The sequence below is a fragment of the Festucalex cinctus genome, chromosome 7 (genome assembly GCF_051991245.1).
Source record: "Festucalex cinctus isolate MCC-2025b chromosome 7, RoL_Fcin_1.0, whole genome shotgun sequence".
NCBI classification, from domain to species: Eukaryota; Metazoa; Chordata; class Actinopteri; order Syngnathiformes; family Syngnathidae; genus Festucalex; species Festucalex cinctus.
Genome location: NC_135417.1, coordinates 20,766,353 through 20,838,441, shown reverse-complemented (window position 1 = coordinate 20,838,441; position 72,089 = coordinate 20,766,353). Strand labels below are relative to the sequence as shown.

Sequence of the window (72,089 nt, the reverse complement as noted above, 5' to 3'; positions counted from 1 at the left end):
CAAAGCCAGATGAGATAGGCTCCAGCACCGCCCGCGACCCTTGTGAGGAATGAGCAGTCAAGAAAATGGATGGATGGATGGATAATTAATATTGGACTGACTTTTGACTGATGGGACCAAGTAGACTAGCAGAGGGACATCACCACTTTGATGCATGGCTGTGTGACTAACATTGAAAGAAAATGGAGAAGAATGCATGTGTGTTTCTGAATGTGCACGTGCGGTGTCTCCACGTTTGTTTCCGTACCCATTTGCATTTCAGTGTGCTCGACCATGTGCTTATGTATGTGTGGCACAGTGGACCAGAACAGACTGTTGACAGCAGTGGAACTGCTGCTGCTCGCTGATGCCTGCATTGAGAAGCTGACAGACCGTCAATCACCATAAATGCCAATTTCACATCATCTCATTTTTGTTAGCTCTAAGGCTATTGAAACACTTTCCAGGCAGCGCATGTCATGCTTTCGTTCAAGATATTCAAAAGCTACCCCAAATAAAAGCTAAAGCATTTCATTTGCGAGCTGCAGGTCCTACATATCAGGTGATTTTGTGTGTAAGGCCAGTGGGGCAAAAAAGTATTTCGTTAACTTTTGTGCAAGTACTCCAACTTAAAATAATGACAAAGGTATGTAACTTTCATCATAGGTATACTTCAACTGTGTGAGAGAGAATGACAAATAAATCCTGGAAATCACATATTGTAAATAATTAATTTGTAATATACAAAATTATGGTTACTATCCAATATTTGGATGATAAATACTGATACATCCATGTCCTTTATGAATGTTGGATAGAGCTCTCTCAAAAAATATTGCATTATCTTTTCACCATAGTGGTATTTCATGTACCACGTAGTTTATATCTTTTATTATTATTATTATTATTATTATTATTATTATTATTATTATTATTAGTATTATTATTATTATTATTATTATTATTATTGTTATTATTATTATTATTATTATTATTATTATTATTATTATTATTATTATTATTATTATTAGTAGTAGTAGTAGTAGTAGTAGTAGTAGTAGTAGTAGTAGTAGTAGTAGTAGTAGTGGTAGTGGTAGTAGTAATAGTAGAGATTTTATATATATTTTTAAGGTTATCCAATCAGATGCAGTGCTGTATGTTGCTAGGTAAGAAAAGATCACTGCCCGGTAGCAGCTAGCTAGCTAATTTAAGAAACTAGACGCCAGGTAAATCTTTCGCGATGTTTAATGATAAATTTAAAAAAAAAGTGCATTTGTTGTTGCCGATTATCGACCATAGCAAAAACATTTAGACTACATTACAGCTATTATATATATTCAGTTACAGGACGCCGCCGCAAGATGGCGGAAGCACGAACTAACCTGCGTGATTTACTTTCAGGACCTACTCCGTGGTTGAACGGTAAACCAAAACATGGGCGTGACAAGTAAACAACTTGAAAAAAAAAAAGAGAATGGGTTACCTAGCAACATCAAAGAGCGAACGACGTCATTCGTGGTTGCGCATCTGCCATGTGGAATTTTATTTTTTTTCCCGCACGTTAAAATTTTAGTCTGTGCTAAATGAGATACAACGCAGACATGGATTTTATGGAGGTTAGCATCGGCATCTACAGACCCCTTTTGGTATGTATGTTCATGTGTACATTTTAAACTATAACTTAAGTGCTAATGTGAGTTTGTTGTCTTGCTTCCTTTTTAGAATTTTTTCGACAATCCCGCTTATAAACAATCAGTTGAGACCTGCTGGAACGCTAGCTCTTACAAGCTACAGGTAAGACCCGCTATGTAGCAGTTTGCACGAAAATACACAACCAAGCAAGATGAGCAGAAACATATAAGGTTTTGTTTTCTTCATTAGATTGGACTGTTGACAGAACTTTTTAGACTTCAGCAGAAGAACCTGATCCCATCTGAGGTGACTGCTAACGCAATGACCGACTTGCTGGTGGAGGAGACAAAGAACTCACTTAGAATAAAGTTAGTATAAACTCTCAGCCACGGCACTTAAACATTAGTTATACTAACATGATTCTGGTGAAGAAAATTGAATGCATGTTTCTGATATTTTGCAATCTTGTACCGACATCTGCAGGCTTTGGGAGTTTGAACTGGAAGACTGCTTTAAGGCTGAGTCCAAGCTGGTAAGACAAAACTTTCAACAGTTTGCACTCAAGTGTTTGTCACTCATGGCTTTTTATTTATTTATTTATTAGGAAACATGTACAGAAAACATTAAACTTAAGAGTAGAGATGCGTTGTCCGAGATGGTAGCTTTGTAGCAAACTTCCATCTGCAGTCCCTGTGGGAGGTTAAAAAAATAAATAAATAAATAAGCTAAATAAATTACTTAATTCAGTTCAAGGAGCTCAGGAGAAGCATGTATACATACTCGTACATAAATGACATCCCAACGATACAATAACAAAGTGCATTTTTTCAAAACATACCCACATGAATTGCATTACTAACTCACATTTTGTGCATTAAAAATATATACCGTTAGTTAAAAGAAGTCATTGTTGATAGGTTTTATCTTCTTAAGATTTCTTTGGAAGTGTGTACCACGCTATAATCTAATGATTTTTCCTAAAAATATAACACCTGAAAATGTACTAAAAAGTTGCACTTAATCAAAAATGTTAAATATGTTCATTTTCGGTTCAAAGTAATACATTTTGTGTTTTGAGAATTTCAAACTTATCTACATTCAGAGCAAAAATTTGAGTGTTGAAATTTTGGTTGAAATCAAAACATTAATCATCTGTTTGTTTTTTATTTATTTAATATTATGTTCATGTTTTATTGTTAAACAAATATGTCAGGCAGGTATGTTTTATTACATTATTGTTGAAATTATCACATTATTAGGTTTTATTGTGTGCCCCCCCCCCTTATCCAGTTAAGTGCAAATCTTATTACATTTTCAGGCATTATTACATTTTCAGAAAATTGTTACATTATAGAGTGCAACAAAGTGGTTCTATAATTTCTGATGTTCTTCAGTGTGTTCTAATCCTTTACGGCTTTATTTAAAATGTGCTGATCCAAACTCTACAAATATGTCACAGCTGCTCATTGTATCTTGTTTGTGCGTCAGGTTTTTGAGGTGAACACCAGCATGAAGATGAGAGACATTGAGTTTGAAGCCAGAAGGCTCATTGATTCTCCTGAGATGATCCCTGCTCAGTTAAAGTGAGTCTCCCTCCATGCACATTATCAGTTCAAGTAAAATATATATGATGTCTAATACATGCTTTTGTGATTATAAACTCCAGCCATAATGTGATCCTCCGCAAAGCTAAGCAGTTTGCTGAGAGCTTGAAGCAGCAGAAGGCCACCGATGTGGATCTACTCAGCCCACGTGAGATGGTGATAAAGGTTCTTCCAAAAGTCCTGCAGACCTTTTGGTTGCCTCCACCATACACCCCTTTCGCCATGCCATCCAGGTACCTTAGCAAAATGGCTGTCGGAGTGACACAGGCTGTGTTGGACCGTGTCTCCCAGACGCTGTCCTCCATCCAAATCCAGTTCTCCTATTCCATAAGAGACAATGTGGTCCTGTCCATACAGGAAAAAGTGAGACAGGCTTTCACTGCGCACGACCTGGTAGAGAGCATCCACAGCTTTCAACCAGAGTTCTTAAAGACCATCACAGATGTCGCAGTTGAAGAAATTGTCGCACTCTCTGCTCTTTTTGTACCCCTCCCGTCTTCACCATCTCCGGAGCCGTCTTCAGAGCAAGCCTCATTGCCGGATGATGACAACTTGATGGAGGAGCCAACCAATGAAAACGACTCGATGGTCAGTGAAGAATCTGTTGATTTAGCGCCGGCTCAAATACTTCCTTCAAGCAAAGAAAAGGATGACTGTAGCCAGGATGTGACTTCTTGTAGAATGACGTTGAGGATTTCAATGTGGATGAAAACACTATTTGTCAGAGAGCACAGACGGAGATCATAGACATTTGACATTTACACACTACATAATTCATACTACTTCACACTCCGGTTATAGCAAGTGCACTTCTGCCTACCTTCTGCCAAATTCCAAGGTCAACTTCAAGCCCACATCCTTCATCTTGCGCCGTACGCAAATTTTTTGCAATGTACCGTCTAATAGTATAATATGATAGCACTCAATGTACATAGTGTAAATATCTGGCTATTTTTGTTGTTGTTGCTATTTTAGCATATGCTTTATGCTGATCAACTTTTTTTTTGTACTTGTTCAAATTTACATGCTGTTCATTTCACTTGTATAAAGACACAGTTTTGCTTTTTAAGAAAAACAAAGTTTTTTTTTTTTTTTTTTATACCAATAGCAATGCAGAATTAATTAATATCAATCCAGTTGCATGTGAAAGAAAATGAATTGAAGTTATGAGCAACCCCAAGACATAATTTTGAGAGAAAATGTTGATATCTTGTTTGGATATTGAGTTCAATTTATGCACAGAATTAAACTATATACTAAACACTACTACTCCCAGAATGCTTTTCTTTAACCGACCGGATGTTGATCTTTTGTCGAACTCGCTGCTGTCATCGATACCATTTAGCTTGCTGCATGTTATACGTAATACAGTACTCAATTTAGTTTCTAAATTTTGACTAATGTAAATATAATGTGACGTGTGTGATTACTTATTACATTTTTTAATAGCTTCTTTTTTGCAGTGCAGTAACTTCAACTCCCCAATTTTCTTGTACGATATATTTTATCACTGCGTTTGCGTAAATATGTAATTTATCTACTCTCAGTGAATTTTTATTTTATTTATTTTTTTTACGTCCCAGGATTATTTCCCACCATATTGTCGTTATAGCTGGCGCTTAGTGTGTATGCAGTGTCCCACGTTATGGAAGGCATCACAAGGTAACGTCCGGAAAGCATCTCGAGCTGTTGTACAGTATTTTGAGAATGGAAAAGGAATTATGTCTGCCCGATGTGAATGTGTACACCCTGTACATTCAACAGCACTTTCCCCATGTGTATTCCGTCCTGTCTGGTTGTTGGCTAACTGCCCATGTTTTGAAAGGTGAGCTAACGAGACTCTGTACGCTAGCTATAGCTAACACACCTTTAGAACTAACATCAGCTGTTTAACACAACTTTGCACTGAAACGAGAAAACACTTACCTTTGATGCTTGATTCTTCCCAGACAAAGATCATATTGTACCGAAACACTTTTGTAACTTTTATATGATAACTACTATGAATTCTCGTTTGGTGGACATTGATTGTATATGTCGATAAAGCTGTTATGGATAACGATGCTTGTGGTTAGTTTGCATGCCAAACCCAATACCACACTTATTTTAGTCACGAGCAGTATTGTAGCTTTTTGATTACATTTTCATTGCTCCATAGTCTCAGTTTGGTAACAAAAAGACAACTGTAGTAATTTAGTACTTTTAGTTTGGTTCAGGTTGTATTATGCAGTATTTTACAATTTACAGTTTACATACAACCAATCGACATTAATGTAATAGAAACAAAAAGTTTTGTACATATTGTTATTGCTGCTGTACAACTGGAACATTGCAAAAGAGGTAATTAGCTTCTATATCGACAAAAATATAACATAAAGAGTACATTTCTATTTGACACATGACTAGGTCAAAAATAAACAAAACAAAAAAAGATTCAGAAATGTGTATTATATTGATCCAGGCAGGAAGAAAACGTTCTGTGTTGGCACTTCTCGCTCATGAATGTTTGTCTCTAACCTACAGGTCATGCATGCGGCCAGGCCTCTAACCTGCACTTTTTACAAATCACCATAGAGCAATTGTGCTTCTAGTTGGTGCAGGTTCTTCCTTCATCTCGTCTCCATTTTTCCCCACTGCCTCCAACAGCCTAGAGTTCCCTATGTTAACTCTGTTGAGCATGTTTTACTATATCTGTCTGCGGCGACGCTCCAGGAGCGGGACTCGTGGCGAGGCACTGACCAGTCGGCGAGCAGTGGAGTCTGGCCAACGGGCGATATTGCCTGTCAGTGTGGAGGTGGAGCAGTACACCAAAGAGGTTTTGGACTTCAGCTCTCATTATGGCAGTGAGAATAGTATGTCCTACACCATGTGGAACCTGGCCGGTGTACCTAATGTCTACCCCAGCTCTGGGGACTTTACACAGACTGCGGTGTTCAGAACTTATGGAACATGGTGGGAACAATGTTCCAGCGCGCCACCACGTTTCCGGCGCACCCCGAAAGGTTTCTACAGCCAGGATTATATTGAGCTGGGCTTTGAAGAGCCTGTTTACCCTACAGCTGTGGAGGTGCTTGAGACTTATTACCCTGGGGCCATTGTCCAGATTCTGGCCTGCTCGCATAACCCATTTTCCCAAAATCCACCCACGGATGTCAGGTGAGGCAACCATCAGGTTTTGAAAACTATGAAAAGACACAATGTGAATTTATAATTGAATATGCTGTATAAATAAATTACATGTTGACGTTGCATGTTCTATGCGTGTGGGAATTCTTAAAATTTTGGGGACTGCCTAGCTCAGAGTAGTGAAATTGATGCAAATGCTTATATGCGCCCTTATCATTTCTGGATGCATGTTTAATTATTTAATAAGTGCAGCTTCCTTACACTCTTAACCGTAAAGCAAAGCTTCCTATAATACTTTATTTACTCGAGTTCTTATCTCATTCGTCTCTAACTTAAATTAAAGACGACAGAATTTTTGGATTGGTGTTGTGACTGTCGTCTTTAATGTTGTTGAAGTGACATAAATCTGATTTTTGTTTTCATGCAACTCAATTTTAGCTCTCTTAACAAATAGTTTGTATTGTGTCCAGTGTCCACCATGAACTGTCAACTTGAAATACAGTACTGTTCAAGTGGCAAATACTATTCCATGAGGTTATTGTTTAAGGCTGGGTGATATGGCCAGTCTGTCTTTTTTGTTTTGACAAAAATCCAGTTTTCAATTCTAATTGATTCCCCCTCTCCACCCCTACTTTCAAGGAAAAAGAAAAGTCAAATGACAATGATATTCAAAACAAGTTTTGAGTTTACTTATTTATTTATTTTTCCCTGCCTTCTGGGATTGGTTTTATTCATCTTTGACCCAATTTTAAATAGTTCCCCAAGTACCAACTGTATCAACTTCCATTGAAAGAATTTTCTTTTTAATTTTCCCCTTTACTTTAACTAAGCACAATCTTCAATACAGTGTGAAAAAGCATTTTAAATGTGAGAATATACATCAATAAATGAACAAAAATATTACCATTAGGATCAATATGTGCAATAAAAAAATAAAATCAAAAACAAAGGCTGCTGCTTTTATACATTTTTAACTTTTTGTAATTTTTTTTTCTTGGCCTATATTTTGACCTTAAATTTCACAGTAAGGGACCCACCCAACCTCAACGACACAAAAACAAAAAAATGTAGCCCTAGACGACAACATTTAGAAAAACTGAAGGGGTTTTCCTTTTCATTTTCACTCAAATCGATGTACAGTACTGTAGATGTTGACACACTGGGTAGTAGGTACTAATTTCTTCAGAAATGTCTATACAATTATTGTATCCTGCCATAGATTTATATAAACAGTAGGGATGCAACGATATCCAAACATCACGATACGATATTGTCACGATATGAAGGTCACTATAAGATAATTATCACGATATTGTGGGTGGGTTGGCAATATTTAAATAAGATCACAATATTGTAAAAAAAAAAAAAAAAAAAAAAAAAAAAAAGCTCATACTAAAAAAAGCACAATATTGTGCGTTTGTACATAACAGCAATGCATATAAACCACCTACAATCTCTAATAACAATTTTGAGGCACTTACTTGCCCATGCAAGCACACATTGATCGCTTCACAAGCAACTTAGGTTCCCCATTCATATGACAATTAGCATAGATTTTAAACATAGAAGGCCAAAACATCCCTAATTTAAATTAAAATGCATGAATAAACTAGCCACTAGAGGGTGCTATAACTGCACAAATGGAAATCAACCTGACTTTGTCAACAGAAGTGTTCCTTTTAAATATTGTGAACATGACGACGACATTGTGGAAGTTTTAATATCACGATATTGCCCTTATTGTTACATTCCTAATAAACAGTGTCCAAGCTGATGAACTTATGAGAGAAAAATGTCAATCACAAACAAAACGCCACAAAAAATTTCCAACTGACCAAGTTTTATGGAAACTGCAGTGATTGCAAAAAAAAATAAAAAATATGGGCTTCCGACTTAAACACTGACCAGTCAAGGTCATCAAATGAAGTAATAGTGTATTGGACATTCATCCTGTCCAATTTCTCTCATGCAGATGGGAGGTGTTGTGGTCAGGAGAGCCCACGAAGGTGCTGGCACCTCAGGCTCGCCAGTTTTCACCGAACATCAAGCACATCAACTTTCCCACCAACTTGCTACGTCTGGAGGTCAACAGCTCTCTTCTGGATTACTACACTGAGCTGGATGCCGTCATCCTGCGTGGTGTGACGGAGAGGCCCATGCTGGCGCTCTACAAGATGCCAGTCATCGACATCATTGACCTGAGTGACAGCGAGGAGGACCTTTCTGATCTGGGAGGTCCATTGAGACAGGGTGCAGACAGCAGGACAGGCAACGGCTACTTTGACAAACTACCCTATGAGGTGAATGATGATGAACTCTAATGACGGAAGAGTTTTCATTCATTTTATTGTTTTTTGATGACTCAAACTAAATCTTGAATAAGATTTGGCCATTGCTAAATAAGAGGCTATTGTTTCCAAGAGAGGAAAATGAGATGAATATATATATATATATATATATATATATATTTATTAGGGGTGTGAATTGCCTAGTACCTGACGATTCGATCCGTATCACGATTCATAGGTCACGATTCAATTCAATACCGATTAATCCCGATACGAATTTACAAGTCGATTGTTGCGATATTTTTTACTCAAATTTATAAAATACCATTCAGTTAACTTATACAGTACATGTACACTAAGATTTGTATGAAAATGTATTATCTTCTAACTGTGAGCCACTGTATGAAACAAACAGGTTTAACATTTTTCATGTTTGAACAGCATTGAAATAAAATATTAAGGCTTAATGTTCAGGAGGCACGGTGTTCGAGTGGTTAGCACGTCCGCCTCCCAGTTCTGAGGACTCCGGTTCGAGTCCAGGCTCCGGCCTTCCTGGGTGGAGTTTGCATGTTCTCCCCGTGCCCGCGTGGGTCTTCTCCGGGTACTCCGGTCTCCTTCCGCATTCCAAAGACATGAGATAGGCACCAGCACCCCCCGCGACCCTTGTGAGGAATAAGCGGTCAAGAAAATGGATGGATGGAAGGCTTAATGTTCCATTAATATAACATTCTTCCATGCTTAAGGTGTGAAAGTTAGACGTTTTGTTGAATATTTTTCCATCAAAAAGGGATGTTAAAAAAATCGATTCGGCTGCTTATTGAATCGATTCGAGAATTGCGTGCTGTAGTATCGCGATATATTGCCGAATCGATTTTTTTAACACCCCATATATATATATATATATATATATATATATATATATATATATATATATATATATATATATATATATATATATATATATTCACAAACTAAATGAAGTAACCAAGCTGAGCTATCAACAATTGGCAATTGTTGGATACTTGGTCAGAGTGGCAGCAATACTGAGTCAAACAAGTGCTGATAATATGCCACTGCCATCTGATAACTTAAAATAAATTCTATTCCACTTTTAGGACTTCAACGAAACTGAAGACTGTCTGACTGATGCTTCAAACACTTCCAGTACATGTCTTAAGCATCAGTGAGTTCAGTTTTGTTGATAATATATGTACAGTGTATAATGTATGTTATTGAGTACTTGAAAATAGATATTCATCCTGTAGCTATAGATGCTCAATACCATGACAGTAGTTAAATTGTTTTATTATTTCAGTGTTAAAATTGCTCAACACAGCCATTATACAATTTTACTACTGACAGAAATCAGCTGAAACAAGCAAGGTTAGCAAAACTCATAGGAATATTTCTGCTGAGGAATCTCCAGGTTGTATAACAATTTGTTGCCAAGCAGAATTCAGGATTTAATGAAAACTGCCCAATAGTAATAGTTCTTCTGGATTTCTGGACCACCAGGGTCTATGAGCTGTAATTTAGAGGTGTGCAAAAATAATTTCCAACAAATTGGTTTTGATCATTTTCAAAAAGTAGAACATCGATTTAACGGACAAATTTGGGGGAGGGGTCGTCGATTGTTCATCAGTTAATGTTAGGATAGATCAGTCTTGAGTTGGTGTTGAAAACCCCACTATATATGCTCCAAGTTGGATGCATGTCCCACCACCAGAAATTTTATCTTTTTTTTTTTTTGGCAAGCAAACAACCATAATTAGCATATGTGTCAGAGAGGCCTCTGTTGGTCAATAAGTTGTTGGGTGGAAACTCCCTCAATAATATTCCAAATCCAAATCATTGAGTTTCTTGGGAATGTTTGAAAGCACAACATTGTATGTGGAGGATATAGTCAGGGGTGGCAAACTGCGGTCCTCGAGGGCCGGAGTCCTGCAGGTTTTATAGATTTCCCTACTCAAAGTGCAGCTGATTCCAATTAACAGGCTCGTTATCAGGTTTCTGCAGAGCTTGCTGATGAGCTGATCATGAATCAGCTGTGTTGAAGAAGGGAAATATCCAAAACCTGCAGGACTGCGGCCCTCGAGGACCGGATCTCGCCACCCCTGATATAGGTGGTCGTAAGCCACTTCCTCTGTTTAAGGATGCTCTTTTGACCTTCACATTGATCGCTTCTCTCAATCTTCTTTTAAACCATCGGTCTTCTCTGTCAATATTTGTTCTCAAAAAAATGCTCCTCAAAAAAGTGCTCCTTATGTTCGAGGTGCAGGTAGACAGCTGAGACATGACCTGAAGAGTTACCCCATTCGGTCATTGGAATGTAGCTTTTGCCTCATAATTTGAAGTGTACCAGAATGTTATGTTGGTTGAAAATCCTTCTGAGTAGATGGACCTGATGCATAACTGGAATGACAAGATTGTTGCATCTGTCAATCTTTTCCCTCTCGCCACCTTGCTCTTGATTTCTTCTGGAGCCATTCTTTTAATTTATATGTATATTTATTATTATTTTGTTTTTTTACAGACTAAATTTGTGGGCTTTAAGAATAAAAGGCATAATATTATGAGATTAAAGTTTTTTTTTAAGTTCACCTGCTAAAATATGACTTTCGTTACTCGTTCAAGTTTGACTTTAAAGAGATACTTGACTCATTGAGCCATTTTCAGAAGTAAACATTTTGTTCACAATTAATTTGATAACTTCCTTATTTTTCATGTACAACTAATGCCTTCAAAAACAATTTTTCCACTTGCTGTCAACTGAAGATGACATCACCTGTGCTGAGGAAGTAGGTAACGAGCAATCATGGCTCACCTGTTTTCTGGGTTTGGGCAGCAAACTGAGCCATGATTGGTCGTTCCTCAGCACAGGTGATGTCATCTTCAATTGACAAGAAGTGGAAACATTAGTTTTTAAAGGTATGAATTGTACATGAAAAATAATGGTTATCAAATCAAATTCATTCTGGACAAAATAAGTTTTTACTGCTGAAAATGGCTCAATGAGTCAAGCATTCCTTTAGTATCCCCCTGACTACCAGCAATTCAAATTTGTCCTCTGTAGTGGACCTTTTTAAACCTGAATATCTCCCATCCAGTGCATACGATTTAATTAACTCCCTTTGTACCCTAGAGAGGGCATTCAGAGCTTTCCAATGATACCAAATGTGTAGGGGTGGGGCTTTGCTACCTTTGATTGCATCATAAAAGAAAATAGCTTCCCTCAGTGCAAGCACTTTTTAGGGAAGAGGAAATGTAAGTTATAACTCTTTTTATTGAACACATTTAGGCTTTAAATGTTGTTAGCATGTTTTTTTGTAAGACTCTTAAGAGCACATTAAAGTATTTAATTTTAACTGTATTTGAGCCTAGCATTTAAGTTTTAAATTAATGTCCTCTATAGTGGACACATCATAGCTTAAAAATAAAAACCATTTTTTTTTCAAAAAATTCTTTTGCAATATTCCAGTTACTTCACAAAGATTGGGGAATATCAAAATAAACATGATTGGACAATATTTTTTATTCCCTGGTAGTCAGGAGGATATGACTTTTTATCTTGACAAAATATATATTTTTTTTCTTGTCAAGATTCTGACTTTTTCTTTCTTCGTAAAGCATGAATTTATTACTGTACAATTAGGGATAATCACCACTTTCTGGTGAGGCATTGTTCTCTTATGCCATCAATCCAAAATGACCACTGTGTGTTCATCTTTGTTTGATAATTTGTGTTTTGTTTCCCTCTCATATGTGTTTTCTTCTTCACTCCATAGCTCATCCAACTGATACTGAGCCACCTGACCTTGCCAGACCTGTGCCGTCTGGCCCAGAGTTGTAAGATGCTGCACCAGCACTGCTGTGACCCGCTGCAGTACACCCAGCTGAGTTTGCAGCCCTACTGGGCCAGGCTGAGTGACACCTCCTTGGGACACCTGCAGAGCCGCTGCACACGCCTCCAGAGGCTCAACCTTTCTTGGACCGGCAACCGTGGCGCTCTCACCCTCAATAGCTTCAGCAGGTCAGACTGTCAGCATGAGTTCTCAAGGATAAAAGTGGCCTTGAACAACTACAAAAGTTTCGAAAGAAAGCGGACAAGTTAAACTACACTTTTAAAATGAAATGGAACTTCTAATATGTGGCAATTCTTAGTCTTGATTAAAATTAAACTGTTGGTAATATCACAGCTGTGTATCACAGTTGTTTCATTTGTCCTCATTTCTCCTTTCCGGCAGTTTCATGAAGGTCTGTGGGCTCAGTCTGGTGCGTCTCGAGCTGTCTTGCTGCCACTTCTTGAATGAGGCCTGTTTGGAGGTCCTGGCCCAGACTTGTCCAGGGCTGCAGGAGCTCAACCTGGCCTCCTGCGACCGTCTTCACCCACAGGCCTTCACACACATTTCCAAACTTACACGCCTTCGCAGACTGGTGCTTTATCGTACCAAGATTGAGGTAGGCGGGGTCAGCATTTGCCTATAACGTAGCACTTTACTTGATCGACATAGAAATGCAAGACTTATACAGTACATATTTTGTCTTTTTAACATGTTGTGGCCTATGACCTTGTATTTCAAGCGTTTTATTTATCCAGATCAAAAATGGAAAAAATGCCCACTTTTTCATAATTCACTTTCGGTGCAGAATTGCAGATCTAAAATACAAAATGGGAAGCAGTCAATAGAACTTAATGTGGACAAAATGTGGACTAATAGACTTGTGGCAGATCACTGAAACAACAACAAACCTTCTTTCTCCCATTATGTTAATGATACGCGAAAAACTGCATGTCTTTGTTCTGGGGGTGTTTATTTATTATTTATTTATATTCACTACACTTGTGCAGGGCCTAAGGAGGGTCCAGAATGACCCCCCTACCACACCCACAAGTAAGCTAGCCACCCCTCTACTACGGTCCACTATTGAATATTTTTAGAATCGATTGATCTATTAATTATTCATTATTCAATATTGACTAATTTAATTCATTGAAATTTTGCATTTAGTGTATTACAAAATCCCTGATTAATGTTTATTGACCATCTTTCGTACTTCGTATTCTTATAGTCATTATTTTTATTTTTTTTTATTTTTTAAGGGAGATTGATGTACTATGTTACCGGTTTGGTCATTGTTTTCCAAAGTAAAAACAGATGTTTGCAAATGTTTTATTTTGATTAAAAACAGAAGATAATCAGTCTTCTTTCATGAAGGACGCCAAAAATCAGTGAACCATTACTGTTGATACGCTGAAATCAGAAGATTTGGACAATTTTACATTTAAAATGGCTCATTATCTTGATTATTAAAATAGTTGACGATTAATTTGATTATCAATTAGTTGTTGACTAATCGATTCATTTTGACAGCTCTACGCCCCTCCCCGTGTGGAAACATTGGAGCTAAAAGCTACAACACAACAGAATAAAAAATAAATAAATAAAATTTGAAAGACAACAAAATGAAAGCAGAACTAAAAGACAATATGACAAATTGAGCAAAAACTAAGAAAGTAAGCTTAATAAATAAAAGGGTAAAAAGAGATCATTAAAAGACAGACTAAAAAGGTGTGCCTTTAGCCTCCTTTGAAAAATATCAACAGTCTTGAGTAAGAGGTTCAGAAAATGGATGGATATATTAAATAACTATATGGTACACACTGTCTTATTGTGTGGACTTTTAATGTGATTTTATTTGATGGCACATGTCTCAGAGTAGGCAGTATTGATTTTAAAATAAGCCGTCAATTAACTCACAGGCGGACTCGACATAAAACAGTACACATGTTCACCCCGGGTTTTCACTGGATGCGGTTGCGGTGCGGTTGCGGTGCGGTGCGTCTTGACTGCGTGCTCCGGACGGGTCAATTTTTTTGTCAATCCACACCGGCTCCGCACAGCTGCGGTCCGGCAGCTCCGTCGCCGCCCACTTCCCAACGTGTCTCGCGGGACCGCGCGCGTGCGATCATGTGGCATTTCACAACGACAAACATACAGAAAGTCTGCTCAACAGAGAAGCAGAAAGATATGAGATTCCATGCAGCATCCTTTTTTTGGTTGTCCTTGTAAAGTATATTAATAACGAGAGTCGGGTCAGTGCGGGTCCACTCTTTATTTCTGTCTTCCCCGTCCGGCTGCCGCTCAGTACGGCAAGCGAGACGGGCACAACAAGCAATCGCGAACATCAAACTCACAATACATTACAGTCCTTATAAAAAGGATGTGCCGTGTCATATATTATTTTGTGGTTTTCCACCTCCAATATAAACCTCTCCTCGTCCATGTTCGCTGGTGTCTAAACCGTGAATGAGCACATGGCCCGGCGACGCCCACGTCACGTTTTGCTGAAAAACTTGCGAAATAGGAGCTGGCGAGTGTTTTATTCTGAAAGGTAACCGGAAATTTATTTTGAAACTGCCTCGGTCTTCCTGTCCCGCTCGATGTGTTTTGTGCTAGCTTGCCATTTGCCGGAGGCCTACCGCTGCGGCGTCCGGCAAAAATAGAAAATAGGCTATCCTTGCGGAAGGCTTGCGGCACGCCGCAGGCCTTCCGCAGTCGACACGCAACGCACCCGCAAGCGGTGTAAACTGCACCATTCGAATGAATGGAATCTAATTGCTTGCGTCGCCGGACCGCACCGCAACCGCACCGCAACCGCATCCAGTGAAAACCCGGGGGTTCAGGGTTGTCTGAAACTCTGGTGTCAGATTTGAGTGGTTTTAGCTCTTTGTCATGTTTTCATACTGAAGCGTTGTAGACACAGGTTGAGTTTCTGCAATGGATGGATGGAGCTCGCATGCGGTTTCCTGCTGCTTGTTTACAGCTAGACAGACAGAATGAGCTGCACGTTTGTTGTCAGGCTGTCATGATCTTGTCACTCAATACATAAATGTCTAGCTCACCAACGAGGAGATGCCAGAGGCAGAGTTGTGCATGTCTACGTACGCCGACACTGTTTCACTGCTTATAAATGTGCCAGCGTATAAAAACTAAACCTTTCCTTGCGTACAGTTGGTGCACTATTGACTGACATTATTCAACCTTAATTTATCATCTTTTCGCAGTTTCCTCTAAAGTAGTTTTTTTTTTTTTTTTTTCCCCATTTGTGGAAGAATAATGAGTTTCAAGCCAATCAGAATTTGAAGTTACTGTATTTGTATGAAATTGTGTCTGGAGGAGTTCTCCAAATAGAACCGCATCTTGTGCACAGTTTATATAAAACTCTTACATTCCTCTTGTCTATCTCCTTGTTGTCTCTGTAGCAAACAGCTATTCTTAGCATCCTGACTTTTTGCATCGAGTTGAAACATCTCAACCTCGGGAGCTGCGTCAGGGTGAGAATAAACACAACATAAACACCAACAAGGATTAGAATAAGCCTTTATTAGTTGTGCAGTGGGGAAATTTTGGAATATCGTGACAGGAAGTGCCTTACGTAACATGACATCATAACATATGTTTGATGGAAAGGAACTATCATTCTTAATGCACCATTTAGACAGAGAGACGAGTACATATCGAAATAAAATTTTTTTGTTTAATTGTATTGGCCCTGGAACCCTGACTGACAACTTATTGCTCAAAGTCCACTGGGATTGCCTTTAGCTCACCTGTGACTCAGAACAGGATGAACACGATTTTGAGGAAAAGGATGGATGACGGAATTTTGTTTTGGAGGGGAAAGAAAACAAAATAAGTGTTTCAAAAATGACCTGTATCAGAATCACTGTGTTTTTTTTTTTTTTGCCATTTTGGGAAAAAAAAAAAATCATTTGTACCATGTTTACATTTTTGTCCGCACTATAGTCTGTTTTTATTTTTGACACATTTTATTTTATTTATTTATTTGTTTATTTTTTACTTTTTACTTTTTTTTTTTTTGGTGACATAGTAAACACAGTCACTCAACATTTTATATAATAAAATACTACTACTACTACTACTAATATATTTTTTAAATCGCAAAAATGTCTTAAAGGTACCGACAAGTTAAAAGTTCTAATAGTAGGATATTATAAATTAGTTTTTTGAGAAAAACCTTGAATTATTAATTGTGATATTGTTTTTATAAGAGATTGCAGCGGTAAGCTCTCTAGGTCATCACTTGTGCATCTATAAGCTTAAAAAAAAAAAAACTATGCACAAAATGTGTGACTGAAATTGAAAAACAAAATAAAATACCATCATCTTTAAATTACTCTTGTACTTTACGTATGTATTTGTTTATTTATTGAAATCAAAATGGCACACGTTTGATGGCCACACATATATATATATATATATATATATATATATATATATATACATATATATATATTATTTTTTTTTTCTTAAATCCATCAAAGTGAAATTCATTTGGATTCAGTTGTGGGTTCTGTCTGGCACAGTCTAAATGATCTTTTGGAGAAGTGAAATATTTCTTCATGTTCAGTTTGTTGGCATTTTGCTACCACCGACATGCTTTGTGTTGTATGGTGTAAATTTGGTGTGCACAGGCTTGTTTTCATATTGAATATCCTTTTTTAAATTAGCATAAAAACGTAGTAACCTTTTGTTTTATTGTTTGCTACAAGATTTATTATTTTTTCCTCTGGAGGATGAGTCTTCCATCTTGAGCCCCTAGTTGCAGTGCAGACATATGAGGAGTCCAAGACAATGTCATCCCATTTTTAGTGCCCAAATTTAATTGCCAAATATTCCTGCCATTCTTTTAACGATGCTGCTGGCTTCTTGGCAGCCTCACTGACCAGTTTTGTTTTTATTTCACTTTGTCAGTTTCAAAGGGACGCCCAGTTCTTGTTGTTATCACTGCTTTGCCATTTTGTTTGTGCACTTTCTGACGGTATGTACTGTGGATGTCCAGTCAAACGCCTTCAAAAATTTTTTGTTGATAATGTTTTTGTTGATCGACTTTGTGGATTGTTGATTTTTTGCGGTGACCTGAAGTAAAGATGTTATAACTTATTTTTTAATCATCAGATTTTTGGGGCAAGGTAACTTTTGGGCTTAATCAGAGTCAGTTTGAGGTTAATAATTGCACTGCACATGCTGGTGATTGTACCCTGACTCAAAGTGATTGTGTACAGATTGAAGACTATGATGTTGTGGCCAGTATGCTGGCTGCTCGCTGCCGCTCACTCTGTTCACTGGACCTGTGGCGCTGCAGAAACCTGACAGATCGTGGCCTGAACGAGCTTGTCTCTGGCTGCAGGTGAGTCCAGTTCAGCTCTGACTGGCAACACTTCAATCAAACAGTCCAGTCAGTTGCACAACTGTTTATTATGGTTTGATCTGCGACCGCTCAGAATGTTGGAGGAGCTGGACTTGGGCTGGTGTCCCACACTGCAGAGCAGCACTGGATGTTTCCAGCACCTCGCCCGCAGCTTACCGCGATTACGCAAGCTCTTCCTCACTGCCAACCGCACGGTCCGTGACTCGGACATCGAGGAGTTGGCCTCCTGCTGCCCCTTGTTACAACATCTGGATATACTGGGTAAATCATTAACTTATAAATTACAGAAGAGACGTTAACAGTGTTATGTAACAAGTCATTCATTAAAAAAAATTGAGTAACTGATTAAGTTATTGCATTCTTATTAGTATGATAAGTGAATGAAATACAATACTGCACAATAATCACTGGATTAGCAAATGCTATGGCAACATCCCTTGAGCATATGGTTGATTCTCAGGAAGTGTGGGCTAGTGTGTCCAAACTATGGCTTGGGGGCCAATTGAAGCCCGCCATCCATTTTTCAGCGGCCCACAGCATATTTAGTAAAAATGACATTTTATCTAATACTGTAAATGGGTGGTGGTGTAGTGGCAAATACTGTAACCGACCACGGTTACTTTGGGACTTACTACCACTACTAACAATACATGTGTTTTAGATACTGTAGAGCTTTTTTTGTATATATGCAAATATTCAAGTTAAAGAGGTACTTTACTAATTTGTCTATTTTCAGCAGTAAAAAGTTCATATTTTGTCTTCCATGAATTTGATAGTTAAAATAGTAAAAACAAATCTCATTACATTTAAGATAAGACTTAGCACCTAAAAAGTAACTTGTTCTTACACAATTTCATTCTATTATAATACTAATGATGATAATAATTTAATTAAAAATCAGACAAATATTTGTGGTAAGATGTAGAGTTTTTGAATTGGAATAAAACATTAAAGTAGAAGTTCGCCCCCAAAATGACTTTTTTTCTATTGATTATTCATGCCATGGAAACTTGAGTACGTTTTGGGTTTTTTTTGTGTGTGTATTTTTCACATTCCTAATACAAAAATTGGATGTGAAAAAATCAATAAATAAATACGGCCCACTCATTACAATGGAGACCAAATGCAATGCACATTTGATATTGTATGAATACAATGGTGTCATGTTGCGTTAACCCGATTCTTCGCAAACAGAGCTATTCAAGTCATCTGGTGAAAATTCTTCAGTTTTTAATATCTCAATATATATCGCAGACCCGGTTTTCTCTGGGTACTCCGGTCTCCTCCCACATTCCAAAGACATGAATGGCAGGTTAATTGGACGCTCTGAATTGTCCCTAGGTGTGCTTGTGAGTGTGGATGGTTGTTCGTCTCTGTGTGCCCTGCGATTGGCTGGCAACCAGTCCAGGGTGTCCCCCGCCTACTGCCCATAGCCAGCTGAGATAGGCTCCAGCACCCCCCGCGACCCTTGTGAGGAATAAGTGGTCAAGACGATGGATGGATATCGCAGACATCCAAAAAATCGCAATGTCCGTTTTTTCCAATATCGTGCATGTGCAGCCCCAATCTAAAAATCAATTTTTTAACGTAAGTGCTTGGTGCTCCCTGCTGAGGTTCCAATATGAAACAATGGAGTAGCTACCACGGCATTCAACAATCTCTTGCGAGCAAATGGCTGAGTGGTACAGTATTTATTGCATACTACGGGAAAGTTTGGTTTAAAATTGTTTTGGTTAAATTTCTCCTAGTTTTGAGCAAGTTTATTTTTTATTTATTTTGGACCATCCTTTCTTAGAAGCACCCATATCTGTTGTAATAATACAGTGTAACATTCCACCTTTATTGACTTGATATCCATGTTGTTACATGTCAGGTACACGGCTTGTAAGTGCTGCCTCATTGAAGAAACTCCTCCAGTCATGTCCACGGCTGCTTCTCCTGGATGTTTCCTTCTGCTCGCAGATAGACACGCGAATAGCTCAAGAGCTGTCCAGCCTCTTCCCCAGTGTAGCCATCAAGCGGAGTTTCACACACTGACCGCAGCGGGCTCTCACAGGAGAAAAAGTGATGCACAGCAGAAGATGGGGAGACGCTTCAGTATCACAAGATCTTCTATTAGCGGTCAGTAAATAAGGCAGTCAAACTGGGGATGAAGATTTTTGGAGGGAATGGAACAGAAACAGCAAATAAACAACCTCAAACTCCCAGCCAGAGGGCTATAAAATGTGAAACTCAATCATTTATGGACACAGTGAAGCAACTGCGTCTCCGGAATATGAAACGCCACTTATGACTTGGCCAACAACACATGGCTGTATTCCTTTCACTTAGAAAATGATGTTCACTAGAACATCACTCAAGGCAAAAGAAAAATAATTGTGAAACTTGATCTTTGTTACAGACTGCTAGCAGAACAGCAGCAGGACTTAATGGTCACTTCTACCTTGTTTTGTCTTGCTTTGATCAGTGCCTTCTCAGATTGACCATTAGACCCGTGTTGTCATGTGCGGGCATCATGGACATGCTCTACTCTGGTCTAATGGCAACATCCAGCCACTTTGTTTCGATTATCAGGAAGCATACATAATGCTATTGCAGCAGATATAAAAAAAACAAAACAGTCAGGGCTGTTCACATGCAAGGTTTTTGTGGGAGGAAGAAATGAGACAAGCATGAATCATCTCAAAAATATTTTCCACCTTTAATGTGACATAACCTTTAAATTCAATTGGGAACAAAAAAATCTCAATTTAGATCAGTTTCAGGTCTGGACTTTTGCTGGGCCACTCCTGGGCCACTCCTGAACCTTAAACTTCTGGTTAAGCTGTTCTCTTTTTATTTAGATGTGTTGGTTATTGTCATGCTGGACATTAAAGTGATCACATTGGCCAACCATACTAATGGAACCCCATACGTCAGCGCTGCGCAGTCAATAGACAACCTAACAAATTTTTGGCAAGTCCCGTAGTGATTCTGTGAAAAAAAAAAAAAAAGCCGAGCGCCGGAATTGAGTCGTCTGGTTAGCTGAACGTTTCCAAGGTTAGTGCATAACCCCCATTCCCTCAGGGGTGGCAAACTGCTAACCCTAACCCGAGGGTTGGAGTCCTGCAGTTTTTAGAGGTTTCCCTACTCGAACTGCAGTTGATTCCTATTAACAGGATCGTTATCAGGCTTATGCAGAGCATGCTGATGAGCTGATCATCAATCGGCTGTGTTGACGAAGGGAAATAACCAAAACCTGCAAGGACACCGGCCCTCGGGGTCCGGATCTCGTCATCCCTGCCGGGTTCCACCTTGACTAAGGCCCCATTTCCAGCTGAAGAAAACCAGCCCAAGAATGATGCTGCCAACACCATCCTTCACTGTATGGTGGTGAGCTGTGTTGTTCTTTCCAAACATACCTTTTGAAATTATAGTCACAATGTTCAACCTTAGTTTCATCGGGTCGTAACACATTTAAAATAAGAAACATCTTGCTACTCTACCCCATAGCCCAGATATATTGCTGGAGACGGACGGAATCCTGGTATCACAATCAATACTTTTCGGGAGACCCCCCATCACGTTTGTGCATATGCATCATCGAGAGCAAGCCATTATTAAAACTTTAGGTCAGTCAATACTGTCAACATAATAGACAGAAATAGTATGTATGTTGTTGAAAAAATGGGAAATTGACTAAATTTGGGCATATGTTTCGGCTTGATGCCAGCAAGAGTTAATTTAAATTAGCGGTGAAACCATTCAAACTCATTCACTGCCAGCCATTTTAGAAATTTTCAATGCCCACATGATATTACGTTCAATAATTATATATAAACCAAATCTACCAAATAACAGAATAGACTCCCTACTTTTTGCTTCGTCCCGTTCTTTTATAATTGACAGTAGAAAAATGTAGGTTTGCCAAAATACAGCCATTTCTCTCATGGACTCTGAAACTGTGTTTATTTCGTATAAAATGGGGCAATGATGTCATCTACCGGTGGTTGGGCATCAGTAAAGTTGTTTCCAAGTTTGACATTTACAGTGGAGCATAATTAGATTATCCCCCATTATGCCCGCTCTAAAAAATATATAATTGACAAGTATACTTGTCAAAGGCGGAGAATGAGTTAAACAACAACAACTTGATAACCAAAGTAATCGAGAATTCTTTTGATAATCGAATAACTGTTTAGAGACCTTGTTTAATCTAAAATTGTCCAAATCCTTGAGATTTCCTCCTCTCACCAGTAAATATTCTTACATTTCTTAAGAAATCAATGAAAGCAGATTGAAATGAAATATTATTAAAATAAAACATTTGCAGATATCTACTTTTACTTACTTTGGAAAACATTGAAAAAATGTTAAAAGCCCAAACCTGTATGTGAATCATAGTTTGTGCAGATTCTACACTGTCAATTTGAATTAATGTCCTGCGTTTCAATCAAGTGATTGGAATTAAAACAGTCAAATATTTTTTAAAAGCCGGTTCACCGCCAAAATACAAATTAATCAATTGTTAAAATAATCATTAGTTGCTTCTTTAGTTTGAAAGTGATTAGATGACTCTGAACAAAGCTACATATGCTCAATTATTAAAGGGAAGGCACACTTGCACAAGCACATGATCTCAGTTTATTTGTGCTTGCTCCCCCCCAATCAATTCAGTTGTAAAGGTTAACAGGTCACATTAATGGTGGAAGAAGTTTTGTAATGATTAATCTTTTTGTTGCCACAAAAACCTGGCATGGGGTGTGTAGACTTTATGTCCACTGTATATATGTTTTCAAAATTATTTTAAATGTGAATGAGGGGGAAAGAATGCCTAATTTTGAAGAGGACTGTGTTCAGTAAAAATGTAAATCATCTAATAGTGTAATATGTTCAACATTTCCTCTGAAAAATACTGAAAGAACATCTTTATTTTATAAGTTGTACAATGACACCATCCAGTCAACACCAAATTTATATTTTTTTTTTTCTTCAAATCACAGACTTGAATGGAAATTTCTGCATATGATCACCCAGAGGGGTCAACCATGTGTTAAAGAGAGTCTTTGTGTTCAGTTTGAGTGGCCAATAAATGAAGAAACTTGAAAACCCTAGTTGGCATATTACTACTTTTTCATTTTCATATAAAACTGCAAACATGTTGAGAAAAAAAAAAAAGAATGCTGCAAACCGGGCGCGAAGCACTGCCAACAGGAAGTATGCAAAGAATATAAGAATTCTAATCGTATTCATTGAGACAAATTTTCCAAAGCATCGGATCAGGACTCTATCAAAAATCATGAAAATATGCCTTTGGACTATTTAAATAGGGTGTTGATATGTCACGGACTTCACAAAATGTGGCGTGGAGGTGGACTGAAATTTAACCGCCACCCGCGATGGATTGGGGTCCGGATTATAGTGCAACTGTGCAATATTAATTTGACCCTAAATCTATACTTTCTGCTTTCAATACCATAATAATGCAAAATGTTGCATAGCAGGGTGTCCAAACTACGGCATGCGGATAATTTGCGGCCTGCTGTCCATGAAGCCTCATTCATCCAATGAATTGGCTTTGCACATTTATTTAAGATGGTGAGAAAACAGAAAATCACTTGAAAAAGGATAGGACAAAGGAAGTCAAAGGAAAAAAAAAAAAAAAAGTTTTTGTTCTACAATTCTAGACATAATTAGTAACAAAGGTCTCTTTAGTTTCACAGTATTGATCATCAATCAATTTAAAAGCTTTCTTTATCCCGAGTGAAATAAAAACATATTGAGACCGAGGTCACTTTTTCAAAGGTGAGCAATCCAAGAAAACGTGGCATTAGTAAAAAACAAGACTTGTAATTCAAGACCACAACAACAAAGATGCCAGGGAACAGAAAAACAACAATGTATTTACTCATGTTTCACTTTTCTCAACAAATGTGACTGTTTTGACTTTTTAATTTTTTTTTACTATTGACGTGCATTACCGGTAGTTCAAATTTTGTTCATCAGGGAATCATCATTTGCATACACCTTTTAAAGTGCAATGGCCACCATCATAAATTTTGAAATGACGTTGCACATTCAACAGTTGCTGAATCCAACACAGGTGACATGCAGTACCATCAAACGCTCAGATGGCCAAGAATGCTGAATTGTTTACATTCACTTCGATGTATCCTCTTAAGGAGTCAATAGTAATAATTTGTTTGAATAACTTTATATTGAGAGTGAACTTTCACCCAGAGAGGATGTAAGATCAACTGTTCAATTTTTCATGGAAAGTGTGCCAAGCATATCAAAATGCTCTCCAGCATTCACGCAGAGGGGAAAAAATATGAGTTCACTTTGCTAGCTTGTGCCATCATCAGACTCATCTGCGCCACCTAACGACTGAATTGAAGTAATTGCATAATGTGCTGTGGGCATCTTGCAGATGAAGCTGTTGACTTGCGTGCAATTCATCTGCTTCCATCTTCCAGTCTGAAAGACAAAAATGGATTTCAGTGGATCGTGCAGATGTTCTTCTACATGCTCATTTCGGCACACACTTTGCACAACATCACCACACATTCCTCACTGAGACCGACACAATTGTTGGGTTCTCCAGGGGCCCAGTGGGGCAAGGTCACATTATGGAGGTCCGTCCACACGAACATGCCAGGGACAGCCAAGTCGTTAAAGCCGGTCCACATGTCGCTGGTGTCTGCAGAGGACGGCTGGCAACAGATCTCTCATCCTCTTCTCAGATATTGCACCTATCTAGTAAGTTCAGCGTTTAACGTTGGGATGTGCACCAAAGTTGGAGGCATTTTTCACCCAAGCCTGCTCCACCTTGGAACCGATGGACACCAGTTTGGCACCAAGACTCCTGCAGGCCCGTTGAGCATCGGCCCACGTCTTGTTGTCCTCAAAAGCTTTGTAGCAGAATCCTGCAAACTCCCCCCCAGCCAAGTCCCAAGCATCACACCTCTGCAGGTGAAACTCCATGTGGGTTTAGCAGTCATCAACGGATGATCTCGTCACATGACCAAATGGTTTATGAACTCACCTTCGTCTGCAAATGTGAAGGCCGAAGCTGTTGGGCCGTCATAACTGCGGATAGTAAAGTAACAATTAGCTAGCTGGGCCTCTTAAAGTAACTTTACAGGGAAAGTTGGCAACTCACTGTCTGGAAGTGATCCCATTACTGGTGGAACCATTGTAGACGTTCTGTTTTGGCGCGCTCGTCACAATGCATTCTCCCCCTATCTCCATCCCAACAACACCAGCGTGAATAGCAGCTGCGCAAGATGTTTGAGTCCTGCACTCACAAGTTGCAGTCAAAGACAAGAACTCAACTGGTGGGTCATACAATCAAGGTACCTCCGTGTAGACCGACGTTCCAAAGACACTGTGGTTGGATTTGGCGCACCCTGGTGGACAGTGGAACCTACAGAAGACATGGATGTTGTGGAATTGATGACGGGTCATCGTCATGAAACATCTTATCAAGTGTCTCTCACGCCGTTTGATTGGTGAAGTGGAGGCTGTTGAATTTGCTGTCACAGGTCATTCTATCTGTTGGACACAAGGTGGAATTAAAGATCCCCCACCCCGCGAGCAACCATAGCGGTAGAGTGTCTTGCTCACCATCAGTCTCGCATCCTAAGATGTCAATGTATAAGAGAAGGCGTTTATTCGTCAGACGCAAGATGTGGACGTACTGAACAAACACGGGCGTGCCAAGCACGTGACTCCATGAACTGTGAAGCTAGAAATAGAGTAGCACTTAATGACATGTTTGGACGCCCACTCACCTTCTGCGGGTGTTCAGTCCAGGTGCTTCCATCAATACTCAGCTGCATTTTAAGTTCGATGTGCGGGTATTAACCACCACGGTCATTACACCGCTGGATAACTATCCCTGTCACTTTCCTTATGTGACCGAAGTTCACCTGGATCCAGATGTCGCCGGTGACTGAAGGAGGTGGATATTCGATCGCTTAGGACATCAAAATGCCAGCGCGGAAGGCTGGATATCTGTCAATTTTTAATACACCAGGATAATGTGGTATCCAGCAGTCTTTCTTGAGGAACTCAGTCATTGAAAAACAGAATTTTCCACAACGTTCACAATGTCCAGACTGTATTGACACACTAAGACAGCCAAAAGTCATTTTGTTGCGGAACATATGCTTAACACATTCAAACCCAAAAATGTGTAAATATGGTCCTCGAGTAAAGCGCACTCGACGTAAGGCGTTTTGACTTTACAACGGTTATGCCCGGTCCGCCATTTTGGCCTTGTCCTCCATTTTGGTTCCTCGTCCGCCATACAACCCGCAGTGTTTTCCCCTCGTCCGCTATTTAGTCCTTAGCTAGTGGTAGTGCTTGCACACTTGTGGGAGACTTTTTCGCCCTCTTTTTTTTCCACATCAGCCTCCCCCCTTATATTATATTATATATTATTTTTTCTTATACCTTTGATTAGGGACTTTTAAACAGCTTTAATTATTTATTTATTTTTTTAATTATTATTTTCATTATTATTTTAAGCTTCCTTATGTTAAATGTTTTAAAGTTTGTTGGATAATGTTTTTAGATTGTTATTGTATGTTCTTTTTAGTAAATTTTGTAACCTATTTTCATTTATTTTTCTTCCTCTGAATGTTAACTACTGTTTGATTTGATTTGATTTGATTTGATTTATTTGTTAATTTTTCCTTTCGGACAGCATTGTGATAAACAAACATTTCAACATACAATTTTAACATATGATAACCAAAAAGAAAATCAAGAAATCAAGAAAATGTTTCTTGATGCTTATGTGTTGTCTTTCCTTATGTAAAGCACATTGAGTTGCCTTGTGTATACACAAGGTGCTATACAAATAAACTTGCCTTGCCTTGCCCCTTCTTTTCCATCCTCCTCTAAGCAGTAATGGTAAGTACAGCATCTTATTTTATTTATTTTTTATTTTAATGTATTTTAGATTTTTTTTAATGCAAATTAATTTGATGTAAATATTGACCTTAATGGGGAAATTCAACTTAAGTTGAAATTTGGGTTACAGCGCTAGCATAGGAACATAACTCCGACGTAACTCGAGGACTCCCTGTACTTTGTCCTTCACTCTCAAAAAATTTATTTGATACAAAAAAAAAAAACATACAGTATTTATACTTTTTTTTTTTTTTTTTTTTTTTTTTTTTAATGCAGGAGCATACAGAAGGCTTTGATGCAGCTTCTGACATGAAGAGGTGGCTTAATGCAATGGTAGTTATTACAAAAAAACAGTCAGCAGCTAGCCGCAGAGTATAAGAGATCGGCCAGAGTCAAAGTGCAACAAGCTCTTTTTGACAGTGTTTTCACCAGGAATGTGAATATCAATTAAACTTAGCTATATTGTAATGCTAATTGCTACAAAACGGAAATAGATACTAATATACTTTCCTGATGAAAGAAGGGACTCTAATCTTTCTTTTGGTGGGTTCCATATTTTTATAGCAATAGAACACAACATTCTGTGGGCCTTGCAAAATCAGTCAAAATCCAGTGAAACAGCGAAGGGGGTTGCTTCAGTGAAAATGGCTGGGAGTGAATGAGTTAAGGCCTTATTAGATTAATGTCTGGTCATCCGCAAGACCCCATGCATTGTTTCATTCATTGTTTGCATTGGGCTCCAGGTGGATGTGCCTTGCCTTCGGTGCCGGTTGGCTTGGGTTCACAGATTACATGTTGTTGGCAATGTGATGTTGGTTTCCCGATGAGACGTGGCCTTTTAAAATAACTTTTACAGTATGTTCAGGTTGATTTTGGACGGACATCAATAAGTTAACATTGTTTTGCACAAGGTAAATATAAATGCATGAGCTGAATGACGACCAGAGACGTGAAGGAGCGGCCTTCCAAATTAAAAGTATATATTTAAAAATTAAAATAAAAAAATTAAAATGTAAAAATATTATTTTACTGTAATATTAATAACTGTTGCCCTGCGATTGGCTGGCAACCAGTCCGGGATGTCCCCCGCCTACTGCCCAGAGCCAGCTGAGATAGGCGCCAGCACCCCCCGCAACCCTTGTGAGGAATAAGCGGTCAAGAAAATGGATGAATGGATTAATAACTGTTAAAAAGTTGTAAAGCACATCAATTGAATTGACTTATAATGTGCGTACCGGTACGTGCAAACTAACTCACCTGCTATAACAACAAAATACCTTGATGGCGCTTAAAAACAGGACGAGCGTCACCCTGAGCGCGGCCTGCCGCATCCGTATCGCCAACGAATCCACATAGACAAGGTCCCATGCAGAGATCCCGACCTGCCTGGACACAATCAACTCCTCGGCGCAACTCAAGTTACAGACGGCCGGTCATGTGACGTCACGCGGCCTTTGAGGAGCATGTGGGCTCATACGCTCTGTACTTGTGCACGTCTTTGGTCAAGGTGAGGACGGGGCGTGACATAATTTGACAATCTTTTGAACGAAGGCACAAAGTTTAAGACACTGATTTCATTTGGGACAAAGAAAGAGGCAAACAGCTGGGTAGGGGGGAAAATGAAATGAAAAAAAACAAGGGACACCTTTATTGATGAAAGTCAAAATGAGGCCACATGATGTATAAATGTTTTTGTGTGTGGGTGTGGGTGGGTGTTTTTTTTTTTTTTTTTTCCTCTTCAGGTCATGAGGTTATCTGTGGGAGCCAATCGAGATTTTGGTAGTTTCTTCCTGTTGGATGTCGAATAAGTTTCTTTAACTAAGCATAGACCTATTTATTGTCAACTTCACATACTGAATGCACCTCGATACATAATACAAATTAGACAATCCAATTGACATACATACACAGTAAAACAAAGGGTTCAGTAGATCATATAATAATAGAGTAATACTAATCACATTTTAAATAATAAATGTCCATGAGTTTCTTTGAATGAATATGTTTTATTTAGAATGATTTACATTTATGAGTGTAAAAACAAAACATACAAATTAATAATGGTGTACAATTCTTTATTATTCAAAAATGGTGATATTTTTTTTCCGCATCCAACTCATTCCTGTATTTCATTTTGTGCATTATGATCATTCCAAAATGCAACACTAATGGGGCAATAAAAAAAACAAATCAGTCACCCTTTCAATAAAATGTGAAATCACATTAGTATAGCAGACAGTAAAATTAAAATGTTGTTCATAATATATATATATATATATATATATATATATATATATATATATATATATATATATATATATATATATATATATATGTTTCAAATAACAATGTAAATGTTTCTACTTTTAAAAAAAAAGATTTTCATATACATTTCTTTGATGTGATAGGTAATCCCCATGGCAATAAATGTCTAAATATTTATGTCCACCAGGATCATAAACAGTATGTGAATTTGTATATCTTGATTCTAAATCTGAACTATAATGTGTAAAGCAACTATATGTGTGGTATTTACTTCCGGTACTCTATTCTGTTAAATTATTTTTTTTCTCATAGAGCTGTTCACCTAAAGTTTTCTCACACTTCCTATATGAGTAATGTGATAACTGTAACTACATTTTCAGCCAAAATGTTAATTTATACTTAGCCCACAGCCCTGTAATATGTAATATCATACTTGGTTGGTAACCTCTGATTATTTAGTTAGTGTGACCACTGACTGGATTAAATTTGTTCAGTATTTGAACCGTAACTTCCTCCCCCAGCCTTGATTTGTGATTAATCATTGTCCTGGGCATGCCATGGGGCACTTAGCCCCCATTGCCCCCATGCTTTAGTTTCTGTTCATGTGAAAATACAGGAAGTCCTTGAGTTAAGGCACACTCGACTTAAGGTGTTTCGACTTTACAACGGTTACGCCCGGTCCACCATTTTGGCCCGGTCCGCTAATCTTCTTCCTGATAGCCTGCAGTGTTTTCCCCTTGTCCGCTATTTAGCCCTTAGCTAGTGCTCGTGCTTGTGCACTTGTGGGAGTATCTTTGGCTTTTTCGCCCTCTTTTTTTTTTTTTTTTTTTCCCCCACATCATGGCCCCAAAGAAGAAAGCTTTTAACGTTAGTCCTGCCAAAGAAAAGCAACAAAGCTAAACATCATTAAAAAAAAAAAGTCCAGAAAGGAGAAAGGAGACACCAACGAACATCAGCAAAGACTTAGGCTGCAGTCAGACAGTCGTACAGCATCTTATTTTTTATTTTTTTATTTTAATGTAAATTTATTTTAGATTTTTTATGCAAATTATTTTGATGTAAATATTGACTTTAATGGGGAGATTTGACAAGTGGAAATTCGTGTTACTGTCAAGAAGTGGGGGTGTTGGAGGCAGGACCCAAATGCAGGGGGCAACAAAAACAGGGCAAGGCAGGGATGCAAGTAAAAAAAAAGGGGTTTAATTAACAAAAAGGCAAACGAGGTACTCTGTGACTAAAACAACAAGGTCGAAAACACACAAGGCATGGCATGGCATGGCATGGCATGGCATGGCATGGCATGGCATGGCATGGCATGGCATGGCATGGCATGGCATGGCATGGCATGGCATGGCATGGCATGGCATGGCATGGAACACAGGGACAACAACAGGCACAATGACTCCACAAGAACCGAACGGAAAACAGGTGACTAAATACACACAGGCTAATTGACAATGACTAGACACAGCTGGGCAAGACACAAGTGGCAAGGGAAGCTGATTGGTGGATACACTGGGAAGGGAAGAAACACTCAGGTGGACGTGGTTTGACATAACGGGACAAGGGAAGAGTCAACGAACACATGACAAACAACCAAAAACACCAAAAGCAAACAAAATCCCACCCCCCACAAAACCAAAACATGACAGTTACATCGCTAGCGTAGGAACGTAACTCTGATGTAACTCTCACATAACTCCCTGTATTGTACCACAATGGTGATGAAACAAAATGGGTGCTGCACTTGAAGCAAATGTTAAATAAAATCCAGATGGATAACTGATATGTCTACTTCTTATTGAGATCCAAACACAAATATTGTACAGTTGAAGTATTTATATCCAACCATAAATGATTAACTTGCCATTCTCTGGCTTTATGAGTGAGCGCTCGCTTTATTTTCAGAATCCTCAGCTCCGACTAGGACGCGTGCAGCCATTAGCCAGGATGACTGACTGGAAGCAAATGGCGGAATGATCCTTTTCGACTTGGCCCTCTGCTGTTTTGCAGTCTATTAAAACCACGGGGAGAAGTGACACGCGCTTGTCTCCTTAACTGCCTTTTAATGAATTGTTTGTGCCTGGATTAATGATGTATATTGTGGCCCTGTAATGTGCCCTAATGACAGAGAATGAGGCGGCCTCAACTGGAGTATTAATTTAGGCTGCCTCCCCAATGATTATTCCTCAGTCGGTGCTCAGTGTGAGGATGCAAACAGGAGTCATGGAGGCTTTCCTTGCACGGTGCTGCCGTTTGATTCCACACTCACGTTTTGCTAGGAGGCTGTTTGATCCAAGGGGAGAACCACAGCAATTTGTTCAACTGTCTTTTTTTTTTTTTTTTTTTTTTTACTTGTTTGTTCAATCTGTGGGTGATGAGTTTGGCTGGATCTACTGCTGGAGCCAAAATGTCATTCGAGGAAAAGATTAGTGAAGAAAAGTTGAACTTTGTCTCCTCTTTTTGCTTCCTTCTTTATTGTAAGTCGATTCTCAAGAAAATGTTTTGAACCATGCTGAAAACATTCCACAGGAGCGTAATGCAAATGAGCCATTACAAGACAAAAGTAGTTTTTGTTTGACATGGTTTGTTTTCATGAAAGCTATGTGTGTGCCAGGTGATTAAAATTTTAATTAATCGCATGACTTCAATAGTTAACTCGCAGTTCATTTCAAATTTTATATCAGTTCTGAATGTACAATATTTTTTTCTAACTTTTCATAATCTTGTTAACATAAAAGTGGGAAAAAATGCTAAACTAACAGAAATATGGCTGCATCTTTTAGTCATTGATAAAACAATTTCACAATAATTCATAAAATTTAGTTAAAATTAAAAAGATACTGTACTGTAAAAATGAGTGTGATATTTGTGTCGAGGTCATTTTTCTGCCACTAGATGGTATAATTGCATTTGTAAGACGCTGGTGACAGCTCAATGCATATTTATTTTCATATTAAGAGCTATCTAATCTTTAACATGAGGTAACTTGTGAAATTCTGCACATTTTTAAAATTGTAAAATACAACTTGACCACAGTCTTCATAAATATGTACATTTTTATTGCATTTATTACTGCTAAATTTTGACATGGACGTGTCTGCTGCGTTGCGACTGGAACTCCCCCACTACAGGCTTTACAAGTAATTAACTCTAATTTTGACACCCCTAATTAAAATATAACAACTTTTAACCAATCACATTCAAATTGAAGTAAAGTCACTGTGAGCACACACCAGCCAACATTTAAAGTGCTTTTGATAATACTTAATAAAGTTCAGCTGTTTGAGTAGGTTTTTATATTTTTGTTTGCTTTATAGCAGACACATAAAGGTTTGTGCTAACACTGACACCACCCCAACCCATAGCCCAGACATAGGAAGATGGGAGATTGCTGTTCCATGTACTAAAAGAGCCAGTACTTGCCAGAAATTTCTGCAGCATCTTTGATGTTTGTGTCAGCTTCTTAGCAGCCTCTCTGACCAGTTTTCTTCTCATCTTTTCATCAAATTAAGAGGCACACTCACTTGATGTTTGTCTTCATTGTGGTCCAGTGTGTATTGAACACCTCAAAATTTGAAACAAGTACTATAATATGTGACTACAAAAAAAGTCAGGAATAGCCTACTAGAAAATCTGAACTTTATTTAGGGTTCATCAGATGCACTTTAAATGGTGGCAGGTGTGTGCTGACTCCCATTTAACACAAGTTTGAATGTAAGTGAATGTAAATGGTTCATTTTGAACCCAGACGCAACCCCAATTTTAAGAGGGTGTGCACACTTCTGCAATCACATAGCAGTTGTTTATGTCACTTTGCTTTGAGATGTACAAGTTGTCGGGCACATTAACAAAGTTTAAAATTATGTCTTGGTCTTTTTTTCATATACCACAAAATTTGAACATGGGTGTGTAAACTTTTAATATCCATTCAATATTTTCAATCATTTTTTGTTTGTTTGTTTACGACATCTTATGACTGATGCAATTGGTTTACCTTGACCACCAGCGTCTCCGGAGGCTTTGGAGGCATCGGAGCTCAAATGAGCATGTCGAGCAATTATAGCCGGAATAATAACGCACTGATGGGGTGACACGATTCGCTCCACTGATCAGAAAAGTTCATGCGAAGTTCTAATTAAACACTAACTCGTTTACAAATGAACGCACACACGTATTTGTGTGCTTAAGTGTGCCGGCTGTAATTAGCTGCAGAGCGTCGGAGCGGGATGGAAGAACAACAATGTCAAATAGTGGAGTTGCGCAGTGTGTGTGTGCGTGTGGTACAAAGAAAAAAAGCTTATTCACAAGATGTAACTACAGTATATAACAAATATAAGTTTATAAGCCAATTTATTTAAATAATAACATTTTTAAATGGACCCAATGTTTTCTACTCGTTATAACAATTATAGCTTGTTATAACAAAAACAACAGTCCAACAAAAGAAGATTTGATTCAGTCTTTTTTTTTTTTTTTTTTTTTTTTTTTTTTTAACTAATCGGGGCACTGATATTGGACAGCCAGGCTTCCTGTTTGGATGCGTTGTGACTGTGAACACAATTTCCTTGTGTTGTACAAACTTGGCCTATAAAGATGATTTGGTTCTGATGAGATTAAATCAGTGGTGTCCAACCTACGGCCCGGGGGCCATTTGCGGCCCGCCGTCCATTTTCAGTGGCCCGCGACATGTGCTAAAAATGACATTTGACTCGGTTCAAATAAAATAAACAAAAAAACGTTTGGAGATGGTCAAAGTAAGAAGGGAGGATATCGGAAAACAGGGGTCATTAAAGGTTATTTTAGTTAACTAAAAGTAATGAAAAAACTAAAACTAAAATTCAAAAAAACAATACTGTTACAGAAATAAAATTAAAAAATGCTTTTTAAAAAATGAAAACTAAATACATTTTATGTTTACAAAACTACCTAAAACTAACTATAATTAGAGCAAACATGTCCTTCGTTTTAGTCTTTGGTAATTAATTTAATGCTTGAGCCTTTGGGGAATATTTTAAATGTGATTTTTAGTAGATTTATTTGGATTTAAACCGGAATAATGATGTTTGAAAGTATGTCACACAGAAGTGATGTCATCTAGCAGCAGCCAATAGAAAAGCACCTTCAGATGACAATAACTAACCATGGTGTTTTTTTAAATAATAATAATAATAATAAGAAGAAGTAATACACGTAAAAAAAACAACCTAAAACTAATACTAATACTGAAACTAAAAAACTAAACTAAAACTAAGCATTTTTTTAAAGAACTAAACTAATAAAAACTAACAAGAACCACACTGAAAACTAATAAAAACTAACTAAAATGAAAAATTCCAAAACTATAATAACCCTACTGCCATATTACAAATAAATTTGTTTTTATACTGTAGCATTTTTCTAAATATGCAAACGCACAAATAAATTATTTGTACAATTTTTAGGACTAAACAAAATTTCTCATCAACATTATGTGGCCCTTGGGTCCTTCTGATTTTCTGTATGTGGCCCTCCAATGAAAAAGTTCGGACACCCCTGGATTAGATGATCTTTGGAGATACATTTGGGACATTTAAAGAAATTTCAAGCTAAAATGAAAACTCAAGAAGATATCGACTCCACTGTAGTTTTATAGATTGCATCTTAACTTCAGCTATTTTGTGGCATTTCCTTCTGACGTTTGCATGCTTCAAGTTGGTAATCATTTAATCAAGCAGCACCATTAAGATTCCATGTTTTGTTTATATTTGTTTTCTCTCAAATTGTGCTTTGTCAGCAATCAGTAATCTCTTTTTATCTAATGAGTTGAAGCAAAATCGAACTCCAGTGTGCCAGGAACTTCCGAATCCGGAGTTAATTTCATTTCACCCTCGTGCTTGTCTTACCTTGACTCGTCAAAGTGTCTTTGGCGAGAGGCGACTATTCCCTTGCTTGATCCAAGCCACTGCCAAAAACGTAATCAATTTACGATGAGCTGGCGATGAGAAAAGTGTGTTGCAAAATGTCAGAGTTGAGAAGATGGAACCTCAACGTGTCCAACACGTGTCGCCAGTGATCTTGCAGGCCTTTTGGAGGAGCAGATTGACTTGTGTGGTCTTTTGTGGACAACTTTAATGGACTTTAGAATGAATATTGATTGGCACTTGGTCTATTATATATAGCCTTTTTTGTACTATCTGGGGTGCTCAACAGTTTTCAGAACTAAATCAGTTATTACATATAGCTATGGCATAGTCACATTCACATATCACAAAAGTGGTATATGTAATGTATCTTAATGTTATTATTACTAATCAAGCACCAATTGTAAAGTTCATAAACAAAATATCTTACTTTTAAAATGTTTTATTATGAATTATAGTGTCACAATTATTACTTTTATAAAGAGAGATGCACATATAGTATCGTTTTAGCTAAAGTTAACTCAAGTAATGTGGTTCTTTCTTTTCATATGTTTAACATGATATCGATTTGTTGATGTAAATACTTCAGTAATATCCCCTTCGTCATCAATTTCAACTGGAGGGCCACATAAAATCACTAGATGGCGCTACAGCACCGACTACTGCTCGACGATGTTTTTGCCACCACCTCAGCGCCACAAACACTGACTGCACTTTTCCTTCCCAGGAAGTCTAAAGGGAAATTTCCCCTAAATAAAGAGCAAGGTGTAATTAACGTGACGCACTATTAATTGCATTCGCTATAGCGAGTATGTGAAGGGCACACGGGTGCACTTTTTGGATAACGGGCGCACGTAGCGGACTTGTAACAAAATCAGCAGCCTCTATAGACACGCTAGCTAAAAAGGTATTAACCGCCGATGTAAACTGGAACTCTCAATTTTAAAGGAAAATTAACTGCTCTTGGAATGACGTGATCACATTGCCTTAAATTAGAAAACGCCATAAAAACAGTTGAGGTGGAAAAAGAGACTAAATAAGAAAGCACAACACTTAGCTTTTTACAGACAGCCATATTTAAGGTCATTTTGTTTTATGAGTTCATTAAATACTATTTAAGAGTTAATTATATCCGACTGTTTTATAAAATGACGACATTTACGCACCTGGTGCAGCCTATTGTGTCAATTCGTTTTACAATAGCAATTGGAATAAATGTGTTTGCTCTTTTTTTTTTTTAAACTGGTCAACAACAACGTCATTAATTCATGATATCCTGGTGCCATCTAAAAGCAACCTCGCAATTAAACACAGCTTTTCACTGATTTAAAAAAAAAAAAAAAACGTATACTAGAATCCTTTGACCACGGAAAACACAGAATAGTAATATTATTGTTGTTTTGTTGTTATTATTTGTTGTTGTTTTGCCTCGTGGCTGGACCATCAAATAAACATCCCATTATGCGTTTGAAAGGCATAAAGTCATGAAACATTTTTACAGCATGCATCTAAATACCCCTAAAGCATTCAAATGATGCTTTTAACGGTATCTTTATGTCTAAATATTTCATTTTTAGCGCTTCTGTTTAATTGCAAGGATAAAAGGACTTTTCTGTGGCCACCGGGCCTCATAAGGGGAACAATGAGGAATTCTATTTTTTAAAAACAACCTGGTACACAAACAAAAACAACATTAAAGACATTGGCCTTAAATCAAGACTGCATGGGTGAGCTCACTTATGACTTAAAAACACATTTAGTCCCGACAATTGGAAAAAAGCTGTTTAATATCAACCCCATTATTTAAAAATGTGCAAGTCCGTTTGTTCACATGTCATGAAGCACCCACATCCTTTCATCCTGGAATTATGACTTAATGTAACCCCCACTAAACAAACATGACAAACAAACAAAGAAACAAAACAAAACAAAATATGTCACCAGAAAATCATATCAGAAAAACAGCGTTAGATCGGAGCAGAGTAGATCCAGAACTCACAACTTGAACTTGCAGTGAATTTGGACTTGAATCGATTGATTAAAGCTACTGAAGAAACTGCTTTCAAGCGGGTAAAATAATTCCGGGACGTAAAACAAAGCCTTGGAAATGTTGAAAATGTTTGGATAAAATAAGAGGCCTTCTGCAGAATAAAAAAAAAAATGTATATACATATAGATATGGAAATGAAAATTAAAGTACTCTTCCCTACACACACAAAAAAAGACTTATCGTCCTCCATGTGTCCTCCACAAAGTCCATTCGAGAATAAATTACAAAAACAGACATATACAAATATCAAACAAAAGGTTTCCAAGTGGTGAAAATCATTGGCGACGATAACTCGAAAACAAAACACTGCAATAATAATAATAATAATAATAATAATAATAATAATAATAATAATAATAATAATAATAATAATAATAATAATAATAATAATAATAATAATAATAATAATAATAATGTTTTTTGATCAAATGCTGATTGTTTGGAATATTAGTATAGCATACAATTCGTTTGGGAACAATTTAGAAATTCCAATTTTGCCCTTTTGAACTTTTCAGTCGCTCTGGTCAATTCTTAAAAAACAAAACAAAACAAAACACTAATTGAGTCCATAAAGCATACGTGCGTGTTTCTAACAGAATTCACGATTATCTGCAGTATAGTGGGAGAGAATCAAACTCTTAATACGATTTGAACGGAATGTACATGACGTAAAATTTAAAAAAAAAATGTATACATCAAACGCACTCGCGAATGCGCAGAGCCATAAATAACACACAGACACAAGGCAGCAGGTAGATTATAAAGGAAAGTGGATTTTAAAAAGTCTGTTTCTATTAATTCAAAAAGTGCCCAAGTGGAAAATAAAAAATAAGGATGGAAACATGACATTTAAAGTACAATATTTACAAAGGGGGATGCAAATGTTGTTTTAGAAATCAAGAGTCCGTCCTGACCTGCGGATGACGCAACAAAATTTTCGGAGTCAGAATAAAGGCGAGGGGGATGTTTGGATTCAGAATAAGACTTATACCTCTTATTATTAAATATGATCACATCACAGCCGCGGCCATGAGTTTTAGTCTCACAAATATAATCATCAGTATCATGATGATAACATCGATATGTGTTTGTTTTGAATGACGAAATGCTTTTCATCGAATAAAGAGGAGCCGGCTGGCCTGCTGTCTCCGCGCAATAAAATGAATGCAAAGCTGACAGATGCTCACCCTGAGCGAGACTCTTTAGTGGCCCCCGGCATCCAATCAAGCAGCGAGCATCTCTGCTGCATGGAGCTACACAACTAGAACGCCTTTGCTTGATTTATTTATTTATGTTTTACTTTTGAAACAGGGGAATATTGTGTTGTTGATAAAGTGGCCGAAGCTATTCTGCTGTCTGCATCCTCGTGTCCTCCCCTCCCTCTGTTGTTCCAATTCCACGACACAATGAGGGGGCTACACCTTGAAACTGCGTCGATTGGACTCACAGTGCTCGGCTGGTATCCTCAGAACAGAAGAGAACACGCGGTTGATGTTCCTTGAGCTCTGGGAGAGAGATGAGAGGGGGGTCGTCCCGTCCCCCCTCTTCTCCTATATCGTGTACGCACTCGTTATACATAAAACACCCACTACCGGTTCACAGTCCAGTGATTTATATATAGAAGTGGAAAGATGGGCGAAGTCACTGAACCGGGGTCTGGACCCCGTGGTGGGGCGGCGTGTCCCCGTACACGTCCTCGCTCCCCGGCAGAGCTCCTCCGGGAGGCGTCATCCGTTTCTCCTTCTGTCTCCTGTTACAAAACCAAACCCTCACCACTTCTTTCTCCAAGTGCAGACTGTCCGCCAGGGAGATAATTTCCGACGCTGCGGGTTTCGGGGACTTCAAAAAATGGCTCTCCAAAGCCCCCTTGACGCTGACCTCGATCGAGGTCCGTTTTTTCCGTTTCCTGCCCTGTGCGGCGATTTTGTCCAGGCTAGTGGGGCTTCCCGAGGTGGAGTCCGCCTCCTCCAGCCACTTGTTCAACAGAGGCTTCAGCTTGCACATGTTTTTGAAGCTGAGTTGCAGGGCCTCAAACCTGCAAATGGTGGTCTGGGAGAACACATTCCCGTACAAGGTCCCCAGGGCGAGCCCCACGTCCGCCTGCGTGAAGCCCAGCTTGATCCTGCGCTGCTTGAACTGTTTGGCGAACTGCTCCAAGTCGTCCGAGGTCGGCGTGTCCTCGTCCGAGTGGTCGTGGTGGTTGGGCCCGTGCTGGTGCTGATGCTGCTGGGACGGCGGATGGCTGTGCTCGCTCAGGTGCGGGCTGTGGTGGTCCTCGTGGGGGTCTCGCAGGTTGTGGTGGTGCAGCCCCTGGCCGCCGCCGGGCCCCGGGATCAGCCCGTTGACGCCGAAGCTGGGCTGCGAGTAGATCAAGCCCTGGCCGTTGGTGGTCGCCATGCTGGGGATGTGCGCCGCCGTGGTGGTCCTCCACGCCCGGGCGTCGTGGTGGCTCCCGCCGTGCGCCGCCTGGTGCACCTGCAGGTGCGCCGGCGCTCGAGACGGGTGCTGCAGGTTGCCGCCGCCGCCGGAGTTGTGCATGTCGTCCCCCCGCGCGCCCTGCACGGCCGGTTTGATGTCCTGCTCCGAGGACCAGGGGGCCGCCTCGCCGTGGGACAGCGCGGCGATCCACTGGTGAGCGTGGCTCAGCGCGTGGCCGTTGCCCTGCAGCTGGTAGTCGCTCTGCAACAGGCTTTGCGCGTCCCGGTACGCCGCCGCTTGCTGCATGCCGCCGGGCTCCGAGTGCACGATGGATGCGCTGGAGGTGAGGATGCTGTAGTGGTTAGACGCTGCGGTCGCCATGACGCTGGGAGCCGGACTGGTAGCTCGCATTAGAACAAGCTCGCATTTGACGCGCGCATCCTCTACGTCTGCTGCCTACAGGCGGCTCCCCTCACAGGCGCTCTGGCGAGTGGACGCCGATGCTCACCTGCAACTCGGCGCCGCCCCGCCCCGCGCGCTCATTGGCCGCGCGGGGCTGATGGACGTCGTTGCTAGGGGCGACGGCGCGCCCATTGGCCGCGGGGAACGCGCTTCGCTCGTCGCTGATTGGGGTGCGAGAGGGAGGACGAGTGGAGGAGAGCGTTGGAGTGCAGCATGGAGGCGCGAGCGGCGGCGGCGGCGGCGGCAGTGCAACTGGAAGATAGAGTTGATTTATTTGGATTATCACGCACTGTCATGACTAAAGATGTCGTCTCAGGTATCTCCAGAAAAGCTCGGATGCCGGGCATTTATTGATTGTTACTAATTGTCTAATGAGCATATTAAATCATATGTGTACAAAATCCTCATCTATTTGTGTAAATCTTTAATTTCGTGCCGATAAACATTAGATTGGCACCTGAAATGTTTGTATAGATGCAGTTTTTTGTGCTGATGTATGTGCAGTACTTTCATTCAAAGGAAACACTGTTGTATTTTATTTTCCACTTTAAGTTTGGAATTTTTAACTTTAAGATGTAATTCAACCACAAACTGAAAAGTTATTTTAAAAAGAATTGAAAAACAACATGCGCATTAACGACAACAATCATTTTGCAGTTAAACAATTTAAAGACGGGCCATTACAAGTTTTCTAAATATAAATATGCACTCAATTAAAGTTAATAAGAAAGAAGAGTTAAATGTACGTTTTTCTAAATTATTGCCTACATGTTCAGTAAAATAAACTCCAATTTAATTTGTAAGACAATTAAACAGAAACAATAAAATAATACATTACTAAAATCACACTTTTTTTTTTTAATGCACTTTTAGTGTAATGCCAGGCAGTAAATATTTGCCTAATTATAATATTTGAAAGGGACCTCGTGGTAAATTATCTACTCTAAACTGAACTTTATTTATAAAGCACTTTAAAACATTGGTCCTACAAAGTACTTCATGCAACAACAAAGGGACATAAAACAAAAATTAATAATTAAAAAATAATAATTGTTCAAAATACTCTACGTTCAATGTATTTGTATTGTATTAATTCATTAAAAAAATGATACCACGTATTAAACATAGGCATTTTAGTAATAGTACAAAAACACAAAGTAGTTTTTTTTTTAAATAACATTCAAAACGTTTAAAAACATTATTGTCAATAAATGGGTAAATTGCATCGAATGTGAAAACAAGTAGGTTCCTCAAATAATAACTCTTTTTTTTTTTTCTAATAAAAAAATAAACTGCACTTTCCCTGTGATGACGAAAGTGACAGTATACGACCTTATATTTAGGGCCACAACAAGGACAAAACTGTGAGAATCTCTTAACCTCACCAAAAGACATCTTTCAAATATTGTCTGCAGTTCTTTCATTCACAACACTCAAGTTTAATAGCGAAACGGACCAAAATAAACGACGAGGCAGTTTGACGACCAAACTGGGGCCTCCGGTCGGTCCAGAGCAGAAGGCGCAAGCTTCCATCCCGCCCCAGCTGTCGTCCCCCTGGTGTCAGCTTCGGGGACCAGGACTTTGTCCGGAGAGGGGACATTCCTGGCTCACCGCTGCTGGTTGCCATAGGGAGACATAAATGAAACAACAGCAGTGGCGTTGCTCCCTTCCCCCTCCCCCAATGCTCCTGCGTGCTATCTAAAGGCCTCTATTTAGAGAGGCTCTCTGCTGTGGGGACAAAGCCTGGCCGGGGATAAAGGAGGGAGGAGGAAAGAGCACAGAGCCCTGAGAGGGAGAAAGGAGAAGGAAAGCGAAAAGATGAGAGAGATTATGTCTCTCCTCAAAGCTGCTCCTCACACGCCGGGGAGATAAAGCAAACTACTTTTATAACAAATAAAAAGTTTTGATTCCATAGCATTTCATTGTAAAACACTTCAATAATTCAATATATATGAATGCAACAAAAAGCCTATTTGGTTTAAGGCCAATACAACAATTTCATCTCACATGGACAAAGTGACTGTAAGACCCAAATCAATGGACACACTTCTTCAAATATAAATTGAAAAATATTCATATGGCCAAAACTGTAATTCAGTATTTCATTCTGTTGGATCATGTGTGACAAAACTAGCCGACAAACTAACTTTCATTTAAAACAAAAACAAAAGAAAAGAAACAAAAACAGACCATGACATTTAAATGTGACTATTATTCAATTATTTGCTTAAAGATAAACAAAAAAATACACTCAAACTATAAAAGATAATTGCCAAAAAGTCTGTGAAAGAGAGGAGGACATTTATTATTGTGGTTGGCGGTTTGCAGTTGTGTATTTATCAGCCATGTTTGCAATGGTTTCTTTCTCTCTCTTGTGACTAACAGCCAAAATTTGAGAAACACTGTTTTAGTGCAGTAATACATTACTGTCAACTAAAAAGTACAACTACAATAAAATTCTTGAATCAAGACATTCAAAATCAAACTCTTATTTTGGTGCCTGTGTCTTATGTTTTATGAATTCTTCAGAATATTACAAGCAAAAACCACTAAATGATTCTCTGACTGTAAAGGTGTGATAGTTTCCATAGTGATCCAAGTGAATAGATAAGTATGTTTTACATATACAAAAATATATTTTCCAAGTGTTAAAGGAGAAGCCATAAAAAAAAAAAAAATTAAAAAAAATCTTTACAGTATTTTCTTTGTGCCCCCACTATAGCCTAAACACGTTATTATGATTCATATTGTGTTTGTGCAATATGAGTTAAGCAGCACAATCCACCCATTTTTTTATTAATCTCAAGGGGCAACCATTTTTTTATTTGCTGTCAACTGAAGATGACGTCACAGTTGCTTAGGGCTTAGGTAACAAACCAATCACGGCTCACCTGTTTTCTGAAGCTGAGCACATACAAAATATTGTTGTAAAGTATTTTTTTTGGCTTGACTTCTCCTTTAAACAGATGGCAGCAGTTCACAAAGCCCACAAAGCGCTTGTCGTGTATTCCACGTAAAAGTGGAACTCTTGCAAACGTGCACCTGATTGGCCCATTAATGTCGATCATTTCATAGGCTAATAATCCTTTCAATGAATTCAAGTGATACGAGATAAAGTTTCTCGACACGGCTCAGTAATTCCTTCTGGTCATATTGAACATTATTGTGGCGTAACTTCGAAATGGGCCAAATCAAAAGAACATTGAGGTAATTAGGCTGTAATTCAAGGAATTACCACATCGCCACACAGGCTTAAATAGTCGTGTTGGGAGAAACGCAAAGCACATTATTCTAATGGTCTAATATGCAAAATATGTCTTGTTTCAATTATGTGGTTTAACAATGCATAAATGATGTGAGCCTTGTTATTTGGACTGCAGGGTGATTCAATCACTTAAAGGGGCCAGTGTTAGGGGCCAAGCTAGTACCTCTTATACGTTTAAAAAAAAAAAAAATCATTCACGGAGCACCGAGGGCCACTGCCAACCAACATTTAAGGGAATAAAGATGAACGGCAGAGAATGTAAGCGTTAAATTAACAGTGGGATAATTATATGACCCGTGTGTTGTAAAGATTCAATTTCTAACGCTCTAATTAGGCAAGCGTCTCCCCATACATCAGTTCACATCCCTCTGCCATTTTCTCACTAGAAAGCATCCTGTGAGCGGAAATAATTGCATTTTATTAAGACACGGCTTGTGTAATGAAGAGAGACAAAGGAGGGGCTGGTAAAATATGATATGTTATCTAAATGGCTTTTTCCACACTGTCCACTCTGCCAGGTTGTAAAGTTGAAAATGATGCATACAGAAGCTTCCAGATTTCACGTCAGACAACATGTGCACTTTTGTCTCAGCTGACATTGAAAACACAATGATAATCATAATGACGCTTTCAATCACTTGATGGAAAAGAGTTGGTCCATCCATACAATGTTTCGCTACCACTTAGGGTCACATGAGGTGGAGCTTATCCCAGCTAACTTTAGGCAGGGGGCATCCCGACCCGACCACCAGTCAATCGAAGAGCTGGAACAAACTCACACCGACTGGAAAGTTCCAGTTTTCAATTAACCTGACATGGATGCTCATGGGAAGCAACAGAGGACCTGAAGTAAACGCAGACGCACCAACCTAATGTTCTCCTGTGAGACTCCACAGTCAAATACGATATTAAAACGGCTATAATGGGTGACCAAATAAAATACACAAATACAGAAGTATTTCGATAATGACATTTACGGCATCACAATGCATTTGAAATAAAACAACGAGAGATTCGGGAGTACCGATACCAGCTATCATATCAGCCGATACCAGGCCTTATTTCAAGATATTAATATTCACAATGGTGGGCAATACCATTATAAGCTGCCCTATTTCGGCCATTTTACGATCAGGAACTAGAAATTACACCTAAGAAGAAAAGAAAATTGCAATTAATTTCATGAAAATGTAAGGGAAAAATACAAAGGTATATTGCTATATATAGATCTTATTTTATTATTTATTTCTAATTATCTGTCATTGATTTTTTTGAAAATTTCATGTATCAAAAGTACTACTGGTACCGGTATGGGAGACTATTCAAGAATGAGTAGTTGTACTGCTAGAAGTCTAAAAAAAAAAAAAAAAGTGGTATTGAACATCCCTAAAAAAAAAATCATAGTTTCCATTAAAACACTTAATAATTTGAGAGATATTTCATTATTCAGAGGGCTTCCATTTTCAGGGCGCACATTCACAAGTAGTTGAATAAAATGGCATACTTACAATTTTTAATAAATGAATTCAAATGATTTGGAGAATGAACGCCTAAAATTCGGGATTTACATTGATAATACTTTTAACAACAAAAATAATGGTAGGAATGGGTGAGTACCGATACCAGGTGTCATATCGGGCCGATACCAGGCCTTTTTTCAAGATACTCTCGATGGCAGCCTTGTGGCCGTTTTACGATCAGGGACAAAAAGCATACATGTTTGACAGATTCCCATTAAGAATTGATTTATCTATTTAAATTCATTTTAACCTTTGTTTGACGCAAAATATGTATTTTATGAACAAATGAAAAAATACAAAAGAACATTTCCCTTAGTTTTTTGCAATTTAACGGAATAATGCTAAATGTATAATTATCTGTTATTGTTTGTTTTTGGAAATTTCACATATCAAAAGTGGTATCGGTACTTAATGGTATGGGTATTTGTGATAACTCAAGAGTTGAGTACTCGGCTGCCCTCTTGTGGCCGTTTTGATGATGAACATAAGACACATGTCTGAAAGATGACCAAAGATATGGTTTATTTATTTATTTAATTATTTATTTATTTATTTATTTATTTATTTATTTATTTAAATTGCTTTTATTTTGTACTCAATATTAAATATTTTATGAACAAAATGGAGGAAATATAACAGAACATTTCCATTAATTTCATGCAATTTTACAGAATAATGCTAAATTGGGATATATAGATCTTTCTTTAAAATTATCTGTTTTGGTTTGTTTTTGGAAATTTCATGTATCAAAAGTGTTATCGGTACTTGGTGTCAGTATCGGTAATAACTCCAGATTTGAGTACTCAGCTGCTCTCTTGTGGCCATTTTTCGATCAGGAACATAAGGCACATGCTTGATGCCCATTAAGATATTATTTATTTATTTAAATGGCTTTTTCTTTTGTGTTCAATATAAAATATGTATTTTATGAAGAAATTGGGAAAAATGGTAATAGAAAATTGCCATTAATTTAATGCATTTTGACAGAATAGGTCTTTCTTTAAAATATGACATTGATTTTTTGGTGAAATTTTTTGAGTACTCGTACTGGTATCGGTCTGAAAAAATCAAATCAAATCAAATCATCTTTATTTATATAGCACCTTTCATCAATTCAAATATAACAACTCAAAGTGCTGAACAATTAAAACATCCATAATACAATAAAAAGAAAAAGCCACCCCTCCCCCCATATCACCCAAAAGTGGTATTGAACACCACGGATAAAATATAATAATTATGATGATTATAATTTGACCTGCGTACAAGTGTATTAAACATTTTTGAATCAAGCATGCAGGATAATCTTATCAAGTGATATGATAAATACAGTTGATTTAATTGCTTGTCAAGGCCTGCTGCAAGGCTTACATAACAGCAGCTGACCCACGCCTTTCACGCCTGCTCTAATTGTTGTGGGCATCAAAGAGGCCGGAGATTGACAGGCTGTAAGGGCGGATTAGCGCATCGGCCGATGACGACAGTCAGACTGAGGCGTGATGGAGGGAAGGAGGAGGGGGGGGGGGGATGCGGGCGGGGTGGGAAGGGGTCTCAAATAGTTGAGGAGGACAAAAAGCGGGGAGCGAGTTAACGAGAGGGAGAGCATTAATTGTCCGCATTGAGTTCTCTTTTGCTGAGTGCGGCTGTGGAAGGTGCCGGCTCGAACCCCTCCAGCGGCCCACCGTGATCTGAGCCAGCTCTCAGGCTGCTGTATTCCAATGCAATTAGGCCACTCAAAGGCCTGCTTAAAGCTGTACCACACACGCACACACGCACACACACACACTGCGTTAGCAACAACCCCTATGGGTCCCCTCTATTGTCACAGGGAGGTGTATTCCGTCCCTCTTTTTGAAGGCCTAGATGAAGAGACCACCCTGGGGAGTATAAAAAAGGCAGGATTACCTCTCTTTCTGTCCCCTTTCCCTCTTACCTTTCATCACTCGCCGCCTCTTTATCGCTTCCCCTTTCTCCGTCGCTTTGCTTTCTATCAGCCGGAGCAGGCGCAGATGAGCTCAGCTGTGGATCGAAGACGCAACTCCTGCAAGACAAAACACAAGAGAAGAGGAGCAGTGAGGCGTTTGTGGATGGATGTCAATATGGGACTGCTTCAGCTATATCATCCCCCTCCTCCCTCCTTATTATTCATACAGTCAAATATTTCAACAAGTGTTGCTCCTTGGCTCATCCCTGTTGGCATCAGTCTCGCCCGTGTTGTATTAAGGGAAAGCTCTTCACCATAGCAGAGTTTTCTTGGCCGCCTTTCACTGTCTCGTTCCCCAGAAAGCATTTAAAACAGATTATCAAGCTAACGCTACACCTCCCCAGTAAAGCAAAGGGGGGACGCTGGCACATTAACACCTGCAATACTCCTCAATGGCATCAATAGATTAACGAAATAATCCACACAATGAGGTCTTTGATTCATGTGGTTTGGCAAGCAGTAACGCCAGCACGGGAAACCTGGCACAAGCAGTCCCCTTGTATTGTTTTTTTGAAATCTTTGCATCAGATGAGCTTTTGATGTATTTTAACTCCTGCATCTGCTGTTTTGCACGTTGCCAGTCAGAGGAATAACCCGCTTGTGATGCTCACGTGAAGGCAGAAGGGGAGGAATCACAGGCTTTCTGAAGGGTGTTAAGACAGGAGCTCGCCCTCATCCTTCCCATTTTTCTGCATAAGGATGCACATAAAGGAGGAGCGTGCGTGAGAGCTCGCAGTCCCATCGCTCATGTGCGGCTCGATTAGCCCCACGTGTGTCGTTCGTCAGACGTGGAGGCAGAGCAGATGGCAGGAGATGCATGGTGTTACCATGCTGCTGCACGATGTAACACTGCTCTAATTGAAACATCAATACGGCGCTGTCAATACACAACTGCTTCTTTACAAAACACCCACAGAGAAACGGCTTTTTTTAAAAGTCAGACGCTTTTACTTTGTAAAGTTGAAAGTCAACTGTAATTAGCGCAAAGCAAGTTGATTCCTCGTCAGTTTGTTTCAGGTATGCGGAATATCCTAATTTGAATGACACACATCGGTTGATTTGTGTTTGTAGAGTGCCGAGGTGCTAAAGGAGGCGTGGAGTCAAATTAAAAAGAGAACTTCCTCTGTTGCGTCTCCTTTGCGGCATACTTTTAATGAATTGATAAAGACTTGAGGGAGTTCACGTTCCTGTGATCGGTAATTTGATGTTACCGTAAATTCAGCGGAGAACAGAGAGAAATTAGGCGGCTAGAAATTAATTTGTTATTTGTCCAAGCCAATGGGGAGTGACGAAGGCTCCTTAATGAAAGACTTATCCATTTCCTACTCTGCGGATCTGAATTCGCACTTCAACGAAGTGGAAAAAGACAAACATATTTGTCTGCGAGCTGCGGAACTTGGAGCAGAGGAGAGACCCGCTCCCGAGACGATTTGTTTTTAAGGAGTGATTTATGCTTGTGTGTGTTTGCAGGTTGACAGTGTGATGGAGTTCTAAAACCAAGACGGTAATCCACCTCACGAATCTTGGCTGACAGTAAGGCCGCACACACGAGGCCATGGAGTTGATTCATGAGCATCTGACTTGCTGCTGTTGATTGAATTCATTCTTTTTTTTTCTGCATTTTTCCTCCTCTGCCACCTTTGTGGGAATGCTGAAGCATTATTGTGATTTTTATTCTCCACAATTTTTTGCTATTTTGCTTCTTTTGTTACTCCCACATAATACATCCAATTTATACTGTTCAAATTTCAACTAGCTTAAAAATGTATGCCTCTTGGGGTATAGTATATCGTCTGATTCCACATTACTTACAGTATTTGCGCAATTTAACTTGTAATATCAACTTTTCTCCATTCATTCTCAATAGGACAAACGTTGAACTTTTTCTAAGTATCACTTTCCATGCCCACTTCCATACATATAACTTATCATCATTACCAGGTGTCTTACACTGCTCGGTGGCACAGTTGGTAAAGTGCATTGTCCAGTAACCAGGAGGTCATAATTTCATAATTTATCTCTCAATTTACTTCATAAGCATTCCACATGCAGCTTTCAGCATTCACACACAATTTCTCTAGTTTACTTTACAGTTTGTCCTGGTTGCAGCAGAACCTTCCACACATCCATGGCATCTCTTAAGGCCAAGTTGTTGCATGAACTGAGAATTTATTTTGTTCTCACAGCATTGAGTTTGCGGACAAATCCTAATAAAACACTGGCAAAATCTTTTTGTCTGCTTAAAACTGGGGACAGCCTACAAATCCATCCAAAAGCATCTGAATAGTAAGCCTAATTTGTTTGTTTTTGATACTGACAACATTTGGGATTAGCATTAAAATGTCAAATCTCCGTTTTTACTTCCTGGTAGGCTTCAACATCAACACTTCCAAATGCCGTTGTTTCGCAACTCTTTCACACCGAGTGAGCGCAGTGTGAAAAGGGCTGTATGAACATGAAATCCAGAGAGATGACTAGCGGTGAAAAACAATTGTGAAGCTGAGAAAAGATGAAAAACGAGTCTGAGCCATGGCATGACCAAAGTACAGAGGATTCATCAGAAGATGCAAACTACTCATAAGCAAAGTAGAGGAAACCTAGCCTGGAATTTGCTGAAGTGCATGGACAGGTCTAAAAAAATTCAGACAAATCTTTTCCCAAAGTGATAGAAAGGCCAAGAAAGAATCTGCACATAATCACAATCTCATCTGTCAATTTCAGTGGAGGGAATGTCATGGCTTGGGCTTGAATGTCTTCTTCTGGGACAGACTCATTAATCTTCATTGATGTAACACATCATCGCCGCAGCAGCAACTTAACCAAGATGTCTATAGAAACATTTTGGCTGCTAATTTGAAGAAAAATGTAACCAAAGTGAGTGAGAGATCCATCATTATGTAGCTAGATAATGACCCCAAACACATTGACAAAACAACAAAAGAGTTCAGAATGTGGTTAGCCATGACATCCACTAGCCAGAGGCTGATGCACTGGATTTTGAGTGGAAATGTGATTAGAATTAATATGAGGCAATTCTACACTACCTGTCCCTTGCCTTATATATTTGTACAAACTCTCTTCACCACTGCATCATATATTAAATGCTATGAATATGAATACAGCTGATGGATAGCTTCACAGGCAGACAGACAGACAGACAGACAGACCGACCGACCGTGTTTTCACAAAGAGCAAAACAAGCACAAACAGTTGGATCTTAAATCAATCAACAACTGTCTGAGTCTCTGGTGAAGATTTGATCTTGGCTCAAATTTCCAGCAAGTGTTTACCATCTCACGGGAATGAAGAATGCGCAGCCAGCAGGGATTTTACCGATACAGTTTATTACAAGGCACGTGCAAGTGTGAGCGCTGTAAAAGATAAGACTGCGCACAACACTTTCAATTATTTCTCACAGCATTCACCAAAATAGAAGCACAGTCGGGAGTACAGTAAGACAAACCTATAAAAAGACACAGAGCGAAGAGAACTCCCAGGCTGGTAAAGACTGAGCATACAATGTAGATTGTTGTGGCGTGTATACGGATGCTGCAATGGAGCAAAAACAAGGTCTAATCTATCTTTAGAATCTGATTTGACAAGCATGGGGAAAAAAGACCCCCCCCCCCCCCAAAAAAAAAAAAATAAATAAATAAATAAATAAATAAATAAATAACAATACTATAGCCGATTTTGTTGTTAAAGTAAATTTGTATTAGTTTAATGAGTATCTTCAAAAGTGTGCTATAAGAATAATGTTTTCTATTTTCACTGGTTTTTACATTCTGAAAATGATTCACTACCCCTTACACAACAATTCAGAATAAAAGTTGAGAATTACAATAGAATTCTGTATTGACAAAGTGTATGAAAATGTTTGATCAAAGTAAAAAACAGACAAACAACAACAACAAAAAACCCTTATTTCACATTTTTTAAATTTTGTTTTTATTTTGTACTTTGCATTTTTGACATTTCATTGGGTGACACTTGTGATTTATTATTTTTTTTTAAACTGGATGACAAGAAATATGAGTCTGATTCTTTTGTCATTTTGAGCACATATTCACTTCAACAACAATGACCACAGTATGTATGAATAGTTTTGGGTTCAAGTATAAATACGGTAATTGGATGAACTATAATAGAAAGAGGAAAAAAACGGTGCTCGACAAAGGCAGATGAGGTGATGAATTGTTAATGTCTGCAAGTGCAAGGCTGACAATCAAACAAGCTGTTTGACTTTGACCTCCATGTCAAACATTTATTGATGCACATCTGTACTCATCATATACATACCGGGGAGCATACGAGGCATCGTGCGCTCTCTTTCTCTCTGTCACTCTCACAATTTAATTTCCATCACTCACTGATGTCACATGGTCACTCTCCTCTTTATTTCTTTAGCGGACTGTCCCACACACAGTCTTGGTCTGGCCCAGGTTTCTTTCCAAGATGGAGTCTCTTGAGACAACATCTGTTGTGATTTGGTGCTTTCTAAATAGCATCCATCCATCCATTTTCTTAACCGCTTTTCCTCACTAGGGTCGCGGGGGTGCTGGAGCCTATCCCAGATGCGGGCATTATAGGTGGGGTACACCCTGAACTGGTTGCCAGCCAATTCAGGTCTTAATAGCATATAATTGAAATCAATTTAATGTACATTACTTCCACATTACAAGGTGCTCTTAATCCCAAAATGATTAATACCCTGAAAGTTTGATAATGTGACCAGAGTTTGGATGCTTTTCACTACTACAATGTGTTGTCGTATGTTTGTAATATAAACAAGGCCATTGCATGCTCATAAGGCAAGCATGCCCTCTTTACTGTTAACAGGCAGACTGGATATGTGCTGCAGTTATGAGCAAATCATTTGTGCTTAATCAAAAAGAACATTTCAGATGTGCATTACTACATTCTTCCTATCCACAATTTCGCCAAGGTCAAAGGTAATCACTTCTGCCATTCATATATATGGGACTTTTCATTATAGATGATGTAAAATAAAATTCATTTACTTTGTGAAATAAAGCTATCGCTAACAGAATTGTTATCTGTAACTCCAGTTTCAGAAATCAACAATTTCATTCTGATAAGTCATAATTCCAGTTCAAAGATGTCAACAAATTCTTTTTTTCAGATATCTTTAATCAATGGGGTCAGAACCTTTTCCTCTGAGGGCCAAACAGAAAAAAATCTAACAATGCAAGGGCCACTTTAAAAAAAAATAAAAATATTTTACTTATCAGGCACACCCAAATCAGTCAATCAAATAATTGCATATTGTTTACATAGTACAGAGTTTAAAAAAATGAACGTCTATATGAACAGCTTTCTATCATGCAAATAGTTTAGGATTTTATAATGTTTTCGGGGGGCCAAGACCCCGTAACCCAACCAGAAAACATCAACAGTCGAATCTCACCTCTATATTAACAACCAAAACAGGAGCAATCTGTCAGCTGGTACTTGGTAATCATTCATGTGATATGATAAGCGGAGGCGAGTTGATCAAGCCTTTTTTAATTGTTGGTCCATCCCTTAGGAATAACCTTCTATTAAATATTAGGCAATATCCATTCTCTAGCTACTTTAAAAACTTGTCTTACAACTCATCTTCATTCTTTGGCTTTTGACTCAGTATTTGACGCCATTGTTTCAGTGCAGTACAAAGCAGAAAGTGAAAGACATCATTTTTGCATCGAAAAATGAATTATCTTTATTCACCGCCGTTGTTATGAAGCAAAATGTTACCCAACAAAAATGAACGCAACACTTTCGTTTTTGCTCCTATTTTTTATGAGATGAACTTAAAGATCTAAAATCCCGTCTGCTCTTATACACGCGGATGGCGTCAACCGGAACTATGGACTACATGTCGCTTTATGTATTCTTACTCAAGTGACGCATGCGCGTGGGGGATTTCCGTGCTGTTAAGCACTGCCACCTGGTGGTCGGGAGGGATGAACTAGAACTTCTTCCACATACACAATATCACCAGTTCTCTCAAATATTGTTCACAAACGAGTTTAATCTGTGATAGTGAGCACTTGTCCTTTGCAAAAATAATCCAGCCCACTTCACAGGTGTAACATATCAAAATGCTGATTAGACTACATGATTAGTGCACAGGTGTGCCTTAAACTGCCCACAATAAAAGGCCACTGAAAGGTGCAGTTATGTTTTATGGGTTTGTGGTGTCTGATCTGGGGACTCAGAAAACTAGTCAGTATTGATATTGTGTATGTGGGAAAAAGTTTTCAAAAAGTTTTTTCTATGAGTTCATTCCATAACAAATGAGAGTAAAACAAAAGTGTTGTGTTTATATTTTTATCATTTTTATTTTTAATTTGTATAATTTTCATGTATTTTTGTTATTAGTGGCCCAATAACTCAGAAAATATGAAAAAAATAAGTTTTTTTTCTTGGAGTGACCATTAAAGGATTAACTCGCCTGCAGTTTCATGTTTATAGCGAAGTCACTAAATCAACACATCATTAAAAAGTTTAAGCACAGTGTCATAATCGTGTTATTATAAACATGAATTAAGAGGCAAGCCACAAAAATAGGCCCCAAGAAAAGATGAACCGCAATGATCTTTTTCACATTGAATGCTTCACATAGACAGATTGGCCACTCGTTCAAGCAATGCAATCTTTTCTGCCCTCAAGCTCGTCAACACAAACAGATGACAGCCATCTTTTCCTGGAGCGGATCTTTCTCTTCTACTTGAGATGAGAAGCCTTTGGTGAAAGTGAAAGTGAGAGGAAGATGTTTATTTCACTCATCTCTGAGGGACAAAGCAAACCCCTCTCCCTCCCCCATATTCAACCCAACGCCCTAATGGATCAAACAAAGGACATCATTTGTAGGCCAAGTATTTTTCTGAGCTTCCCTCTCCTCAGCTATATGCATACCACTCATACAGAGCCAAACAAACCCAAGGTATGTGGGTTTGAGTGTGTGGTCGAGAGGTTGCACGGACGTTTTGTCATGTCTCCGAAAATCGATTTGTCCTATTTTTCAATTTATTCCTCCTCTTTGCTTCTACATTCTCTTCGGATCTATCACTTGGGTGAGAATTGCGGGTAAAGATGCTGTCAGGGCTGCTTGCTGCAAAGTCTTGCTGAGCTACACTTTTAAACACAGTACTGAAAAATAGTAAAGCAGACCACCAATTATATTTCAATTGAACATCCAAGCACTTGTTTTTCAAGCTGGACTGATATTTAATTGTATTCCGATCTGCTTGGGGAGGAAAACAATACCTCAAGTCCTGATTCACCTGTCTGATCCCTATCTCACTGGTTATGATTCTGACATTTTCAGATGTTATTACTTCAATACAAGGATTTGTATCCGAAAGCCTTGACAGTGAGTGCGGCTTTGAAAGGAAATGCTGCGTGTGCACAAATTGTATCCTTGTACCCCTCCAATGCAAGCCATTCCTCAGTGTCACCCTATGTGCGCCGCTTGGCACATCCCAACATGTGAAGTTGATCAATGCAGATAAGTCGAGGGAAAAGTGAAATCCATAGGCCACTATTGGAATACTATTGCAATAATGAAACATGTGTCCTGTGTCTGGATGGAATGGTGAGTAATATGCTCCATCCTGCCTGAGCCCCGTCGGTCACTTCCACAGGGGCTGGGTCACAACACTGCCTAAGGAGGGAGATGATGCAAGCACGCGGACACAGTGGTCCGCAGGAGACCCTTTGAAGGAGAAAGAAAAAAAAAGGCAAAGAAAAACTTCAGAATGTTAAATATGTATTTCATTTGATTTCTACAGAAATGATTTTTTTTCAATATTTTGGTGCATATTCTTCATTTATTGCAATAACAAAGCCAAGTTGAATAATAATTTGGGATTCTTGTTATACACATTAAAACACATAGGTGATTTATAGGAGAGGACCAAACCTTTACGATATTATTTTTGGAAAAATAACTCCCAATTATAACAATTCTTCTCAATTATAATTTGCCCCAATGAAAGAAGAAAATATTTCATGCCCTCCGTCCCAACTCTCTAGCATAATTTGTCTATAAAATTATTGTAAGTACACCTCTACAGAAGAGCTACTACTCCTTGTAAACTCTGATAACTAAATCAAAACTGCCACCTACTGTTTTGGATGTGCAATTACACTTAAAAAAAGGTCACATGCACCCCCTCCCCCACTCTCTTATTTCAGAAGCACTGCATTATAATAAAACAAAAACACTATGACGATCCACGGGGAAAAAAAAAGAAAAAAAAAGAAAACATGCATGAGGCCACTACATGATGTAACCCCACCATTATCTTACAAATATGTCGTGCAGGGGTGTCCAAACTTTTTCATTTGAGGGCCACATACAGAAAATCAGAAGGACGCAAGGGCCACATAATATTATGAAGAGAAATTGTGTTTAGTCCTAAAAATTGTATAAATAATTTATTTGTGCTTTTGCATATTTAGAAAAATGCTACAGTATATACACCATTTTATTTATAATATGGCAGTAGGGTTATTATAGTTTTGGAATTTTTAATTTTAGTTAGTTTTTATTAGTTTTCAGGGTTGTTCTGTTAGTTTTTATTACTTTTAGTTCTTTAATAAATGCTTAGTTTTAGTTTAGTTTTAGTTAGTATTAGTATTAGTTTTTTTTGTTAAATACGTATTACTTGTGCACAATATTTAAAAAACACCATGTGAGCGATGTCATCTGAAGGTGCTTTTCTATTGGCTGCTGCTAGATGACGTCACTTCTGTTTGACATACTTTCAAATGTCATTATTCAAGTTGATATCAAAATAAATCTACTAAAAATCACACCAAAGACTAAAACGAAGTCCATTTTTGCTATAATTTTAGTTTGTTAGTTTTGTAAACATAAAATGTAATTTCAGTTAGTTTTCGTTTTTTAAAAAAGCATTTTCGTTTTTATTTTATTTCGTTAACGAAATTGTTGTTTGAATTTACTTGTACTTATTTCGTTAGTTTTAATAGTACCTGTGTTCTTCTACACCCTCCCTTCTTACTTTGACCATCTCCAAACGTTTTTGTTTTGTTTATTTTATTTTAACTGAGTCAAATGCCATTTCTAGCATATGTCGTGGGCCAGTGAAAAATGGACGACGGGCTGCAAATGGCCCCCGGGCCGTAGTTTGGACACCCCTGATGTAGTGGATCAGATGATCAGATACATCGTGTAGCTGTATTATGATATACTGAAATCATTATTTGACAGTGTGGCTGTGTTTCGTAGAATTCTGTGAACACAAAAATCAAGACGATGACAAATATGTCATAAATGGAATTGTACTGTTGAAAAACTGGAAATAGTCCACTGCAATTAAATAACTGCAATACTTGCTTTCCTTTTGAGTCATTTTATTGTTGTGTTGTAAGTACTGTAAATAAATAAAAATAATTCAAAGTATCTAAACATACCATCATCAATACTAAATAAAATGAAATCTTAATAAAACCCAAATAATTCACTGAACATCTTAATAGGAATGAATTTGAATGATCAAAAGACTGCCTGGCACACATGTAAACACACCCGGATGTGCCCCCCAACACACAACTCTCTTCAACCAAGTGTTTTTCAATCCCGATGTACACTGTTTGTGTCCTCGCTTGTTTTTGTCCTCCTTTAATTGCATCTTTTTTTTTTTTTTTTGCATGGAAGAAGCACAGACTACAACAAGGCAGTGAGGGCTGCAACTAATGGAGAGGCTATAATTGTGAATAGAGGCATTCATCGAGGGACGTCATCCAGGAATTGCGCCACACAATACCCGGCGCCGGGCTGCTCAGATCACCGACGACTCGGCAATCACGCACACACAAACAGGGGAGGACCATAATCACAGCCCGAGAACAGAAGGAGGCGAGGAGGAGAGGAGCTGCAGGGGAGGAGAGCAAGTGGAGGAAAGAAATTAGACAAGGAGAGAGGAGGGAGGGAAGGAGGAGATAAGATAGTGAAATTGATGTTTCCTACCATTTGATTTGGGTCAGAGAGCCCAGGAGGCAGATCAGACGCACACACACACACACACACACACACACACGCACACCCCGATTTTGACACCAGCATAGGCATGGCGACATGAATGCATATGAGATGCAAGAACACTGAAAGTAAGCCTTCAAATAAACATTTTGAAAGACAGACACACACACAAAAGACATATATCGCAATCTGTCAGGTAACCCTCCTACAGTCTCGATACCCTCCCCCAGTCAAACAAACCATTAGGCCCAACACAGAGGAAGCAAGCTAAAAGAGACACAACAAAGCCTTACGTGGCTGCATGGAGAAAAAAAAACTCTCAGGCACCTGTCACAGAGACATCAGGAAGAACTCAATTAAACACACCATCACTGCTCAATTACTGCCGTATAATCACAGCAATTTGCCTTCCTTTGCCACACAACCGCCAAACAAACACACGTGGGGGTCAAGCACACAATACAGTGGCTGAAACAGTATACAACTAGTACTATAGATGCATTATATATGGTTTGGTATGCTGGTAGGATATGCCAACAAACACCAACGGATTACTTCTCTGCATTTCCTATGCTAAGGTGACCAGTTTAAAATGCGACAGTCCGGATTTTGAGCAGCCAGCCCTCACTTTTACGCAGTTTCTCATTGTGCCATTATTTATTTATTTTATGAAGTAGTCCAGAAAGATGAATTGAACTGTGAAATTCCTTACTTAGGATTTATTTTCAAATTCATGTTGGCAGTCTCATGCTAATCTGCATCTAATCACTAGCAGGTGTCCAATGTTTTCATCATACAATAACTAGACCTGCTTCTGCATTTAACAATCATGGGAAATGCAGTCCTACCAGCTGCAGTCAGACCGAATGTGAGTTGAACGTTTCTGGTGACGAGTCTCCAGTGTTACAATGCGGGATTGCGAGGTAAACGACAATCGCTGCTGGGACCAAGCAAAAAATGTTGGATAACAGCGAGTGTTTTGCCTTGTTTAGCACTGTTGGACTAGAAACATTGATAGTGTTTAGCATGAGCTAAAGTAATAACCACCAGTTACCAGAGTTACTAGCAGTTAAGTGTTCATTTTATCAGACATTTTTAAATTTGGTCTCAGTTTTAGTCCTGTTTCAATTACGCTTGTTAGTTTTTATCATATAGTTTTAATTAGTAAACTTTTAGTCGACTATAAATCGAGCATTTTAGTCTTTATTTTACTCCAAGAGAACATAATCTAGTTTTAGTCAATAAAAACTGTCAACATTTTAGTGTAATCTTAGTCAGGATGTCCCGAGTCAGGACAATTACATTACCCTTTTACATCAGAAATTTCCATCTGATCTAAAACTATTTCACATAAAACTGTAATTTAATTTTCTCTCATGTTTTTGTTGAAAAACAACACACACATTTACAGTATATCAGCAAGTGGCTACTATGGCTCCATGCTACGAGCTAGTAAATTAGTCAGCATTAGTTAGTGGTCAGATTAACGTTATTGTTGGAACGTTATAGCTGTTGGATAAATTATAAACAACCATCATTAAAATTTTTGTTACAAAATCATTTCATTTTTTGTCTCGTCTTTGTTCATGAACTAAAATGTTTTCTAAGTGGATGGCATTTTCATCTCGTCTTAATTAGTCACCAGTTATTGTTTGTTCATGGGTGCTTTAGTCTAGTCTAGTCTAGTCTAGTCTAGTCTAGTCTAGTTTTCATCCAGTGAAAAATGTTAGTTGCTGAAAATATTTTCACTTAGTTTTTGTTAACGAAATTAACACTACTAGCTGTAAAATTTGTTCTAAATAATTCATGGTAAGAATTTATTGTATATTTTCCAATGTTTAATTTTGAAAAACCGAAAAAGTAAGTAAAACTAGAATTAAAAAAACAAAAACAAAAAAACAAAAAAACAGACCACTGCAGCTGCAGTTAGACACCAACCATTAGCATGTATGAATGTATGATCATTTAAGTTATTTCTAGCTTTGTACTAAAACGTTACAAGGACCTGCTTGACCAATGAGCAGTGACTAGAAGTTATCAATATAGGCTTGGCATACTTGGAACTATAGCCCAGATTCGTACCCCATATCCACGTTTGCATATTTGTTTAACATTTAACCAAATGGGCAACTAATAGTAATTTTGCTGTATGATTACTGTAACAGAAACACATGCACGGGGTGAAGAGTGATAACAACTTCTTCATCTAGCTATCACCATGTAAGCAAATATGTGTAACTTTCCAAAATGTGTTGTGTGTGGATAGCAGATTGACTAACAGCTTGATCTTGGGTCAGATCCAGCAGCACAGAGAGGGGATACATGGATGGATGGAGAGAAAGGAGGAGGGGGGATGGGGAGGGGGGGCACCATTGATTTTTTTTTTTTTTTTTTTTTTTTTAACAGAGAGATCAGCAACATGACAAAGGGAGAAAAAGCAACAGCAGCACATACACACACAAACAATTTTGAGTATTTTTTCTGCGTTATTCTCCCATGGCAAGGTTAAGTTGAATTCAGGCTTAAGGGGTGAAAAGGTTGCCAAATAAATGCAGCACAGATTCTTGACTTTCCCCTTCCATTCTAAACTCCCTGATAACGCAGGACCTCAATGACCGGTGAGAGTCCGTGTTGACAAAGATCAACAGGAAAGTCGGCCGACATGTCTGTCTCCCAGCATGCCTCAGTGAGTTTTAACAGACCTAATCCCCCTGACAGCAACAGGGATGAAGGTGGTGCGGCGTAGTCTCAGCCTAGCTAATAAGGTGTTTTTGGAGGTCACGGGCGTTGAGGGAGCTGACGCACACGAAAGAGGAGGGGTTGGGGGTTTCAAGGGGGTGCGACCTGGGGTCACTTCGTAATTACACATCACAGTCTGACTAACTTCTACCGTTTGTATTGGTCCAGTTAAGCAAGTTGGTGTGGGGGGAGATTCGTGGTAGGGCCTACTAAGTTAAAAATGTTTCAATGACTAATATACAATTCCCAATAGTTTCTGTAGTTTTGCTGTTTGCTCCATCATCAGGACTTGATTTGTCCAGCCTCTGCATTTCCATGCTCACCTCTGTTTGCAAGTGTTCAAAGTGATGCGAGCAGCATGCGCACGCTCCTGCGTGGGCGGCGAGTGTTGCAGAGTGCACAGTGTTACACTTCGCAAGGCTCCAACTGCCTCCTCTTCATTTGGTCTCGAGGCGCTCTTTGCTGGGCATTTACGGTCATTTGGAGAAACACACAATAACGGATACTTATTAATGCTTATAAGGAGAAAGACCAAACATTTTCTAAACTAAAATGTTGAGCAATTAGGTAGCTATCAGCCAATCAATATTCTATAATCAACAACAATAATAATAATATATTAGTGCTGTAATAATAATAATACATTAGTGCTGTCAAGCGAGTATTTTTTAAAAACTAATTAATCAAAACGTTTCCCATAATTGAACACAATTAATCACATTTTTCAACTACTATTTTCTAAAATGCTTGTAACAGATATTTATTTGTGTAAAATCTTGGAATTAATGGAAAATCATCAAATACAATATATAATGCAATTTAAAGACCGTTCTGATACCCTGATCCTTAAATATGATTACTTTCCTGTGCAATACAACTACTGAACAAAATGATCCAAATGAGTTAACCTGTCTCTCCATGCTTGCGTGGGATTCAAAGGTGTGCACCCACCTCTCTCTCTTTCTGTCACACTCTCGCTCTTTAATGAGAGATTTTTTCGGGATGTTTGATATTGGTTTTGTTTGAATTATTATTATTATTATTATTATTATTATTATTATTATTATTATTATTATTATTATTATTATTATTATTATTATTATTTTATTTTTATTTATTTATTTTTTTGGACCTATACCAGTACAAGTACTCAACATTTGTGTAGTCATCAATACTGATATATCAAGTACTGGTACTTACATACATGAAAAAAATAAATAAATAAATAAAAATAAAATAAAATAAAAAAACTATAAACAACGCCCGGCCATTTTAAAGAAAGATCTTATTATCCCAATATAGTATTTTCCCTAATAATAATAATTAATAATAATAAAAAAAACAGTAAAAAAAAAATTAAAAAATTTCTCATTTCTTGTTCCCGATCATTAAACAGCTATTAGAGAGCAGCCACTACTGGTATCGATTGCTGTCAGGAACACCGATACCTTGAAATAAGGTTGTGTACTGGATTCGCCTATCCCTAGAGATTTTACCTTTCAGTTCCCATAAGGTGAACTTGATGGTTAAACAGGTATGATAATGTGTAATACTTAGTTTTAATAAGTGGTCTAAAAGGGAGGTTAGAGATCTCAAATGATTTTGCAGCAAAAAAAAAAAAAAATGTAGCCATGTCTTTCTGGATCCTGCTTTGTGCATCCACAAAGTTGGATGTAATTGTCTAACGATGAATAACAACATGAATAATAAGTATTCTGGGCAAATATTATGTGGTCATTCCCTGTCATTGTCACAAACACTGGTCCTAAACTTGCCCAAAATGTTGGGAAAAAAAAAAAAAAAAAAAAGAGTCATGGTTGAGTGGTAATGAAATCTGCTTGCCGCAGTGGGGGCTTGCCACGGTGCCTTCGAGCAAGCCACTGTAACATCAGAACATTATAACTGTGAGCCAGCTGCAGTGTGTGCTTGCTGTGCTCACTATCACTATTGTGGTGGATTAAATGCAGAGAACAGTTTTCATGAAAATGCATGTTAAAAAAAATTATCTTCTCTCTGACTGGCAAAAATAAGTCCATGTTTCAAATTTCCATCGAAATGAATGTAACTGCACTCGTCTAAAATGTATGATACGTTTCTTTCTCATCCGTATAGTGCAGAATTCCTCTCTTGTGCAGATGGGATATAGTTGTCGAGTCACAGTGGTGGCTGCCACGCAAAATGTGATTTTTGTACTAAAAGATTCACATTAACTTCCGCTGAACCTTGGAATGCATTTCCTGCACGGAATGAGAAGTGTGTCATTTTGTTCCTGATCACTTGTGGTGGAGTTGTTTTCAAGGGATCTCTCTTCAGCGCCAGCGTAGACAGCAAGAACTATTTAGGAAAGCCATCACTCGCTCATTTGCTCGGGGGCATGTGAGCAGTGTTTGGAGCCTGAGTTGAGGGAGAAAAAAAACACACAACTAAACTGTGTGCAATTTTACTGTTGCCTGAACATGGAATTATTTTATGATGATGACTACTATGGTCGTCTGATCCACGGATTATTAGTAAATAGTGGCATTACTTTGATAGATCTGAGCCTTTGTTTGACCTATGCCCTCCATTATATGAATAAAAACAAGAACATTATCTGAAATAGAGCATTTTAAGCAAGCAAGAACCTTAATCTCAATTCTGAGCTCACATCCTTACACGTTCTCTCCCTTCCTGAGTGCGAAGAGTGGCTTCCAAGTGTGTGAGTGCTCTGAGCTGACCGAGGTGAGGCATGGCAGCCCCCGGCCGAGCCCTCATTGATTTGTTGTTGGTAAACAAACAGCTGGATGTTATAGTTGAATCAATATGCCTTGCATGCCTCCCAGCATGCCTTGCTACTAGACTGACATGCTTCTACTACAAGTTGTGACCCACATGAAAACCTTTCAATTGGAATATTTTGGGACTGTTTTAAATGCGGTCAAATTAATCGATTCTTTTAACACTCGGATCTGTGGAACACATCTTTTTTTTTTTTTTTTTTTAATTTAATGCAGCAGTAAAATATGACATGGAACCATTAAGTATGACATACGTATACACCATAAAAGTATATAATAATTTCAGTGGATGGATTTATATCATGTTCAATTATGCTGATTTGCATGGTTTTGCCGTTTTTGAGGAATGTGGATCTCATGGAGAGAACCCAGTAGGCTTGAGGAGAACATGTGACTCCACATTGGTTTTAGAAGGGCAGTTGAATGGCCTATTCCAGCATGCTGATTGATTTAATAAAATTCTGAATTTCAAATAAGAACAAATAATTTTTAATTTTATGTACCTCAAGGGCAAATTCAACAAATTTCAGAGATAAATTGATATCATCAATACCTTTACAGAAATTTGCTTTGAGTAAAATTTTACCGTGCTTGATGGCAAACTGTCAGTATGGAATAGAGTTTTACATGTCTGCTTCAGGTTTACATCTAGCTTTCTTGTAAGGTGTTCACTCTGTGCTTGCGTTGGCTTTCGAAAGGGTATCTGCCTTTTTCCTGCATTCCAAATGCAGGCATGGAATGTTAATTAAAGATTTCAAACTGTCCCAAGGTGTGTGAATGGTTGTTTTCAATATGTGCCCTGTTATTGAGAAGTGACCAGTCTTGGCCGGGTGTATTTGCCCAAAGTTAGCTAGTATTAGCTCCCGCTCATACTTTACAATAAGGACAAGCTAGTGTATAAAATTGTGGCATATACCCCATAACATTGTAAAAATTAGCAAATGTAATATTATTGAGTTAAAACAACTAGGCTCTAAATTGCGCATTCGGACACTGTAGCATATTACCGTGTGTTGGCAATGTAAAAGTGGTGGGGACCGCTATATTTAGGAGGGGTGTGCAGTGAAAGGTCCTCACTAATGCTGCAGATATTAGTGCTTATAAATCTGGACTTAAAAACAATGTCTGCAGAAAAAAAATCCCCCCATAAAAGACTTAGTAGTGGTAGATTTTAAGCCCATACGTATCCTACTGAGGAGTGAACATTTGCGATGCTAACAAACGTTGATGTTCACGTCAGGGTTTATTCAAGGTCACAGTTTTTTCTAAACATTCTCTAAACAGTCTTAATGGTCTTTCTTTTCACAAGCAAATTTTGAACAAGTTCAAAATGCGCCCTTGAACGAACCATGATGTGGGATCAAATCAAGTTTCAAACGTAAACGTTTACCCCTCAGTGGGATACGGGCTTTAGGCTTGTTTTTCTGACGACATACTTGCTTTTCAGCCTGATTTTGGCCCACCCACATTTTGGTTGAAACCTGCGACATAAGCCTGCTGACGTCAGCGACAGAAGACATCTCCTTTCCTCCTCGAGTATGTGTTCTTTGTTGCTTCACAATACACTTGGTCGGTCTCCATGTCGTCTGTTATTTATAAGCAATACTAACCTATTTAAAGTGGTGACAAACACTTGAGAACAAATCTTTAAACACACTTGACGTTCAAAATGTCTGAGAAGGCTTTTATTATGCCCCTGCTATATTTCCTTGCTCCACATGAGCCATGTGGCATAATTGTATTACAAGTCTGGATGATTTTTAAGACATTAATGAGTGAAAATATTATTATTATTATTATTTTTTTATTAATTTCGGCCCCTAATACAGAAAGTAAGTCAGCTCATCGTTTTGTTTATTGAACATCTCATGGCTTTATCTTTGAAAAAGAGCTTTGGAAGATGACGAAACATTGGCGTTGTGCTTTTGTGATGTTAAAGGGGAAGTCAAGTAAAAAAAAAAAAATCTTTACAAAAATAATAATGTTCTATGAACTCATTCTTGTCTAAACATGGCATCCTGCCTAAGAATGGCAAAGAGTTTACGTGACGTCAACGAGCTGAGTACTACTTATCACTGTGATATCATTTTCAATCGACAGCAAGTGGCAAAATGGCCACTCTTATGATGTTTAAAAATGGGTGGATTTTGATGCTTATTCATAATTCATATTACACAAATGTGATATTAATCAGTTGAGACTAGACTTAACATGAATCTGATTGGCTGAATGGGATCAGCAGGTAAAAAAAACAAAAAAACAAAAAAAAAAACCTCATACTAAAAAACCCCCAATATTGTGCATATAAACCACCTACAATCGCTAATAACAATATTGGGGCACTTACTTGGTAATGCAAGCACACATTGATCGCTTCACAAGCAAATTAAGTTCCCCTTCATCTGGCAATTAGCATAGATTTTAAACATAAAAGGCCAAAACATCCCTAATGAAAATTAAATTGCACTAATAAACTAGCCACTAGAGGGTGTTAGAACTGCACAAATGGAAACCAACCTGACTTTTTTTTAACAGATGTGTTCCTGGGATGATATTGTGGCAGTTTTAATATTGCGATATCACGATATTGCCCTTATTGTTACATCTCTACTATTGTTGAGCTTGATGCTTAAAAATGTACATACATTTTCCAAATTAGTATCAAACTTGCTCACTGCCTTTAGAGACTTAAAGGGCACGTCTCTGATACCAAAATTTGTCTGCCATTGATTGACAATCCTGGCAGAAAATCAATCATGCATCAACTTGATTTCATACAACTTTAACTGAACTCATCAGCAATGTCCTAGTGGTATTATGAAATGAGCAAACCGTAATATAAAGGCAGGAAAAATGAAACTGACTTTTGGACAAAAGAGAGACAAAGACATGAGAGGATTAGCAAAGGAAGGATTTCAAAAGCAGAGAGAGAAAATACAGAAGAAAAAAGATATGTGAGGGGATTAGTGATGAGCGAGAGATGACAGGATATCGAAATGGGTGAGCATCGACGAGAAAGAAAGGTGGCTGAGTTCAGATATAAAATGAAAGAGGCCACAATAATCGGAAGTGATCTTGTAAGAATACTCTGCCTTTTAATTCTCAACAAATACTGGTTGGCACCGGATGAAGCGGTGAATTGTGGCGGATTTTGGGAAGGAGGCAGTGGTAGATGGGAATGGAGGTGGCGTCTTGCTGTGGCTACATATGTAAAACAGCGGGGCGGCAGCAGTGTGTCAGACTGACGCTTTGGCCCAACCTGAGCTCCCCTCTGCTCCCTCCAGCACATCAATCATACAAAACAGGGCCATCACAGCCACACTGCATGCTGGGAGACACACACATGTGCCAGTGCGCGCACACACACACATGCAATTACACAAAAAGAGTTGACAAAATCCCTAAGTGCAAACAACGTAAAACACACACACACACACATGCACACGCACACATTCTGTTCCTTCCAATGTCACAAAATGCCCACTGACAAACCAAAATAGGCATCCTGCGCCCACAGCGTGCCCTCGCCCAGCACCATCTGTGATGGGTGCCAGCACACAGTGGATGATATTTACTGGAAGACCCCCACCAACACACAGCCACAAAAGGAAGGAAGAAAATACACAAAGGGACGCTTGGATCACTTGATCTCCCACAACTCATTAACAATGCATATATATGCAAATATATGCACCTCTACAAATGCACCTTGGGCCAGAGTGTTAGTGTGTGCGCTTCCGGGTGAAAGTACATGGTTGGAAGAGTGCGTGCGTGTGTGTGTGTGTTTCCGATGATGCTTTGACAGTGTTTCCACCAAGCTGTGATGAAGCTGAAGCTTGAAGCTGTGTGCACTTGTGTACTGATATAAATTGTATAGATACGACTTTGCAGTGTTGTGTCTCGCCTAATAGCAAATGCTTAAATAACAATAAATAAAAACTATGAAATTCTAATTTAGCACGTTTGCAACAAAATACTAAATAAGTGGAAATTTGTAAAACTGTAAGTACTGTATTCTGTACTACACATTGTTACGCAACAACATAAATGTATGCTATGCAATAAATAATACAACTAACTTACGGACTGCACACATCTACAAAAAACAACAACAACAACAACAACAAAAAACACCCAAAACAATACAGATATATCCGTTCAAAATACACAAAGGATCAAGAATTATTGTACACTTTACATCCACTTATAACACAGTGGTTGAAATAACAAAAATATAATAGTGCGAATTCTCTGCAGCCTCACATTGCATTTACAGAAACAAAAAGTAATCCTATTATATGTGCTGGCTATCAAGAAGCTGATAACACTGTTAGCGAACACTGCAGCTCTGCTTCCCTTTTATTTCATCATCAATCAATGACTTACAAACGTAGCGAACAAAATATTTACCCTGTTGTTTAACTTACTGCAATTGGCTGGCGACCAGTCCATTGACAGCTGGGATAGGCTACAGCTTGCCCATGACCGTTGTGAGGATAAGCGGCTAATTAGGACGATGGATGGATGTTTAACTTAACAGGTGTGGTGGGCAAGCACTCCAGAGATTATTTTATTTCTATACAAAAATATATATTAAAAAATAATTTGAAAAGGCAATATTATGTCAGCCTTTAATTAATTTCTTAGTTTACCTGTTTGTCTTATAAGCATATACTCACCAGTGACGGCCTGTAAATTGAGTACCTTCTCACCCATCTGAGTCACCTTGAAAGGGACACAAATTAAATAATGAATATGAAATTTGGTAACAACTATGCTTCAATATATCGTTATTTATATGAGCAGGCTGGATAAATAGTATCCAGTTATTAATGAGTTGGATTGATTATTTTATGTCTGGCATCGTCAACGACCGACCGCAGACTCTCCTTAAATGTGAGACGTGCAGTCAGTGGGTGCTGAAGATTAATGTGGGGCTTTTAATGATTGATTTGAACCATTCTTTTGCCAGGGTGGGTTTCAAAAACAGAATTGGGTTCACATTTTTTCATTAACAGTATTGTTTTCTCTTTTCCGCACTGGGTCAAACTTATACAATGTATACCTCCACAAATCTTTGGTATATCAAGTGTTTTGACCACAATCCTTGAAATAATTGTGAGACCTCATTTTTTTGTTGTTTTCCTAACTTTGTTTGCATTTTTGCATGCGTCAGTGCGTAGATAAATGAGATATGACTTTCACAGACAACCCACCTCCCCAAAAACCCTGCAACCTTGTCACAACTTTGACTTCCTCTCGATAGTCAAGTTTGATCAATCTTCTCAGTGGCATAGTCACCATGGGAAAAAAGCAAAGCAGAGGAGAGTCGCTGAATGTGTACTTCCAGACCTTGTGGTCTTGTCTCCTTCACAACTGTGGAAGGTCAGGAGAGCCTCAAAAGGCCCAACACTAATTCTCCTCTCACTTCAGCCCCACTTTTCCTTCAGCACTCTTTGACAAACGTCTTCATGACAAATCAATATAAACTCTCCACAGATCCCCCCCATCTGCAGCTCTTTGTGCTGCCCTCGAGATTTCAAACAGGAGTCGAGAAGATAGCACAGTTAAAGACGCGTTTTGAGAACCTGTTTTTATATATTTGCCTTGTTGGCCTTGTTTCATATACTCCCTAGTTTAATAGTTAAATCCCTAAATATGGAAGCCCTCTACTTAAAGTTTCATAGAATTCCTAAAAATCAAACACTAATTAATGATATACTTTTTAAAATTAAATGTTTTATTAATTCATGTACAAAGAATGCAACAAAAAAAATCAACAGTAAAAATGAAAATACTAAGAATTACAAAAAAGGTTTAATCTTGTTGTGTATTGTTGATTATTGAGGTATAGGAGTGGCAACTGTAGCAGTAGACACACCCTTGTCTTTTCTCCCCAAACTGATTAATGGTTGAACAGCACATACATGCCTAATGCAGATTTGTCATTTAGCATTTTAATCTCACAAAATCTGGAGTCTGCCTTCACTAAAAAGTTTAAAATGTGTTCATATTTCATATGTTCCTTTGATTTTTGAAGCTCTTTCATTTTTTCTTCGCTCATTTGCTCCCAAAAATGTACAAATGCATTTTATTTAAAATTTATTGTGTCTCAAAGACGTATTTATAGGTTCTTTGTTTTTGTTTATGATAGAGCATACAGAAGGCTTTGCTGCAGCTTCTCAACTGCAGAGAACGGGTGAAAAAAAAAAATGGTAGTAATTACAAAAACGGCCAACACGTGTCAGCAGAGTATAAGAGATCAACCAGGGCCAAGAAGAAAACAAGCTGTTTCCCCACAATTCTAAGCAGATTTTTGAATAATGATGAAACTTAGCTATATTCTAATGCTAATTGCTGTAAAACGGAAACAGATAGAAATATACTTTTTTTTTCCTCGTGAAAAAAAAAAGACTCTAATGTTTTTTTTGGTATGTTTTTATAGGAATAGAACACAATATTCGGTGGGCCTTGCAAAATCAGTCAAAATCCAGTAAAACAGCCGGGAGTGAAGTGGGTTGCTTCAGTGAAAATGGCTGGCAATGAATGAGTTAATTGTGTGTCGCCTCTTATTTTATAGCAATGCTCTCCCTGCTCTTCTGTCTCTCCTTAACTCTTGTTTGCGTACTCACTCTGCTGCATGTCTGTCTGTAACATCAGTCTTCCCCTTTCTGATTAGTGTGAACACGCAAGGGCAGCCACCCACCAATCCCATGTGGCTTTAACAGAGAGAGAGAAAAAAAGAGAAAACACAACAAATCAGTTTCCAATCAGAGGCTGTCTCCTGTCCTTCAATCGATCAGTCAATCACAATCTTATTTAACCAGAAAATAATGACGATCTGGTCAAGAGGGTGGACCACAGATTGTAACATAACAGCACAGTGTACAGTGCCATGAAAAAAGTTATTTGTTCTCTTTTTTTAATATAGTTTCCTGACAATGTTTAAGATAATCAAACAAATGCAAAGAGGTGCACATTCCATTAATACTGACGGAAGGTCCATCTTTCTGATGAATGATGGGAAACTTCGAAAATCTGACAGTTTTTTTGCCCTTCAACTTCCTCGTCAATAACGGGGTCATTGACAGACTTCCGTTTTGCTGATGGTTGAACCTGAAGCTTCGTTTATGCTTGACGCGTCCACGAGGTCCAACAGCTGCACAAAATTGCGTCATTTCAGTAACAACATCCCTCTGTGCGACGTTCACATTGCCCAGATTTTCTGCACCATGCACCACGAGAATTTGTAACCTACGCGGTAAACAACAGTGCTTTGTACCTCTTGATTCACAGTACATTTTGTAGAGTAAGTTTGATTCTATTTATAGTGGGACCAAATAGACTCAGTTTTAGAGTAATATTTACACTTGGAAGAGAGTAAAATAAAGAATTGAAAAAAATAAAAGAAAAGCCACTCAACGGTAGGGATGGGTACCTTTCACATTTGAACCAGTACTTGTCACAGTACTCGGTACTGTCAGGTTTTTAGGTGTGGTTGTGGACCCAAATGCAGAGAAGCAGGGCGAGGAGGCAGAGGTGAAGTAAAAAAGGGAATTTAATTAAACCAAACAAAAAGCGAACTCCAAGGAAAGCAGAACAACATCACAACAGAAACTTAAAGGATAATGATGACAAACTCAAACAAAACCCATTCAAAACTAGAACCCTGACAAAAGCAACAAATAAAAAATAAACAACAAACCAAAACCCAACCCAAACCATGACAGGTATCCGGGAATCGATACCGGTACTCAACGGTACCAATTTTATTACTTTTGTACTCGCTCTCTCTTTTATTTTTTTATATGTTGAATTTTACTTATTTATTTATTTATTTGGCTGGTAGTAAATGATCATCATTGTTTATTTAATAGTAAAATCTTTAAAAAAAAAAAATGTAACAATTACCTTTCAATATATAAAACCTGAAAAATCAAAAAATAAAATTTCATTCAATTGAGCCAGAGAGTAATAGTAAAAATAAAAGTTTAACATCTTACAATTACTGAAGTAAAATTAATAAATGTAAGTTAATGTAACAAAAACTGTGTGGATCAAAGTTCTGTGCAATGAGCAATAAATATATAAATTAATAATAATTGCTGTTAACTGTGTTTCTTCAGTTATTTTTCAAGAATATAAAGCCTGCCGCGTGATGAGCTCGAAGTTTGAACCCACGTTGCACTCAAATAATAATTAAAAAAAAAGACAGTTGGAAGAGGACATGATAAAAATAGTGAACATAATATACATTTGGATATTGTGACACAGTTTTGGTATCACTGCTTAGTTTAGAACTGGTTAAGAAAGAAATGAAGGCCACCAACTAGTTGGGCACACTCTTATATCGCATTTTCTTTTTTTCTTTTTTTTACTTCCAATTTCCTTTCCAACGGCGAACTAGAAACACAACACAATCAACAAACAAGCACAAATCTCTCTCTTTTTTATTTTTATTATATGAATCAATAACAATCTTTCCCTTCGCTTGGTTGCTATTTGCAATGACTGGTAAATATAACCTTGTCCATCCCCTCGTACTGTTGTTCCTCTGTGACCTCCTGCAAGGCTGACAACTTGTGTGAAACTACTCGGGGTGTGTACACTGATTAGCGGTGTGTTAAGGCATGTGGCACATCAGATGTGAGTGTTAATTTGTGTTGCGAGCATCACAGTGACTTGTCCCAGCCCCCCTATAATGAGCAGTAGCGCTGTTGTGTGGCCCAGCTTCTCAGTGTTTCCTCCCCGTCTCTGCGACACACTGCGCCTTGGTAATTGGTCACAGAGGGGACAGTAAATCTGCACGAGGACGTGGGAGAGGAAAGGAGAAGGAGAGCGAGGAAAGAGTGTTTTTGTGTGAGTTTACAGGGAGAGCTAGGTGAGAGAGGACAGAGGGTGGGAGTCTTTCATCTTCACAACTTTTTCTCTCACAACTGTTTACAAGGACTGCTGCCTATCTGCACACACACACACGCACACACACATGCAGTGAGGCAGCCCCCACCTCGACTGCTACCACCCACACGCATATACAGTAAATGACCTTAGCGCGCTACCGTCTGTGAGTATGGATTCTAATCAGATGCCGGCAGTATTGTGTCTGTCAAACCTGGCCAAGGTTACTTAACCTTCCAGTCTTAATTTCCCTTCCATTTTAGTGCCTTCCTCCGTATCAAACATCAGCGCATCTATACGAAAAAAAAAAAAAAAAAAAAGGAAAAGAAGAGTGTCTGGAGGAAAGATGAAGATTGCCATGCTTGGCTGAAGCTCGGAGATGAAAGTAAAAGATGATTCACATTGCTGTGGCAAAATGAACTGAACCAAGTAGAGCTGAGCTGTGCTATTTTTAAACGTAGATATGCCACAGCTAATGGAGAAGGACAGTGTGAACTGTTGAATATGTCATTTCTATATTATAAGAGATCATATGCGAAATACTGTATTGACTATTTAATACAATGTGAGAGTAGAGCTGTGAAATTCCAGAATTTTTCAACGTTAGAATGTTAAGGAATATAGATGTGAATTTACAGGAATGGAAATAATGCTTGTCTATAAAGAGAATTGTATTTAAAAAAAATATATATATCTTGTTGCTTAATCTTACCGCTACTGCAGTACAGCATACACACAGAATACATGTTTAAAGGCTTGATACCAACGGGCTAGTTTCTAGAAAAAATAATGTGTACTAAGAGGCTACAGTACTTCTTTGTAAAGGGTAAGTCAACCCAAAAATGTTCTCTCCAATAATATAGTCTAAGCACGACATTGTGATTAATATTGTGTTTGTAGAATATGAATTAATTAAACAGCAAAATTCACCCGATCTTATCCATCTCAGGGGGCGGACATTTTGCCACCTGCTGTTGACTGAAAGCGACGTCATAGTTACTAAGGGCTCATGCGACGATCAATCGCGCCTCACCT

General features: G+C 38.4%; 4 protein-coding genes and 1 long non-coding RNA gene across 9 annotated transcripts; 3 read left to right on the top strand and 2 right to left on the bottom strand.

Moving 5' to 3' along the window:
• The first annotated feature begins 1,335 nt into the window (after positions 1-1,335).
• LOC144022542 (uncharacterized) lies at positions 1,336-4,481 on the top strand. 2 transcript variants are annotated; one of them, XM_077527432.1, is made up of 7 exons: positions 1,336-1,625; positions 1,702-1,773; positions 1,861-1,979; positions 2,095-2,143; positions 3,100-3,194; positions 3,278-3,448; positions 3,573-3,713. In XM_077527432.1, the coding sequence occupies exons 1-7, from the start codon at positions 1,563-1,565 to the stop codon at positions 3,580-3,582; spliced, it is 579 nt and encodes a 192-aa protein (XP_077383558.1). In that variant the 5' UTR covers positions 1,336-1,562; the 3' UTR covers positions 3,583-3,713. The 2 variants fall into 2 exon arrangements, with proteins under 2 accessions (XP_077383558.1, XP_077383557.1); XM_077527431.1 differs by having other exon boundaries at positions 3,278-4,481.
• Positions 4,482-4,542: 61 nt separating this feature from the next.
• Positions 4,543-22,956, top strand: fbxl4 (F-box and leucine-rich repeat protein 4). 4 transcript variants are annotated; one of them, XM_077527428.1, is made up of 10 exons: positions 4,543-4,877; positions 4,980-5,040; positions 5,739-6,371; positions 8,314-8,641; positions 12,415-12,659; positions 12,874-13,087; positions 15,894-15,965; positions 17,718-17,842; positions 17,937-18,124; positions 19,737-22,956. In XM_077527428.1, the coding sequence occupies exons 3-10, from the start codon at positions 5,875-5,877 to the stop codon at positions 19,898-19,900; spliced, it is 1,833 nt and encodes a 610-aa protein (XP_077383554.1). In that variant the 5' UTR covers positions 4,543-4,877; positions 4,980-5,040; positions 5,739-5,874; the 3' UTR covers positions 19,901-22,956. The 4 variants fall into 4 exon arrangements, with proteins under 4 accessions (XP_077383554.1, XP_077383555.1, XP_077383553.1 ...); XM_077527429.1 differs by lacking the exon at positions 4,980-5,040; XM_077527427.1 differs by having other exon boundaries at positions 4,543-5,040.
• Positions 22,957-24,051: 1,095 nt separating this feature from the next.
• Positions 24,052-25,683, bottom strand: LOC144022396 (uncharacterized). Its single transcript, XM_077527149.1, has 6 exons — positions 25,636-25,683; positions 25,202-25,268; positions 25,005-25,119; positions 24,888-24,931; positions 24,671-24,768; positions 24,052-24,598 (listed from the first exon to the last, which is right to left on the bottom strand). Exons 1-6 carry the CDS (start codon positions 25,681-25,683, stop codon positions 24,515-24,517), a joined length of 456 nt encoding a protein of 151 aa, XP_077383275.1. The 3' UTR covers positions 24,052-24,514.
• Positions 25,684-36,632: 10,949 nt separating this feature from the next.
• Positions 36,633-46,686, bottom strand: pou3f2b (POU class 3 homeobox 2b). The gene is made up of 2 exons (XM_077527992.1): positions 46,578-46,686; positions 36,633-40,111 (listed from the first exon to the last, which is right to left on the bottom strand). The coding sequence occupies exon 2, from the start codon at positions 39,806-39,808 to the stop codon at positions 38,621-38,623; it is 1,188 nt and encodes a 395-aa protein (XP_077384118.1). The 5' UTR covers positions 39,809-40,111; positions 46,578-46,686; the 3' UTR covers positions 36,633-38,620.
• On the top strand, positions 40,041-58,270 carry LOC144022847 (uncharacterized). Its single transcript, XR_013284416.1, has 3 exons — positions 40,041-40,175; positions 48,099-48,161; positions 56,317-58,270. It is a non-coding gene; the product is annotated as an uncharacterized LOC144022847 (long non-coding RNA).
• The last annotated feature ends 13,819 nt before the right edge of the window (positions 58,271-72,089 follow it).

What these genes read in the sequence shown, in the direction of transcription:
- LOC144022396 (XM_077527149.1), bottom strand. Translation starts at nt 25,683, where the DNA reads ATGCAGCTGAGTATTGATGGAAGCACCTGGACTGAACACCCGCAGAAG. An exon ending in AATGGGATCACTTCCAGACA is followed by an intron (nt 24,932 to 25,004) that starts GTGAGTTGCCAA and finishes TACTATCCGCAG; the next exon opens with TTATGACGGCCCAACAGCTT. An exon ending in CTTCACATTTGCAGACGAAG is followed by an intron (nt 24,769 to 24,887) that starts GTGAGTTCATAA and finishes GGGAGTTTGCAG; the next exon opens with GATTCTGCTACAAAGCTTTT.
- LOC144022542 (XM_077527431.1), top strand. Translation starts at nt 1,563, where the DNA reads ATGAGATACAACGCAGACATGGATTTTATGGAGGTTAGCATCGGCATC. An exon ending in TTAAGGCTGAGTCCAAGCTG is followed by an intron (nt 2,144 to 3,099) that starts GTAAGACAAAAC and finishes TTTGTGCGTCAG; the next exon opens with GTTTTTGAGGTGAACACCAG. An exon ending in ATGATCCCTGCTCAGTTAAA is followed by an intron (nt 3,195 to 3,277) that starts GTGAGTCTCCCT and finishes TATAAACTCCAG; the next exon opens with CCATAATGTGATCCTCCGCA.
- fbxl4 (XM_077527429.1), top strand. Translation starts at nt 5,875, where the DNA reads ATGTTAACTCTGTTGAGCATGTTTTACTATATCTGTCTGCGGCGACGC. An exon ending in AATCCACCCACGGATGTCAG is followed by an intron (nt 6,372 to 8,313) that starts GTGAGGCAACCA and finishes TCTCTCATGCAG; the next exon opens with ATGGGAGGTGTTGTGGTCAG. An exon ending in ACCCTCAATAGCTTCAGCAG is followed by an intron (nt 12,660 to 12,873) that starts GTCAGACTGTCA and finishes CCTTTCCGGCAG; the next exon opens with TTTCATGAAGGTCTGTGGGC.
- pou3f2b (XM_077527992.1), bottom strand. Translation starts at nt 39,808, where the DNA reads ATGCGAGCTACCAGTCCGGCTCCCAGCGTCATGGCGACCGCAGCGTCT.